The sequence below is a fragment of the Gracilinanus agilis genome, chromosome 3 (genome assembly GCF_016433145.1).
Source record: "Gracilinanus agilis isolate LMUSP501 chromosome 3, AgileGrace, whole genome shotgun sequence".
Classification (NCBI taxonomy): Eukaryota; Metazoa; Chordata; class Mammalia; order Didelphimorphia; family Didelphidae; genus Gracilinanus; species Gracilinanus agilis.
In genome coordinates, this window is record NC_058132.1 from 188704583 (window position 1) to 188776671 (window position 72089).

Below are 72089 nucleotides of genomic sequence, written 5' to 3' on the forward strand. Positions count from 1 at the left end.
TATGAAGTTATTAGCTTCCATTTGTCCAATTCTAATTTTTAGGGAGCCATTTTCTTCTTTGAGGTTCTTTATTTTCTTTTTTTAGGAAGCTATTTTCTTTAGTGACTTTTTGTTCTAAGATATTGACTTTTTCTATCATCTTATTTTTAAATTTTTCTTAGTCTCTTATTATTTGCTTTTTGATCCTCTTTTGGAGCTCTTCTAAGAATTCATTTTGAGCCTGACATCCTTTCACATTTCCCTTTGAGGCTTCACAAATTTTCATTTGTGTATTGTTGTCCTATTCTGAGCTTGTATTTTGGTCATCTGTGTTGCTGAAATAGTTTTCCAATATCAGGCTTTTTCTCTAGGTTTTGTTCATTTGGGGGCACTTTTTTCCTGACTTTGCCTATATTCTGAAGCTCTTTTCCTAGAGTGGAATACTGTACTGGACCCTGTACTGTGATTTTTTTCAGTACCTATGGTCAGATCTATTTCCCATCCCTCAAGTGAGGCAGTCTGGACTGGCCTACTGTGGAAAAGTTTGTAGCCATTCAATTCAGAGATCAATTGTGTTGGATCTCATTGGATTTGACCCTCCCTGCCTAGGGTTGAACTTTGTTGGGCTGAGCTCCTTTCATTGCTGCCTGTGCTGGGTTACACCTGCTCTGGTTGGAGTCTACTGGGCCAAGTTTTTCTCCCTCCCACCTGTGATGTATTCCATTGGTTTCTGCTTACCCGCTGCTGAGACTGGATGAAGCGCAGATGTACTCTTTCCCCTGCCACTTACACTATATCCTCCTGAGTTTCTCCCTGGCTTATTCCTTGTTCTCCCCTCATTTCCCAGCAGGTTGGGCCCTCCTTGTTGTCCCTCCATGGTATTCTAGGTCAGAGTACTGCTTTACCCTGTCTTTATGTTGTTTCCACTGCTCCAGGATTCATTTCAAGATATTTTTGTTTTTTGTTGTTGTATGGAAGAGGGTTGGTAGGCCTCCAGCATATCTTACTCCACCATCTTAGCAAGTAGAAATGGAATGACTAGGTTTTTTTTTTTTTTAATCTTTACCTTCTGCCTTAGAATCCATACTAATTGTTAGTTCGAAGGCTAAAGAACAATAAGGAGTAGGCAATGAATGTTAAGTGTCTTGCCCAGGGTCATCCAGTTAGAAAGTATGTGAGGTCAGATTTGCACCCAGGACCTCCCATCTTTAGACTGGCTCTCATTCCACTGGAACACCTACATGCCCCTAAAGAAATGAACTTCTAAGCTTAGCTCATAGGCAAAGAGACAAAATATGGCCAGAGTAATCATACAAAATGGGGCAGTAATAAGAATAGGATCAACATCAGAAAAAATAAATTATAAAATGATGCAGAATCAATTTAATTTTTCAACTTTAGTCACATTTTAATAAGGTACAGAAGATGCAGGGTCAAAGAAAACAGACAATACAGACAATCTGCTCATTTGTTTTTTTTTTTGGAAAATTTGCACCTTGCAACATTTTCTGGTTGCTAAGATCTAAGGGGTTACTATTTTCTTATTCTAAGCTAAATTATAACTATGCTCTTATCCCTATCTAAGTTTTATAAAATAATAAAAAGGATTGCTTACTCCTAAACTATGCTAAGACTAGTCTAAGTTAAAACTAAAATGGATTATGGGAAAGGCATAGGAAAGGAATGGGGTTTCACTTTTGCAAAAATTTTTGAACAGAAAGGAAAAGAAGATTAAATGCAAACATTCACAAACAGTCTTAAAGTTAACATTTGCTAACTAAAACAAAGTAATAAATTCTATCTATGTACTTATCTAATTTCATGAACTAGCAACAAAAGTATCAATTAAGAAAAATTTTGCAGTATAAATTTCCAAATTCTAATTCCTAAAGTTAGTATATGGATATGTTAGTACACTTATGCCTATGTTAGAAATGTTAGTAAGAATAAGACTAATATTCTTTGTAAATCTTTTGGTTAAACTATAGACTTAAGCTATATACAGTATTTACAAAGAAAGTTTAGAAAATTCTGTCCCTGTTTTAACTTATCAAGCTAACTAACTGTCCCTGTGTGTTAGTAAAACTTATTGCTAAGGATTAGTAAGCAAACATTTACATATATACATTATTTACAAGAAATGTCAGGTGATTTGAGTAGAAGGTGTATGAACCAAAATTAGAGGAAAACTCTGTGCTAAGGCAGCCAAGCTCTTCTCTCTTAAGTGTAAGTTTATATTTCACATGTAGCTGTGAAGTCAGAAAATGTTCTATATATTGTCTAGTTTGACCTTTCCATGTAATGAAGTGTTATGTACTTACTCCACTGGAATTATTCTGCAAAGTGTATGTACTGTGTGGAATCTAAAGTGTTGGATACAGTGAGAATTCTGTTGGGTGTAAGTTATGTTTTTCAAATGAATGGGTCCAACGCTGTTCCAATGCTCCTCTTCACAGTGTGGTTTATTGCCCCATACACCGATTGTGTATTTGATCATGGATGTTTTTTGTAGTCCTCAGGTTTGCTGTCCTTGTAATCATCTGCAAAGTCAGCAATGCCTCACTTGTGTCGTTTGATGTTACCCATGCGCTTGTCATCTTGCACTGGAACTGATGTTCTGGTGTGTTGACTTGTGTCAGGAACAAAGTTCAAATGTCTATGAAACATGATTAATCTTTTCTTTTTTTTTCGGTTTAATAAAGATGATTACAGGTAACAAGAATTTGTGATAAAGTCTTTTGTGTTTTCATTTATTTGTTGATGTCAGTGTCTAGGTCTTGGATTGTTTGCAAATCAAATGTTGTGTCTTCTTCTGCTGTTGATTCTTTTTCATGGTCATAATGGTTTATGGATGATTCTTTTAAGATGTACTTGGGATTGGGACAATCATTTGGGTGTAAAATTTGGTGTAATATCTGATTGTTCACTGGTTCTTGGTCTAATTGTGGTTCTGATTCATGCTCTGATTGTTGTTCTAATTGCTGCTCTGGTTCTATGGTATCATGTATAGGCTGTGGACTTTCTAAAGATTTATTTGATTGATTGGTTGGTGCTAATTTGTCTTTGTGCTGTATAATGACTGGGTCTTGTGGTTGTTGTTGGGACATGTCTTTTGCTGGCTTGACATGAGTGACATGGAACCAAGGATCAATTCTAAATAATCTATTTTTTTTTTTTTTTACAAATTGAACTTATTATCAATCCAGTATCTTGTATGGCCATTTGTATCTAAATTAGAACTTCCTTTAGCACCATCAGGCAAGTTCAGTTCAGAATCGGAAGAATAACAGAAAGTAGGCTTAAAGAGTAAGCTCTCTTTCTCATTAAGAGTTGGAGAGTCATTATCAGTTGTGCAAACTTCATGTTGGCTTTTGCTAAGGGCTGCGGAAATGGAGGTTTGATCTGATTCACCGTCCACTCTGACATCTAAAAAACTGTCAAGCCTCAAATCAGAAGTTTTCCTTTTGGTTGTATCTGGGAATGTTTGGTAGATAGTTTGTGTTCCCTTCAATACCTCTGGTACAACTACTGACTTAGAAGCTGCCTGGTGTTCCCTGAAGTTTGTGTGGTTGAAGTCAGATGTGTTTTATCTTCAAACACTGAACAAGTTTCATTGCTGATGTTATTAGCTGCACTGGTTACTGGGGATGACAACTGCTCCCTTTCCCTTCCCCATGCTTCTTGTTGGGATTCTTCCGCTAAGGGGTTGACAAAGGTGGATGCAGAATTTCCTAAACAGCTGCCAGCACCCTTCCACTCAGTGGGTTGCACTTTTAAAGTTAAGACTTTGCCAACATCCTGATTTATTTGCTCTCTAACCTCTTTCTGTGACATTGGGTCTGAAGCAAGCGAATGGGATAGAATTTTGGCATTTAACTCTCCCGAGGTTACTGAATGCATTCTTTTCTGGATACAGTGTAAATCCTTGCCATAATGTTCTTTATCCAAGTTGTCCCATTGTTTTATACTTGGAGAAAGAGAGGAGTTTGAGTTTTTGATGACTTTGAACAAGATTGCAAAGCTTTTTGACGCAATCTTTTGCAAGTGTTTATATGATCCTTATGCTTCTCATTCAATGTTTTTGTGATGGAATGAGAAAGCTGATTCCTTATATAGTTATCCTCACTATTGCCATATATTTCTCTGCACATTTGCATTATTTCTTCCCATTGTTGGTTATCTACCACAGACATATCTTGATATTCTGTGCATTTTGCTTGAGACACCTGTTTTGTTTTGCCCAGTTTTTCAATATTATTTTTCCCACTCATGCTACACACTCTCACACCCAAATTATAACGATTAGACCTTTTTAAATTAGGAACCTTGATTCATAATTACTTTGGCTTCGTTCCCATCTGTATGTATCTTTCCATTTCTTCTAGGGATGGGGATTGGCTAAATTTCTTGCATGCATGGCTACAGCATGAACCATCATGTTTGCTTTCCTCACTTCTCTTTGTATCATTTTTTTGGAGCATTTTTGTGTTGTAATAGGTCCTTCTAGTACCTCTTTCTCTTTGATTATAATTACCATTTTTGGAAAAATCAATTTGTTGTCTAAATCTACAAAATTCTAAAATATGACCTGGACGTCCACAAAGAAAACACCGTGGGGAAAATGATTTTGGTCTTTGGGTGTTCATTGTAGGTTGCCTGTATTGATTTTGGCTCCTATTAGTTTGGAGGGCAAAAATTTTTATTTCCTCCAATTCTTTTTCTTTCCTGGTCTGTTTCAACTGCTTTCTCAAATCAGCTATGATTTCATCCTTGTCTGATTCAGTCTGTCTATCTATCCTTGCTTCCTTTTGCTTTGAATCATGGATGTAGGAAGCATGTTGTCTTACATCCTCCAGTGGCAGTGATACCCACTGTGGACAATTTTGCCTAAAGTAATTTTGGATTGGGATTGATGTTCCCTTTATAAACTGCCTATGGATATGATCTATGGATATGTCTTGGGCATGTGTATCACGTAGTCCCAGAATTGTCTCTGCTGCCTCAATTACTCTATCGAAGAAACTGCTAGGATGTTTCTATTCTCCCTGTCTTAATTTCTTGAATTTTTGCCATGAATTTGGTCTTTTAGAATGCATTCTCATTGCTTCTAATAAGTCAGTTCTACATTGGATTAGGTACCTAAGGTTTACATGTTGGATAAAATCTAAATCCTGGTGGACCAATGGCCAGGCTGTTACTTTTGGATTTGTCCTCATTTTGTTTAGGAATTTTTCCTTTTCTGAGGAAGAGTAAAATTCTCCTAAAAGAGATTCCACATCATCAAAACTGGGATTAAATAGTGTGAACACCCTCTTTAATTCTTTTATGCTTTTGAATGGTTTTTCAAAAAAATTTTGGAAACGCTTCTTTAGCACTTCCATGTCACTTGGAGTGAATGTTTTATATATTTTTACGTGTACCACCCATTCCCTAGGCTGCAAGATGGTTCTGTCTACTATTGGTAAAAGTGACACTATGGAATTTGCGGATGTTTGGTTGTTATTGGGCTTTGATTTGTTAGAGGTATTATTTCCTAGGTATTTGGACTACACAATCTCTAGCTGGAGAATTGTGTGCTTGTCCAGTTCTTTCCTTCCCTTATCTGTTTCAATACTTGGAATAGTAGTCTGATGTTATCTACTAGTTCCCCAGAATCAGTATCTTTCTTTTGTGAAGTAATTGAATTAAACCATTGCCACAGGTGAGAGAAAACATTTTTCAAGACCATAAGGAATTGTCAGATTGTTAGGATTATGGCTATGGCTATTGGGATAAAGCAAATACATTCATCCAGGGTCAGAGCACACCATTTATAATAATTGTAGATGTTCAGTAGTTGTTGCATGAAATTAGGGAGCCTTATAAACCAAAAATCCACCATACCCTGCATTAGGGACCAAGAAATCATTGAGATGCTAGATAGGATAAATGTTACCCTAGATAACTTCATTTTGGTTGAATCAGATAGATTTTAGGTAGTTCACTAACTTTGTTCGCCAATTAATGTTATCAAGAAGCAAATAAGGTAATCTGAGTGTGTCAACGGGGCAATTTGGGTGTGAGGAAGGATAAAGGGGATATTAGGTGATTATAAGGTGAATGGAGGAGGAATGAAGGTAAGGGAAGGTATATAGGAGATAAAGGAAATGGGGTATGTAGGAGAGGGCAGCTCAAACAGATTTATTCCTAGAGGCCTGAGACAGAGAATACAGGGAGGAAACTAGGGCCAGTAAGAAATGTTTAGGTTTTGGCTGCAGGGTATCTCTTATTAGTTTCTAAAGTCTCTTGAGGGAGGAGTTGAGAGGGTCTCTCCCTGCCAGACAAACTGATGGCTGGAGGAAGTCTTGGGTAGGTACTTCCTGCCAAGATGGATGCCCCCAGTTCTCTCAAGAAATAAAAAGGAAATGATTCTTTCCCTCTTTAGCCCTTGCCTCAATTTTCGATACAATGATTCACCAGAGGCTTTGAGTAGGTAACAATGGGATTTATTAATCTCAGGTTAGTCAGAGGGAAGAGGTACAGGATTTTCTAATTGCTGCTAGGGAGAGGGGTGATGGGGGGAATGGGTCGAAGAGAGGTTTAGACTGAGAGAGCTTGCTCTCCCAGTTGGGAGATTTGATTGCCTTTTAAGTCCTTATTAAATTCACTAAAACTAGGGGTAACTTATTTGAGGATACTCTACTTGTCTATATGCGAAGATCCTGCTCTTCGCTTCGTTGGGTCTCTGGAGGTGGGATGGCGTGGCAAAGAATGGAGTGAAAACGAGCCAGAGTGCAAGTCAAATGGCAGAGGCTGTTCCTTCTAGTGCCATCTGCTGATTTTCATTTTTATACCCTTTTTTCTTTATGATCTCATGCAGGTTTTAATTTTCCCATACTTTCAAAATCACATATTAACTTTTGAAACATCACAAGATTGGCATTTACTAATTATCTTACTGTGGTTAAACAAAGAAGCAAGCTTGTCAAGAATTATTCATTATGGCCTGGCTTAGTTGGAACTTATTCTTTTCAGCCATCTGTAAGGTACTAGAACATCAGTTCCTAGCTAATGTTATAATAAAGGGGACCCTTCTCTGATACTCCTATCTACTAGATGTAGATGTAGATGGAGTATAGAGAGGGATAAGATGACACCTCTCCTCCTATAACAGTTGCCCAGGCAGGATCCTTTAGGTCAATGGATATTATCCCTTCAGGACCCACCTGGGGTTAATTGATATTATTTATTGAGCTCTTCAGCTGGGTAACACTGTCATCTGACTGCATGACTCCCTTCCCAAATAAACTTTGAATAATCAATTCAGGAAGGTACTTTAAAACTTTGAATATATTTGGTAAAGAAGGATAATGGTATGGGAGAGAGGTATTGGAGACCCTAAATTAAATGATAGTAATAGATCTCTAAACTGCAGGCAAAATGAAGGAATCAATATGATAGCTTCTCTCTGGTACAGCCTGGCCAGGGCCACACCAGAGCAGGCAAACTGCTGTGTAATCTTTCGGCTTCTTCTTGAGTAGATGTTAGCCTAATCAGTTTGAGATATCCACCCTTTTTTCCCACCCTCTTCTTCTCCTGCCCACTTCCCGGATCCCTCCCGGGCCCTGAGAAACCTAGACGACTAAGATGATTGACTTCTAATATCTAGGGGCAGTAGAATCAGAGATGGTCTGATACAGGTTGATGATGGTACAGGAAACACAGGAGGAGCTTGCAGGGTTGAGTTTGCAAGTCTCAATTTCCCCAAAGACCAGGATCCACTGATCTCCAGCCTCAGGGACAGGTAAAGACCCAGAACCTTTGCCAGGGCTACCAACTGCCCTCTCCTGTGTCCGCATGCCTCTCTGGGAACATTCCAACATCCAACTGATCCACCTGTCAATCACCGAGTGAACTCCAGTCTCCCAGAGATTCAATATAACACTAAGCATAATAGTTAATTATATTTTAACTAATTATATCATGTATATAGTTATGTTATACTATTCACTCCCATCATAAATCAAGGAGATAGTTATGGTAATTGATTACATCTAATAAGATACAATATCAGTCTGGTCCAAATTTTGTTCCCATGCTGTTCTTTCTGCTATAGAGTGAATAAGAATGCAGTTCTGGTAGGGTGATTCTGTGCTAATTTGTCATTCCCTTATTTTCCTTATGTTTTACTGTTTCTTTGGTCTGTAGGAGTTTGGGAACAAACTCAGGCCAGGTATTTTCTTGCTGGGAACTTTAGAAAGTTGCATTAACTCATTAACTGCTGGTTTTTTGCTGGGCTGATTCTAGGGGAAAGTCTATTCTCTAGGGGGTTGTACAAGGGTTTATTTTGGGATAATGGGTAGTCTGTGGCTGTGATTGTTCTTGCCATGAACCTGTATTGTTGTTCTGTGTCTCCTTTGAGCCAGATAAGGATATTGATTGCAATAATTTCAATGCAAGTGAATGTCACTGTAAAAAGAATCACATAGGGGAAACTGAGTGTGGAATTTCCATCCTCCTGACAACCTGCCATGCTGGATTGTGAGAACTTATGAGTAGCCTTGCTAAACATCATAGCCTCGATGGCTTCCAGCATCTATAGAAACTAAAACACACAATGTTCAATCACCAAGCCCTCCCTTCCACCCAGGGACCAAAGGAAATTCAGGGGAAGGGAAGGGAATGTAGATGGAGAGATCAGGGAGAGGTCCAGAGAAATAAGATAGGTTTAAATTTCCCCAAGACAAATAAGCACAGGCCAAGGCCAAAGCAATTAGGCCAAAGCCAAGCTAAAAGGCCGCAGCTAACAGGCTAAGCCAAAACAAAGCCTCCAGCCACAGGGAAAGCCAGAAGGCAAAAGCCTTATCACTTGGAACTTCACCTCTATTTATAGCTTTAATTTCTAACTGACTTTCTGAAGATTCTAAGATTTCTAACTGACTTTTTGTGACTGTTAGAAATTACAGAAGCAAAAAATTTCTGTTAGCCATTTTGCATTACAAGATGCAGGGTCAAAGGGCACAGACAATACAGACAAACAGTAGAGAACCCATAGAGGCAAAAGGTGAAAAAGGGAAAAATACAGAGACAAAGGGCATAGAGAGAGGAAGAGAGAGGTGGAGAAATGGAGGAAGTGTGAGAAAGAGAATGGGGAGGGGGAAAAGTTCAAAGAGTAACTTATCTAAGTATATATTGAATTGGGAGCACTTGGCAGCCTGGACTCAGATGGAAGAGTGCTACGAGGCAGGAGTTTGGGGTTTTATAGGATTCTGGTGGGGGACAGATTAATTCTTACCAGTGCCACATTAAGATTAGCTCACTACAAACCTGGCCTCAGACACTTCCCAGCTGTGTAACCCTGGGCAAGTCACTTGACCCCCATTGCCTACCCTTACCACTATTTTGCCTTGGAGCCAATACACAGTATTGACTCCAAGACAGAAGGTAAGGGTTTAAAAAAAAATTAGCTCACTAACATATTCATATCATCTCAAAGTTATTAGCAACATCTGGTACCATGAGCACTGAATACTTCTTGTTTTTGAAGCTACTCTTTTATTTACTCAAAGAAGTAAAGCATTTTGTAATTGAATCTATATTTTGTGAGCTCTCATAGATTGATGATAATGATATCAATAGTTAACATTTACAAAGGGATTACTATGTGCCAGACACTGATTGAAGCCCAAATGTTTTTATGCATTTTGTACTTATTTGGAAAGAATATCCATTTCTATCATTGCCTCTTAGGTTTTGATATTATTATGTAAAAAGGCAATTTGAAGATTCACTTTGAGGGTTCATTTTGGAGCCTGCAATTTTGCTGAAACTATTATATCAATTAATAATTTCATTAATTCCCTAGAATTTTCCAAGTAAATCATTAGCAAATCGGAATAGTATTTTCTTCTCTTTACCTATATTTCTACCCTTAATTTTATCCTTATCTTATTGTTAGCCCTAGGATTTCCAGAACTAATAATAATGAGGAGAATGTCTAACATTGTTTTACTCCCATATTATTGAAAGAGTTTCTAGTGCAATGATGGTGAACCTTTTAGAAATCCAGTGCTATGCCCCACCATCACACCCAACCCTCTGCCCCATCCACCCACCCCCACCAAGTGCTGACCCTCACCTTACCCCAGACAGAGGAGGGAGAAAGGGAGGGGAGTGGCCTAAGTGCTCAGCTCAGGAGAGAGAGAGGCACACATGGAGAGGGGAAGGGAAGTGGTTTGCAAGCTCTACTCAGGGGAGAGAGTAAGTGCTACCATTGGGCTACCAGAGTGGGGGAGGGGATACAGTGAAGCGGGGGAAAGGAGCAGCTCCCACTCAACCAAATCCCTCTGCATTTTTAGTAACTAACTGATGGGAGATGACAAGCATGCCCACAGAGAGGTCTCTGCATGCCATCTTTGGCATGTGTGCCTTACATTAACCATCACATTTCTATAGTATCCCCATTATATATGTTGTTTGTCAATGGAATCATTTAATTTAACCACAGTATGTCTTAGAGTTTTCAGGCTTAAGCTTTGTTTTGTGGTGTGTTTTTTCCCCTAGAGTTAATCTATGGCTTCTTTCCATTGGCACTTATTTTTTCAGTATTAAAAAGTTCTGGGAAGTATTCTTGTATTATATCTTTCATTATGGTGTTCAGGGTTTTTGTTTTTGTTTTGTTTTGTTTTTACTTTTTGTGTTCTTCTGAGAGACCTACAATCCCTAATGTTTTGTTTCTATGGAAATCATGCTTTCTTTTAAAGTTATCTTTTTTTTTTTGCTTCTCTTCTTTCAGATTATCCTTCACTTCCAAGTATTTGCAATCCTAGTCAGCTATTCTCACTTTGTTTCCTTCGTGTAACTTGTCACAGTATTTTTTTCACCATTTTGCCAATTATTTTAGTTGTACAAGTCATGAATTCTACTCTCAAAATTCTTGTTTCTCTTTTAAACTATTCTGTGGTTCCATGCTTTCTTGAAAGTTTATATATTCCTCTGTCTAATCAGGTATTCATTGTTTCCCACACAAAAAAGAGATGCTAGAAGACACCAAATCTCAAAGAAAGTATTGAATAACTTAAACAGAATTCAGAACTGTTTATTTTTACATTTTACATTTACATTTTAACTCACTTCTACTTCATCACTTTCAAAGTTCATGTCTTCTGACAAGCCAGGGTTGTCTTCTCTGATAAACTTCTTTTTATCAAAAATCATCTTTACTCTCTGTACCTAGAACCACTGGACTTCTCAGACTCATAAGGCTGCTACTGTTTGATCACATTCTCAGGAAAGGAAATACAAAGCAGAAAAAAGCAGGCACCCAAGCACAAGCTTACCCATATTTCATGTGGAAATGTCCATGGTTGGAAGTCTAAAGAGAGAACTTCTTGTTATTGTTGAAAGGCACTGTTGAGGGTCACTGGCTCAATGAGCTGGGCCTGAATAGTTGGCCCTAGATTCTCAGGTAGTAGGAGAATCTAATGCTGAGTGATGGATAGGGTTGCCTATGTGATCACCACAATGTGCAGGTAATCACCAGGGCTTATGAGTGTTCAGCTTAGCCAATACCTTGACTCTTAACAGTGCCCAAGCCAAGTATCCAGTGAGGGGCTGTATGTATGTTCAACAGCTCCTCTAGTTCCCTGGCTTGGGGTTGGGTTTGATGATAAGATTGGTTATGGGCTGAATGTTGTGCTAAATGGATAATGCTAATTCTGACCTCGGTTTAATAAATCCCTTTCCCTATAGCTGTAGATGTTTACTAGCCTGGGAAGGAATGCCAATCTTCACTTGGATTAAGATGTAACAGGGTTTATTGCTTAACTCAAAGGGGTAAGAATCAGGACAAGGAAAGAGGTGTTGGGAAATGCTATACTAGGTCTATGAACTAAGGTAGTTTGTATCTAAGAGAAGCAGGTTGATACTGGCTAGAGACCCTTCCCCTCTCACAGTCCCTGGTCCAGCCGGTTGTGGCCTGAACCAAAGAAAGGGAGGGATAGTGGTATTCTTCTTAGCAGCTGTGCTGTTCTTGTCTCCCAGCTCAATATAGTAGCAAGGTAAATGAAGCTTCTTGTAATATTGAGATATGGATGCTGGATTAGCAGGTCTATGGCCTACCTACCTTTTTGCCACCCACTCCCAAGGTCCCCTCCTTAAAATGGAGGTCCTGGGTGGCTCAGTCCATGGGCTTTTATAGGGTGGTCCCAAATGTCTTTTGCCCTTGGCTCATGCCACCCTGGGTGAATTCCAAATTCTGTAACTGACAATCCTGTCACTCAAGCTGTTCTCCATCTTGTCCAGAAGTTCCTTGCTACATTATATAGAGTCAAAACAAAGGGGTAAATGAAATGATTCCTAAGGTTCCTCCAGCTTTTCCTGGGCTGCCCTCTAGTAACATCAACCTTCATTCCATCTCTTGACTTCCTGTTGAGTGATTGTCAGGCAGAGATGGACTCATTAAATAAAAAGACCCTAGAAATCAGCAGAGCCCAATCAATCTTTAATGAAAAACCAATAAACATCCCAAGTCTTGGCCAGAGGGGCAGAGGTTGAAGGCAAGGGTAGCTCACTGGCCTGCCCAGCTTCCTCAATGGCTACCAAGCCACAGAGGGCTGCCTCCCACTCTTAACTCCAAGCACTATGGTTCTCTCTCTCTCTCTCTCCCCTTTGTTGGGGGCTTACTCAGTATTTTTTTTTTCTTTCTAAGGATCAGCCCAATGTTGTTGGGGTTTTTTTAAACCCTAAACTTGTTTTACAGTCAATAATTAGTCTTAGTTCCAAGTGGTAAAAACTAGGTAATTGGGATTAAGTGACTTGCCCAGGGTCACACAGCTAGGAAATGTCTGAGGCCATATTTGAACCCAGGGTCTCCCATCTCCAGGCCTGGCTCTCTATCCACTGAGTCATCTACCTGCCCCTAGAGAAATGAACTTCTAAACTTAGCTCATTGGCAAAGAGACAAAATATGGCCAGAGTTTGTGCTTGGGCCCCTGTCTGCTTTTTTCTGCTTTGAATTTTCTTTCCTGAGTAGGTGATCAAACTGTGGCAGCACCAAGTTTCCCCTTGTCCCTTGGGAACTTGCCTTAAGGGAAGTCCCAGAATGACCTTGTCTTAGACTAAACATTAAAGTACCCAAAGATCTTGGCTTAGAATTAGTATGACATGGGCACTGTGCAGAGATGGCAAGGACCCTGTACCCCTTAACTCAGGCAGACTGTGAATAAGGGAATTCCCTTCCCCCTTTCCTGCCCTTGTGATGCCTGAGCCAAAGACCATTATCCTTGGACTTCCTTTGAGTTAAGGTAGACAGAGAGATACACCTCAGAATACTTGGGCAGTCTAAGCCCTGAGGGTCTCAGACAGACCCCGCGCCTCATTGAATGCTTGAGTACAAGGAGTCACTTACACACTACTGAAGAGAATACAAAAAGACCAGAACTGGGGCACTTGGGAAGCAACCTCCCATGGTTGTTCCCCTCATGCTGTCTTGCTAGCCATGGATCCTATCTTACTAATAAACCTTTCTTTTATTTTAAGCTAAGCCTGGAGTCCTCTCATTCTTGAGAAAGGTTTTCTTCCCGAACCCAGGGGTTCACCATTGCACCCCTATAACAAGTAGATATAACCAAATCTTAAGTATTTTTGTCTTATAAATTCCTCCCATTGTATCAGAGTCCTTTCCCAGGTAGTCTGGACTCCTTCCCTTGTTTCTAATGTAAAGCTTAACCTTCCTGTCCTATATTCCCCCAAAAGTATATAAGACCCCAAGTTCTTTAGCTCATTGGAAAAATCTCCTTTTGAGGTGCTTTTTCCTGGAGACATTGTTCCCAGAATTAAGAGCTTTGTTTCTGTGTAGTATTTAGTGTAGTGGCAGATCACAGCACTGCATTCCTTGTCCTGATTAAAGACTTGCTCCTTTTAACTACTTTAGTGGTTTTGTGATTTTCAAAGTGAACACTAGTCTTTTTTTTTTTTATGAAGGTAAATCTTATAGTCACCTTTTTTTGTATTTAATTTTTACTTTATTGTTGTTGTTCAGTTATTTCCAACTATTCCTGATCCTGTGGACCATTGCTATCCATGAAGTTTTTCTTGATGAGGATGCAGGCTGGAGTAGTTTGCCATTTCTTTGTCCAGTGGAACCTTTTGATAGGTAATCAGAGGTTAAGTGAGTTGCCCATAGTCACATAGCTAGGAAGTGATTGAGACTGAATTTGAACTCAGGTCTTTCTGACTCCAGTCCTAGTTCTTTTAATCACTGAACCATAACCACCTTAATTCTTACTGTGTGAAGTGGAAATTGAGGAGACCTTGAAAATATCAAGGTATACCCTCTTTAACCACTATTCAAAAATATGAAGGGAGAAACTATCACTTAAAATATAATGCTTAATTGAGAGAAATTGGAGGGGGGAAGGCTCTGTCTGAAGTAATTGACCCAAGACAGAATGCCCCACCCCAAGGATTTACAAAGAAAATATGGGCATTGCCTCAAGCCAATCCACCTAAGACAATGTAATGAATATGGGTCTGTAGCTAGTAATAATAATGCCAGGAGGAGGAGCTAGCTATAGAGAGGTTGGTATAAGCCAGTACCAGGGGCAATCATGAAACTGAATATGAATGAATCAAAGATTCAGCCCCAGGCTAGCAGAAAGATAGGTGAAACTCTCCTTTGCTAGGAACCAAACTCCTTTAAGGTGAATGTTCTTCAGCCCCTGTCCTGAAGAGGAAGTGACTTCCTATTGGTGTTTTTAGAAGTGAGACAGTGTTAACTTAGAAAAAATGCAGAACTATTAAATAGTCATAAAACCACTCTTTAATCAAGGGAAAGGGGGATTAGGGCTACTTGGCCTCTTTGGCAGAGCTGCGCCTTGTGCAGAGTCCAAGAATTGAACACTGCTTCGCTCTGCTCCCTGACCCCCCTGGGAGTGACACTGTGCTAGATGAGGACTCCAAGGAACAAAGGAAATTGGGGAACTTATATACCATTTGGGAAGATCCAGGGGCTGGGAGAGATGATTGACATTATACTGACAGGATACAATCAAGCTTGGGAAAGGAATCATAGCTAGAGGCTAGGGTGTAGGGGAAGGGGCTGCTTACACAATGGATACTAAAGGATGGTCCCTGCCCAGGTGTATCCTCCTGGGTAAGGGTCCCTGATACTATGGGGAAGACTACCCAAGACAAAAGGGTATTTAGCATTTACCCTGGGGTCCATTATTCAGTCTGCAACAGCTAGCCTGAGATTCCCTTCAGGGTAGATTCTCAGGGGAACAGGAAACAAGCACAAGCTTTGGGGTCTCCAACCTTCAAGCTATTTCTAAAACTTGGGGTTCATCAGATCTCACTAAGCCACAAGTTTGGGGACTCTAGATTCCATGTTGACAACAGGAAGGGAGATGTGGCACTTCCTGTCCATAGTAATGGAGTTTATCTCTGTTGTAGCTTTTCAGAATCTTTAGGAGTTGTCCCTGCTTGGCCTTAGATGGGGTAGGCAAATGACCACAAAGTTCTTACATTAAAGCCAAGGGGTTTATTGATAAATGGGTATAGGTATAAAGGTATTGGAAAGAGGGTTAGGCAAAACTAAGAACTAACTAACAGCTTCCTTGTTAACTCTAAGTTTAAGGTGTTGAAAGACTTACTGGAATGCTCTTCAGCTGACCCAAGGGACCAGCCCTGGGTCAGAAAATAAAGTGATCTCTTTTGTTGGAAATAAACTAATCTTTGGTAAAGGAATAGTTGGTGAATCATATGATGTTTCTATTTGGCTTGCAGTGATACTTTGATCCTACATAGCCTAAGAAACTAATTCCCATATTCCCACTCCCACCTCCCAGGGCCCCAGAAATCCCAAGAGGTGGAAGAACAAATGAGAAGTGAGAAGACCAGTAGCCAGGGGTCTGCAAGCTCTTATATACCCTGGCTCCAACTGCCAGATGCCACCTGCCCCCTGGCTCATGCCAAGTTCTATATTCTAACTTGGGCAAACTGCCAACTTGACCCATGAAAATATAGCAGTATGATTTTCTATATTACAACAACTGCCCAAAAATTCACAGAAAAATTCCTCCTTCATAGGAGAATCCTGATGCAATCAAGCCTCCTTGAAGGGATTATAACATTTTTACAATGTTTGGGGACAGAAAGCTGAATAGCTTTACAATGGCCATTCAAGCTAATTAACATCTTCAAGAAATTGGAGGGTAGCTTTATAGTGGGTACATTCAAGCATTTTAACATTTTAAAGAAATGATCAGGAAATTGGAGACGGATACAGAGAGAAGAGTTATGGAATGGATTATTTGGGAGGGGCTGATCCAGCCATTGGGTTTGACTATCTAAAAGAAGTCTCTGATATAAAGGAAGAGGCTTCTAAAACAAAAGGGTACTCAGGATTGGCTATGAAGATTTGATCATGGATACTTCAGGGTCTAAGAACACACCAACTTTAGACTCCTGCCTCAGGCAAATTCCCAGGCAAACTATCTTAAGGCTGTAAGGCTTTTGTCCTGCTTGAAGGGGGGTGGGGTGGGGAGGGTAACCCTATCTTGAAGGAAGAAGAGAAATGGATGGGGGTGGGGAAGAGGACCAGTTTTTACTTTTAATAACTTGAGAATAACACATTAATTTCTCACTCTACACAGGCCTGAAGTTGACATATGTCTTCAAGGATAGGTAACTTTGGGGAAGGGGAGGCCCTGAGGTTGACCGTGACTGGCATGGGCAAGTGACTGGGAAAGGACAGGGAGATTGAAGAAGTTGTTAATCAGGAGATATGCAGATCTCAGAAAAGTGGAATATGCATGCCATCTTTAGCCCTTTATTGGTGGTCATCAGGATAGGCTATAACAGTTTAGTCCCCTAAACTTCTGGGTTTTCTGTATCCCACTCCATTTCCCCCTCTCTTTATTTCTAGTTTCCACTAAAAGACCAAGAGTCATTCCTCAATATAAGTGGTCAAATGTTAAGAATAAACAAACATTTTTTCAAAAGGATTATTTTTACAATGTTATTATTTTATAAATTATCCTTCAGACTCTACTAATTCTTCATTAGTTTATCAAAATCTTCAAGATTGTACATCCTTAAAATGTACAACCTCAAAGAGGTTGTATAGTTAGGTGAATTATATGACTATGTACTGTATATAGACATATAGACACATGTGTTTAGGTACATGTTGTCTCCCCCCCCCAACAGAATCTGGAGTTTCTTTAGGACAAAGAGCAGTACCTAGCATGGTGCCTGGCACATGGTAAGCATTTGATAAATGTTTTTCAATTGGTTGACTGATTGGCATATGGAAAGCATATTTAGAAATCAGTTCATGTGGTTAGCAAGTTCAATATGAATAAGTACAGCTATGTAGCAGACAAAAAAGCTACTGAGATCATAGCCTGCATTAGTAGAATTATCATGTGCAGAGTAAGGGAGGTAATTATTCCATTGTACTCTGTCCTTTTCTAGTGCACTCTATTCAATTCTGGGCACTGCATTTTACAAAGGATCTCAAATAGCTAAAGCACACCCATTGAAGGGTAACTTGGATGGTCAGAGGATTAGAAACCATTCCAAATTATATCACTTAAGAAGAGCTTGATAGCTGACCTCCAATATCTGTCTCTGGAAGAGAATGTAGATTTATTCTTCTTGGCCTCAAAGCAGAACTAGGGTAAATGGATAAAAAAATATATGAAGGAATATTCCAACTCAACACACAGTCAAATTTTCTAAAACTAAAATCTGTTCCCAAATGAAACGAGTTTGGTAGAGAGGTTCCCATCATTATTGATCTTCAGTAGAAGTTGGAATGTCCACTTTTGAAAGATTTGCAAAGGATAATTTTTACCCTAGGAATTGGCCAATGACGGTGATGATGAGAGACTTGAGTGCCCAAACTGCATCCTCACTCTGCATGTGAGCCCCCTGTTTAACCCCAGATAGGGGAGGGAGGAAGCACTCCCATTAACTACTGGGCAGAGGAGTGGGTAGTGTGAGAAATGTCCTCAGGGACATAGAGAGGGAGAGGGGAACAGCCCTCTCCCAACACCAGTGCCATAGGTTTGCCAACATAGGCCTAGGGTTTCAGAGGTTCAATTAATTTAGATTCTAGGTTCTGAATATTTCATGTTCTCCCTCCTCCCTTTCAGGGTTAGATTATGCTCCAGAGCAACTGAATTAAGAATTTGAAGCACTTTGAGAGAGAGAGAGAGAGAGAGAGAGAGAGAGAGAGTAAATGTCTTACCCCTTTAGAACTTTGTGCTGTGAACCTAGTCTAAACTTCCTTGTTCCTCCTGACATGGGCATTGTGCAGAGACGGCAGGGATCCTGCACCCCTTAATTCAGGAGGGCTGTGAACAGGGGAATTCCCTTTCCCCCTTTCCTGCCCTTGTGACGCCTGAGGCAAAGACCTTTATTCTTGGACTTCCTTTGAGTTGAGGTAGACAAAGAGATACAACTAGGGAACACACTTGGACAGACCCCGCACCCCTTTGAATGCCTGAGTGCTAGGAGTCACGTAGACACACTACTGAAGATAATACAAAAAGGCCAGAACTGGGGCACTGGGATGGGGGGGGGGGGGAAGCCTCCCATGGTTGTTCCCCTCATGCAGTCTTGCTGGCCATAGATCCTATTGTTAACTTAGAAAAAACGCAGGACTATTAAATAGTCATAAAACCACTCTTTAATCAAGGGAAAGGGGGATGAGGGCTACTTGGCCTCTTATGCAGAGATACGCTTTGTGCAGAGTCTAAATGAACACTGCTTTGCTCTGCTCCCTAATCCCCCTGGGAGTGCCACCCCACTAGATGACCACTCCTAAGAACAAAGGAAATTGGGGGACTTATAAACCATTTGGGAAGATCCAGGGGCTGGGAGAGATGATTGACATTATACTGACAGGATACAATCAAGCTAGAGAAAGGGATCATAGCCAGAGGCTAGGGTGTAGGGGAAGGGGCTGATTACACAATGAATATTAAAGGATGGTCCCTGCCCAGGCGAGTCTTCCTGGGCAGGGTCTCTGATACAATGGGGAAAACTACCTAAGACAAAAAGGGTATTTAGCATTTACCCTGGGGTCCATTATTCAGTCTGCAACAGCTAGCCTGAGATTCCCTTCAGGGTGGATTCTCAGGGGAATAGGGAACAAGCACAAGCTTTTGGGGTCACCAACCTACAAACTATTTCTAAACGTGGGGTTCATCATACCTCACTAAGCTACAAGTTTGGGAACTCTAGATTCCATGTCGACACTATCTTACTATTAAATCTTTCTTTTTATTTTAAGCTAAGCTTGGAGTTCTCTCATTCTTGAGAAAGGTTTTCTTCCCGAACCCAGGGGTTCACCATTGCACCCCTATAACACTCCTAGTTCTATTAAAATAGCCTACATTTTCACTAAGGTAAGAAAGCCAGTGGGCTTATGGCTTTGACATAGAAGAGTTTGGGAGTAGACTGAAAAAGGGATCATCTGAATGGGTAGTAAGCCACCCAAAAGATGCATTCATTAAGAATTTTGTTCAATTACAAATATAAGTAATCAAGCCAGCCCTCAAGTTGTTTACTTTCTAATGGAGGAATATTATACATACTGGAGAGAGGAAGAGATGTAAATGTAAATGGTAGGTAGAAACTTCCAGAGAGGCTTGAGGACAGGTGGAAACATGGTCATCTCTCCAAGATACTTTTAAGACAATGAATACTTTGTTTTTCATTGTCCTAAAGTACTTTTTCCAGGTTGGGGGGCAGGAGGAATAGGTGATTTCATTAATATGAAATTTCTTCTGAAGTTGACACACATTCTGTGGATTTACTTTGTCTTAGGAAGTTGCTTGAAAGTCCCTTACTTGTCAGAGGGAAGATCTTGAACCCAACCGAGGTCTTACAGAATACAGGGTTGATCCTCTAACCACAACACAGTACTTAAAAAAAAAAAAAAGTCAAAACCTCAGTGAATCCCTGGTGCCAAAGACCTTAGATGAGAAAGAAGGAAACTGGGGCAAGAAGATATGAAAAATGGGAAGGAAATAAAGCTAAGATTAGAGAAAGTTGATCTGTCTTTTTTTTGGAATATGCTTATGCAGTGATTTGTGCAGGATTTTTTTTTTTAACCCTTACTTTCAGCTTAGAATCAATACTGTAATGGGGAATGTGGGTCAAATGACTTGCCCAGGGTCACACATCTAGGAAGTATCTGAGGTCACTTTTGAATCTGCGGCCTCCAGTCTCTGGGCCTGGCTCTCAATCTACTGAGCCACCCAGCTTCCCCCTGTTTTTTGTTTTGTTGATGGACCTTGGGCCAAATTCCCTAAGATGACTGTAAGTTCTCTAAGAATAGAGATTGTGTCCTGAGGAAACTGAGGCTAAGAAGACAAATGAGTCTTTAAGGACTCAGGGTCGGTGAAGAATTTGAACTCAAGTCTTGAGGCCAGGAGTTGGTCCTACCTATTGTATTTTGTGTGTACTGAACTTTGTAGGCCTCCCCTCCCTTTCCCAGCAATAGACTCAGCACGTCACGGTTCAGAATAAATCTCTGTCCAATTGAACTGGGTTGAGCTGCTACTCTCAGCCCCCGACTCTTAGAAACCTTACTTTTCGTTGGCTAGGATTTGTCTCCAGCGACCGCTTTTGCTTTGTCCTCATTGGCTAACTTTGCCATCAATCTCTTCCCGACATCCAATTCCCCAGCCTCGGGCCCCGCCCACTTTCCTAATTCCTGAAAAGGAAAGCCCAGTCCCTCGCACTGCGCTAGGTGAGCAGTCTGTTGTCTGGGGCGTCTCTGGTTCCTGCTCCCGCTCACGCGCTGCGCCCCGCCTTGCCCCGCCCCGCTGGGGTGTCCTCAAGCCTCTCTCAAAGGTGGCTCGAGCTCTAGCCGCAAGCCCCGCCCTCGCCTCGCCCTGGGCCCCGCCCCTCGTCTCCTGGGTGGAGACCCTGGCTGGCGAGGCGGGAGGAAAGTGCTGGAAGGAGGCGACTGGGAAGGCGTGAGTCGGTGCTGAAGGGACAGTTCCCGCAGGGAATCTTCCGCCCCGAGCCCAGGTAGCCCGACCCAGAGGCACCTTCTCCAGCTCCCGAGCCCCGCGGCCGCGAACGGGATGTGAACCATGGAGGCCATCTGGATCTACCAATTCCGGCTGATTGTGATCGGCGACTCCACAGTAGGCAAGTCCTGCCTCCTGCACCGTTTCACTCAGGGCCGCTTTCCCGGGATCCTGTCCCCCGCCTGCGACCCCACGGTCGGCGTGGATTTCTTCTCCCGACTCCTGGAGATCGAGCCCGGCAAGAGAATCAAGTTGCAGTTGTGGGACACGGCCGGGCAGGAGAGGTTCAGGTACCGTCACCCATGCCAGCTTCCTAGGCTGACCCAGCCCCCGCCCACCCCGCTTCTGCCTCACCAATTTGCCCCGCCTATGCCCGAACGTCCTAAAGCTTCCTCCCTTTTCCCTGTTCTCACTTCCTTCGCCTGTACCCTTGCCTACGCAAATACGACCCCTACTCCCTCTCCCCTTCTAGGTTAACTTCTAAATTCGAGACGCCCCTCCCCCCAATTCTTTCCCCCGACCTCTACTATCTTGGCTCACCTCTTCTCCCTCTTGGCGCTCCCACCCTTCTCTGGACCATTCTGGTCCACGAACCCCAGCTCCCATCCTGAGCTTTGAAACCCTTTATCTCATGCCCCCTATTTCTCCCATATTGCCGTACCTCATGAGTCATATGTACGTCGCCTTCATAGACATCATACTTGGATTTTGTGGAGCCCAATCCCTTGAATATAGCATGGTCTTAATAATCATTTAGAGGATTTACGGCAAAAACTGCTCCATACTAGTCTGACTGCATGAGATCACTGAAAACCGTCTGGAGGGAGATGAATGGGATAATGGTTTCTAGAGCCAGCTACTCAGTAGTATTTCAAAAGGTGGTGTCAGGACGAAAGTTCTTTCAAATCCTGCCTTAGAATATATGTCACATTCATGTCACATGTGTGACCATGGGCATTTGACTTAACTTTCCTTGGTTTTAGATTTGTCATCCATGGGATAAGGGCGTTGGGACCGAATGACCTCTTGAGATCCAGTCTAGTTCTGGTTCTATAATCCTGTGGTAAGCATAGGGATAGATTTCCACAAAATTGGACAAAACAGAGGACAGAACAACTTGGCTGAGAATTTTTAAAGGTGTGAATCGCCTTCAGAAGTTTCAAGCACTAAGATGAGGTACTATTTAGGAAAGAAGACATCCTGTGATTTTTTTAAACCAATTACATGTAATAAATTTCTGCATAAGTTTTCAGAAATTATATGGTCGAACTCCTCTTCCCTTATGCTCTCCTAGAGATAGCAAGCCATTCAGTCTGGGTTATACATGTATTATCATGCAAAACATTTCCACATTGTTCATTTTAATAAGGGAATAATTATATAAAACCAAAATCCCAAACATAAACCCAAATAAACAAGTGAAAAATGGTATATTTCTATCTGTGATCTGCATTCCAACTCCAAAAGTTCTTTCTCTGGAGGTGGATAGCATTTTTTTTGTCTTTAAGTTCCTCAGAATTGTCCCATCCAGTGATTTCTGAGAATTTGTTTTTGTTTCTATATTAAATGCTTATTTAACTTTCTTAAGGTAGAATATGGTAGTGTTAAAATTGTATCATTGCCTAATAGTATATGAAAAAGTTAAAATGTTCAATTTCGAAAATGATAGCTATTATAATAGCTGACTTTTATAAAGTTTCCTATGTGCTAGGCACTGGGCTAAACCTTTTACAGTTATCTCATTTGATCCTCACAACAACCCTAGGAGATAGGTGCTATTATTATTGCCATTTTACAGATAAAGAAACTGAGACCAATAATTGGTTGAATGATTTGCCCAGGGGCCATACAAATAAAATTCTCAAGAATTTTTTAAAAAGAGCAAAATATTTTTCCTTTTCTAAGCCTTACAAAATAATAGGATTTTACCAATTACGTGTAATAACAAATTTTCACATAAGTTTTCTGAAGTTATATGATTCAAATTATCTCCTTTACTGCCTTACTTCCTGGAGCTGACCTGCAGCAATTAGATCTGGATTATGGATGTATTATGTAAAATATCAAACTACTAGAATTTTATAATCAAAAGATAAGTTAAGAATTGATCCAATCTTCTTGATCAATGACATGTAAAACCCAGTGGAATTACTGAATGGGGATTGGAGGAGGGGAGGGAAAGAACATGAATCATGTAACTATGAAAATATTCTAAATCAATTAATTAAATAAAAATTTCCAATTAAAAAAAGAATTGATCCAATCTAACTTCCAGGGTTATAGCTAGTTAGACAAGATTATAAATCAAGGCTCCAGATCAGTCACCAATCAACAAACATTTTTCAGATGCCCAAAATGAGCCACTACCTTAAGGATTCACAATTAGGCAAAGAGGGAAGGCAAACAGGTCAGACTGTAGGTAAGGAGCAATACCCAAATGTTATTTTTTATATAAGCTTATTACATTTTTAATGCCAGAAATTCCATTTACCATGGCAAAAGTGCATCAGAGTGTAGTGGCAAGGGTGGTATTAATGGAGTAAGATATTTGGCCTTTGAAATCCTAGTTCTATGTTACTTAATGCCTGTGTGACCTTAGGCAAGTCATTTAGCCTATTTGGATTTTAGTAACTTACAAAGTTGTTTCCCTCTTGACTATTCTTCACTACTTTGAAGATTCAAAGCCTTTGGTAGTGTCAACCTTAAACACAGAACCACCAAAGTAGTTAAAAGAACAAGTCTTTAATCAGGACAAGGAAGACAATGCACAGAGTCTCTGGGATAAAGCACCTCCAAAGGAGATTATCCCAATGAGCTGCAGAACTTGGGATCTTATATACCTTCTGGGGAATAAAGAATAAGAAAGACAATTGATTGGCTTACAAAGGAGTCTAGGGCAGGAGGAGACGAGTCTGTGACTGGGCTACCTCTGAGAGGCCTATGATACAATGGGAGAAGAGTGCTTGAGATTTGATTATATCTAAACTGAGATTTAGTCTGGTACTTCCCTGAAGGCATTTTCCCCGAGGGTAAAGGTGGTTCCAAAAAACAAAGTTATTAGTAGAGAGCAACAAATTAAGGGTGAAATTTTCAAACCCTGAACTGGGCTTTATCATACCTCTGCTATTGACTCCTAATCCATTGCTCTTTACATTATACTGTTCTATTTAAACATATGGACCAACATTTTTACTGTTATTAGGGTAAGGTATATATTCAGAGAGGGGAAATAACTGAAAAGTTTGGGAAAGATAGGCATTACTGATTAAGATTTCATATAAAGAGGTGCTTAGTCATGTATATCACATGTTCAATAACATGATAGGGTTGTAGGAGTGGAATTTTCCAATGAAGTCTTTTTTTTTTCCTTAACCTCCCACTAGACCATCCTCAGTGGAGTTCCAAATGATGTTGTGTTTTTTGTTGTTGTTTTTTTTTTCACTTCTCTCTACACCATTATCTTCCATGATGAGATCAGCTTCCACATGAGCACACTAAACAACAATTCAAGACCTTATTTTATATTCTCAAATCTGATGTTGAAATGTAGAACATACATCACTCCCTCTTCATATACTCTGCACAGTAGACAAATTGGCCTACTTGCTATTCCCCAAACTTTGTAATCTACCTTTCTCCTCCATGCCCTGGCACATAAGCTGACTCCTAAACCTAAAATGCGCTCTGTCCTAATTCTTACCTCTTAAAAGAGCATGGGTTTCCAAGGGTTAGCTCATATGCTTCATCCTACAGTAAGCATTTCCTGATTCTTTACCCTCAAACTTCCTATTCCCTATATTCCCCCCATCTCTTCACATCCCTCATATTATCTTGTATTTGTGTCATCTATCTCCTAATAGAATGTAAGTTCTTTAAAAGTAGTAGTCCCTACTTTTATTTTTGTATTCACATTGCCCTGCACTTGGGAGGTACTATTGAACTGAATGGATGTATGTGAGCTACTTAGCCCTCCCCTGATATAAATACCAGACCTTTGACAAAGAGTAAGCGAAGATCACTTGACTTAGGTGGCAGGGGATCTGTAGTCTAGTTGGAATTCCAAAGCTGTATGATCAGAGCAAGTAGCTTCATAACTCTGAGCCTTAGAATAAGATCTTTAATGTGTCTTACACTTTTAACATACTATGAATTATTAGGGGTTATTTGTGCTGTCAACTTGAAATCTGGGGGACCCCAATGTTTGCTCTCTTGTCCCAAGAGTTTGCCTCTAAGGGAAGTGACCAAATCTTCCAGTCTCAGACTGAACAATAGACCTTAAAATAAAGGATAATACTAGCTTAGGTGGCAGATCTAATTAAATGCTAAGTTCCTTTTTTGCCCTAGTAGGTTCTCCCATTGTGTCAAAGTCCTTTCTCAGGTAGCCCAGCCCTTGGCTGGATTTTTCCCTTTTGTTTCCATTGTAAAACATCAGCCTCTTCTTGATAATTTTGTCTTTTAATTTCTCATTTCTTAGACATTGTAAAGCCAATCAATCATATTTCCCAGGCCTTAGTTCCCCAAAAGTTCTATTGTTCTCTGGAGAATTATCTAGCATGGTGATTCTCTGAGACACTGTCTCCAGAGTCCCCAGGATTCCACTCTGCACTTGTGGCACCTGATATTAAGGACCTGTCCTGTCTCTTTCCTGATTAAAGATTTGGTTTTACTGAATACTTTAGTAATTCTGCGTTTTTCTAGGGGGATTTTTTGCTCCTGGATTCCTTTTTGTTTTGGTTTGTTTGTTTGCTGGATTCTTTCATTTGTGAGCTAAAGCAGATGTGAATCAAGATATTTGAAGATAATTTTCTCAAATTCTCAGCTGGGAGGCTCAGTGGATTGAGAGCCAGACCTAGAGACCAGAGGTCCTGGGTTCAAATGTGGCCTCAGACACTTCCTAGCTGTGTGACCCTGGGCAAGTCACTTAACCTCCATTGTCTAGTCCTTACCACTTTTCTGCCTTAGAGCCAATACATAGTATTGACCCCAAAACAGAAGATAAGGGTTTAAAAAAAATTCTCAGTATTTAGTATGGTATTTTTTTCATTTCTATTACATTTATAGCATCCTGTAAGGTAGTTACATGAAACAGAATAAACATTTTAAAATTTAAAATTTAATTAAATAAAATTAAAATTTTAAATTTAAAAAAATCCACTGACAAAGATTTATTAAATACTTTGATTTGATTTCTTAGATTTTTTTTCCTTGTAACCAGACCTATTTTTTACTAATCAAATAATTGAGAATAAAGTTTTATTAATACATTTTATTACTTTGATATTTATTATAGATATTCTGTCTTAAAAGTATAATGCATGTGTATTTGAACTAGTTTCAAATATTTCATTCATCAGAGTACTTTACTTCTCAAAGTAAGAAGGAATAAAATAAAAAGAAAAACAATCACTATTAAAGCATTTTCTATTATCTAAGAAATGAAAGGGTGTTTTTCTTATAGATAGGAGTATAAGTTTTATTCCAAGGGAAGGTATGGTGATTATACAAAAACAAACTATTAAGAGTTTATGAAATATGTTTTGCATGATAACAAATGTATAACCTGGATCAAATTTCTTGCCAGTTCTGGAAAGGGGGTAAGAAGACAAATTGGGTCAAATAACTTCAGAAAATTTATGTAGAGGTTTGTTATTTGCTAAAATAAAATATTTTTATAAGAATTCATAAAACCTGACTATCATATTTGAAGATTTATTATCAGTTTATATAAGGAGCTTAGGTGGTTCAGTGGATAAAGCTTTGTTTGGAATCAGAAAGACGTGAATTCAAATCCAGCCTCAGTCTCTAGCTAGACCCCATGTAAGTTACTTGCCTTTTGTTTGTTTTGTCCAGGAGCGAAAGAAATGGCAAACTACCTCAGTAACTTTGCTAAGAAAATCTCATGGATAGCATGGCATGCTGTGGTCTATGGGGTCATGAAGAGTTAGACATAAATGAAAAATAGTGACAATCAATTTTAAAGTCACTCTAACATGAAAAAGTGTGGAAGGCCAATAAGAGAAATAGTCTCAAATAGATAAAAATCTGACACTCCTCTTTTGACCTCTTTTATGATCCATACCTTTTCTTATTGGAAAAACATTATAGACTTATTGAAAAGCTTTAAATTCCTAGCAAACCAGATGGTACAGAGTTAACAATTTCTCTCCTTGATAATTAAGAAGCCTGAACTCCAAAAAAAAATATATATTACTTAGACAATCAAGACTAGAAATAGACAAAGCTAGACAAGACTTTATCTGACCAGATACAATCCTGTAAATCAAGAATACAGGACTCAATTTGTCTAGGATATCTATGAAATATATTTCTGCTCCCAGAATTAACCTCCTACTAATTGGTGGTTGGAATTTGGCCTTTGACCCTGGACCTATCTCTCTACTTTTTAGACTTTAATGGGTTTTTGTATAATTTGTAACCCCTTCACAGCTGTGATTCTTTCTCTGTGCTCTTTGTGTGAAACCAGTATATATTAAACTCAAGACTCCATGGCAAGTTGGAGCAGTTATGAGCTAAGCATTTAGTCTTAACTGTTCTCATTCCATCTAAATGCCACTCAGAACCCCCAGAAATATAGAGCTGGCTCTCTATAAAAAAGTAAAAAAAAAAAAAACTTATGGGGAAAGTTCATGATGTGAAAATAACTCGCTTTTATGTAGTGTTTAAGAGTACTTTCTAGACATTTCCCAGCTGTGTGACTCTGGGCAAGTCACTTGACCCCCATTGCCTAGCTCTTACCACTCTTCTTCTGCCTTGGAGCCAATACACAGTATTGATTCCAAGATGGAAGGTAAGGGTTTAAAAAAAAACAAAAAAAAAACCCATTGTCTACCCTTACCACTCTTCCACCTATAAGTCAATACACAGAAGTTATGGGTTTAAAAAAAAAAAAGAGTACTTTCTTAATAACAAATCCTATAAGGTAGGTGATAAAAGTGTTTTCTGATTCACATTATACCTAAGGCCCAGAAAGGAATGTTTCAGGTGGCAAGAGACTATTTCATTTCACTAGGCCAAGGAGACACTAAGCTTAATGTTCACCCAAGAGAGCAGGGTAAGCAGGCCCTCTCACTTTCAGAATTTGGACACAGTGGAAAAAGCTATATACCTTTTAATATAGAAAGTAAAACAATGAATTTATGTGACCTTGATTTATTTTAAACAATACATAAAGGATACGTGCTTTATAGTTGGTCAATCCCTAATTAGAATGAGATATTGCTGTTATGATTTCCCAATCCTTCCTGCAGGCCACTGGTTTTATGCCAATACATGACCTAGGTCTTCCATGAGGAAAGGCTGTACATGCACAGTGGCTTACTCTCTCAGCCTTTCTACATTGGAGGTCCTGCTTCCAGGGTATTATAACTGGTTCCCTGCTTTTTTTAATCTCCACTTAGAACTTGCCAGCATTGTAATTGAGGAGACAATACATCTACTTTTGCCTCCTAAAGGTTTGAATTGAGGTTCTTAAATATCTTAACTGATGGGAAATGAAGGAGCAGGTAAAAATATGCTTACCCTAGAATATAATTAAGCTCCAGAGGGGGCAGCTGGGTAACTCAGTGTATTGAGAGACAGACCTAAAGACAGGTGGTCCTAGGTTCAAATTTGGCCTCAGACACTTCCCAGTTGTGTGACCCTGGGCAAGTCACTTAACTCCCCATTGCCTAGCCCTTACCACTCTTCTGCCTTGGAGCCAATGCACAGTATTGACTCCAAGACAGAAGGTAAGAGTTTAAAACAAATAAATAAAAAAATAATTGAGCTCCAGAGTTATACACAGTGCATGTGTTGGAAAACTACTTGTGTGGCCTTGCAGGTGGCATTAGTGTGTGTGTGTGTGTGTGTGTGTGTGTGTGTGTGTGTGTGTGTTTGTGTAGCCTAGGAATGGGGGGAAGAAGGGACAAAGATAGATATATTAGTGAGGCCACCTTTCAAATTTCATGAATAAAAGAAGCAAGCATAAGTGTCACTATACATAAATATATGTATATGTATTTATTGAAAACATTACTTTTTTAGTCGAAACTTCTTATAGGAATATGTTCTTATGGCTTTGTCATACACACTCACATACATACACAATCAGAACCTTCAGTTGACAATAGTCAACTGGGGTTGGGGGATTGGGGAACAGAAATGTATTGCGTGCCTACTCTGTGCCAGGTACTATGTTGTATACTTTACAAATATTATCTCATTTGATTCTCACAACTCTGGAAGGTAGGTGCAATTATTATCTATTTTACAAATGAAGGAACTGAGGCAGCAGAGGTTAATTGACTTACTTCTACAGTTAGGAAGTGCCCAAGGTAAAATTTAAAATCAGGTCTTCCTGACTTCAAACCCAGCACTTTGCCCACAACACTACCTAGCTGCCTCTGGACTAAATAGTCTTGCCTCCAACACAAGAAATTACAATATTTGCAGTGTCACCCAGCTAAGGAGAGTCAGAATTAGGATACAACCCCAAGTTAACCAGACTTTAGACTCAGTTCTCTTTCCACTATACTATATTGCCTCCAAAACATTGTAAACAGAAATATACTGTAAAGTAGCAGAACAATGATTTTTCAAAAATTAAATAGAATCATGTGGTTTCCTAATTTAAGTTTAAATGAGTATTATTGGAAACAAAAGCTTGCAAAGAAGAAAAAACAAATATGAGGAAAAGCTACTAAAGAAGAAAAATAGGAAAGAGAACAAAAAGATTGCTTACTATAGTATAAGCAGAAAGGGCCAGAGATATGGAGAATTATCAAATGTAAGAACATATTACTCGAATTTTATATAAAAAGACTAGAAAAAAATTTGGATATCAAGGAAATGTTAAAAATAAACAGTCATGTGACACAGTGGATAGAGCACTAGGCAGGGAGTCAGGCAGACTTGAGTTCAAATATGGTTTCAGAGTCTTAGCAACTTTGTCACTTAACCCTATTTGCTTTTTCCTCATCCATAAAAAAAAGAGCTAGAGATGGCAAATTGCTTCAGAATCTTTGCCAAGAAAACCTCAAATGGGGTTACAAAGAATTAGATATGTCTGAAACTACTGAACAACAAAGTGGGACAAAAAAATTATTGCCAAGGACTAGAGCTAGGTTGAAGAACTTACTAGGGAGTCATTTGCAATCCTGGGATGATAATACTCTAGCCTAGTCTACTGCTGTAGCCCAGAGAAAAATACCAATGCTTGTAGGATCTGAAGTTTCATTGATCTTAATATATAGAAAGTTGTCCTAGGCTTAAAGAAATTAAGTAGTTTGACTATAGTCTCACAGTGTCAAAGGAAGAATTTGCAGGACTTGAACAGACAGTGCCACAAAGAATAAATTCACCTTAATAAGCTACTCTTGTTGACCCTTCTGAGAAGAGCTTCCAAACTACTGACGTTTATTTATTTAGAAAATATTTTCCATGGTTACATAATTGTGTTCTCTCCCTCCCTTTTTACCTCACCAAAGCTGACAAGCAATTCCACCGGTTTATACACGTATTATCATTCAAAACTTATTTCCTTATTATTCATTTTTGTAGTAATCTTTTAAAATCAAAACCCCAAATCATACCCTTATGAACAAGTGATAAATCATATGTTTTTCTCCTGCATGTCTCTTCCCACAGTTCTTTCTCTGAATGTGGATAGCTTTGTTTTTCATAAGTTTCTTGGGATTGTCCTGGATCATTGCACTGCTTTTAGCAAAGTCTATTACATTTGATCATCCCATAACATTTCGATTACTATGTACGATGTTCTCCTGGTTCTGCTCATTTCCCTCCACATTATAGTTCATGGAGGTCTTTCCAGTTTATATAGAAATCTTAGCAGTTCATCATTCCTTATAGCATAATGGTATTCCATTGCCATCATATAGCAATTTGTTCAGCCATTCCCCATTTGAGGGACACCCCCTCATTTTCTCATTTTTTTGCCACCACAAATAGCATGGCTATACATATTTTTGTACAAACATTTTTGTTTTTATCTCTTTGGGATACAAACCTAGTAGTGGTATTGCTGGATCAAAAGGCATGCAATCTTCTAAAGTCCTTTGGACATAATTCCAAATTACCAGAATGGTTGGATCAATTCACAACTCCACTACAGCACGTTAGTGTCCCAATTTTGACACATCCCCCTCAACATTTATTATTTTCCTTTACTGTCATATTGGCCAATCTGCCAGATGTGCAGTGGTATCTCAGAGTTATTTTCATTTGCATTTCTCTAATCAGGAGGGATTTAGAACATTTTTTTCATGTGATAGTTTTGATTTCTTCATCTGAAAAATGCCTATTCAAATCCCTTGACCATTCGTCAGCTCTTCCTCCAATTAAGGATGTACAGCCTATTTTATATTATTATTATTATTTAAACCCATATCTTCCATTTTAGAGTCAATACTGTGTTTTGGCTCCAAGGCAGAAGAGTGGCAAGAGTAGGCAATGGGGGTCAAGTGACATACCCAGGGTCACACAGCTAGGAAGTGTCTGAGGTCAGATTTGAACCTAGGACCTCCTATCTCTAGGCCTGGCTCTCAATCCACTGAGCCACCCAGTTGCCCCCTCATACAGCCTGTTTTAATAAAAGACCTTCCATTCCAAGTAGGATCTTCTAGAACTTGCTCTGCTTAACCAAGAGAATACTGTATACAGTAAAAGTACAATATGGTGAACATCTGGTAATGGTTTAGCTATTCTCAGCAATACAATAAGCTATAATAACTAAAATTATGAGGCTAGCAGTAGCTTAATAATTTTATTAAATGAAAGTAGTAGTAGTAGTAGTAGTAGTAGTAGTAGTAGTAGTAGTAGTAGTAGTAGTAGTAGTAGTAGTAGTAGTAGTAGTAGTAGTAGTAAAGATAGGGAAAAATAGGGAAGAGATAGATACTTAGCTTTGTAATCTGCAGATGCCATTTGAGCCTCTAGCCAAAACTACAATAAGGGTTCCTTCTACCCTCCATGCTTATGCCAGAAAGATGTTTACTTCCTCCTGAGTCTCCCCTTATAAACAGTTTTCTCCATCCACTAGCTCCTACACATCTCAGGAACCAACTATATTTTCTTATTTTTCCTGGGCTGCTGAGGGTTGACAGTACCTGTGTAATCAGTTTCCTGTTCGTTCTGGGTTCTTTAACTTCCTTTTTCTGAGGGCTTATCTATACCTGAATTTACTCAGTGGTATTTGACCTCCAGGTCACTGAGATGGTGTTAAAGAGGCGACATTGGAGAGATAGAGATTTGCTTGTGACAGAGCCAAGACAATCCCAAAGGGTTCATAATGAAAAATACTATTCACCTCCAAAGAAAGAACTGATGGAGTGTAAAAGCAGATTGAAGCATGCCATTTTTCACTTTATTTTCTTTGTGATTTTTGTTACTGTTGTTTCAATGTGTGGTCTTCTACGACATAATGAATATGTTGATACATTTTGTATGATGGCACATATATAACCAATATCAGATTGTTTGTGTCAGGGGGAGGAGAGGGCAGGAATGGAGGGAGAGAATTTAGAGCTCAAAATGTTAGAAAATGAATGCCAAAAAATTGTTTTTACATGTAAATTTGAAAAAATAAAGCATTACTGAAGAAAGAAAATAAAGAACTTTGCTTGTGAAACTTTTGAGAAAACTTGGTGAAGCATTGGTGTAAGATTTTAGTAGGATATAGAGGTATATATGCTGAAAAATCATTCCTACAATATCCTAGTTTAGATACATGATGTCTTAGAAATTCAATATGTTTTTTGTCACTTAGGAGAAAACTAATACCAATAAGTTATGCTTATTTTCTCTCCTAAAGCTTCCTCTTCCTCTTAGATGGATAGCCCATCACTCATCTGCTAAATTTGCAAACCCCACTCTTCTGTGTATTCTTCTCTCCCCTGCCTAGTCATCTACCATATCTGTAAACTGCAGGTAGAAATCAGGATCACTCAAGTCAGGGATTAAAAATGCAATTTTTAATTGTAGCTCTTGTAGAAGAGCCCCAGGGATCTCCTTCCATCCACTCCAGCCCACGGAGGGCTCATGAGATCCTTGTTTCTGATGTAGTGAGGGCACAGATTCTAGCCATACCCCCAAAGCATTTAAAGTCAGAAGGGATATATCTCCTTTACCTTTCAGCATGAGCAGTCAGAGCATTTAACTTGGGCTTCTCTAACCAATGTATGCTGCTAAGGAACTTGTTGCTATGGTTTCCATTGCTGCTGGGAAACCAACAGGGATTAAGTTGTATCTTCAGTACTAAAAGCTTGATTGCTATACTCAAGTTTTCTAAGTATCAGTTTAAATATAAAAGTATGGTCTGGTTTCTGGCTTGTTTTAAATCCAATGCAATCAGAAACAATGTTATAGCCTTAAGAAACTTATAGTCTACAATGATACATGTATAACGCAATGGAATTGCTTGTCAGCTCCAGGAAAGGAGAAGGAAGAAGGGTGAGAAAGATCATGAATCATGTAACCATGGAAAAATATTCTAAATAAATAAATTCTAGTGGTTAAAAAAAGAGAAATTTATAGTCTACTAGAGTTGAAAAACATCTCTTACTGTCTCTTGTTTAAATTTCTCTCACCGATTTTATTATAATTAGTGCTAACAATAATAATTCAATCCAATAAACATTTAAGTACCTAATATGTGCAACCTTTACTAATAGTTGTCACAGATGTGGACAGGCTTTTGAGTTTGACCGTTGAGAAAATGGCTGCTCAAGCAGTTGAAGAAAAACTCCTGCTCAGGCCAGTTATAAAAATCCTATTTATTATAACTATTAAAAATTAGTGTATAAGGGCAAGTAAAAGGAAAGATAGATATTTATAAGACAATATTCCCTATACTAATAAATTCTAAATAAATCCCGAACCCAACTTTCCTTCGCGGGGATTCATGATCACCAAGGGTAGTGATCCTATTTCAATCTACTCTCTAAATTCCCCAAATAACTATCTTTTCTATCTTAAATCAAAAATTATAAACTTATAAACAGAGAGGAATGTTAGATTTCTTTCCTGCTGCACAGATAAAAAGAAGCTAGTTAGAATCTTCATATTTCTCCACTCAAGCAATACACTCTTTCCTGCCACCCACTGGGCTCAGTACAGGTACTGCACCCAATACTCTCTGGTCAGCTATATGGTTTCAAGAGATAAATTCACCAGAAATTCTCCCAACTCAAAAAGCAGCCTCCTCAAACAACCTTCCTTATTCAGGATCATTCAAAGAGTTCTTCCTTGGTCCAATTGTCCTTCTCAACCTCTGGGAAATTCCTTTTATTTCCCATCATCCTCTGTCAAAATTTCACTCTCACTTAAAGAAATCCAACTCGCTCAACTCTCTTATTCATCTATCAATAAATTTTGTTAGTTAACCCTATTTTTTACTTAAATCAATTAAGTAATGAGTATTCTATAAATTTTAACTTTAAACTATGATTTTGTGAGTTTGAGCCCTTGACATCTATCTTTTTTTAAACCCAAATGTAAGATTCTATATTTATTAAATGTTCTCTTATTCGATTCAGGCCAGTGTTCTAACCTATCAAGTTCTTTTTTGGATCCTGACTTTCTCATCTCCTATGTTATCCCTCCTGCCACTGTGCCATTTGCAAATTTGAGAATCTTGACATCTATACTTTATCCAAGTCTGTAGAAGTTCAAAGCAAAGCCTAACATTGGATTCTTTCCATCTTAGACTATATAGCACAATCTGTCCTGAGAAGGAATCACTGTGGAAGTGTCATTTCCCTTCTTCATTGCAATAGTTTTTTAAAACTTGTTAAAAGATGGAGGGACCTTAAAGGCTGAATCTAATCCCTTCATTTTACAGATGAGGAAATTGTGACACAGAGAGGTTAAGTGACTTGCCCCAGGGTCAGATAACTAAAGTTTCTGAATCGGAATTTAACTCAGATCTAATGATTCCAAGTCACTTGATTTTTAGTGGAAAAAATTCCAGTTTATATCCTTCTCCTAATTCCTTCCCCTCACTCTCCAAAAATATTTAGTTCCCAGTTCTTGACCAGAGAAATGGGAAGGAGAAAGTTAATCATTTTTTCCCTCCCAATTAATTACATATAAAACAATTTTTACTTTTTTTTTTTTTAATTTTGAGAGGCAGCTAGATGGCTCAGTGAATTGAGAGCCAGGCCTAGAGACTGGGAGGTCCTAGGTTCAAATTTGACCTCAGATACTTCCTAGCTATGTGACCCTAGGCTAGTCACTTAATCCCCATTGCCTAGCCCACTCTTTTCTGCCTTAGAACTCTGATACATATTATTGATTCTAAGATGGAAGATAAGGATTTAAAAAAAAATTTTAATTAAAATTTTGAGTTCCAAATCTCTTCCTTTCTCTCCACCCTACCTCCCCCTCATGATATTCACAAGTTTTTCATTATACACTATTGCTGTCACTGTGTACAATGTTTTCTTGGTTCTATTCATTTCACTTTGCATCAGTTCATATAAGTACATGTTTTTTTGTGTGTGATCATCTCATTTGTCACTTTTTATGGCACAATAATATTCCTTTTTAATCATACCACAATTTGTTCAGCCATTCTGCAATTGATGGGATCCCCTCATCTTTCTAATTCTTTATCATTACAGAAAGAGCTGCTATAAATATTTTTGTACAAATAGATCCTTTCCCCTCTTTTTAAATACCTTTGGGATACAGATCAAGTAATAGTATTGGTGGGTCAAAGTTTTATGTTTTATGGCCCTTTGAATATTGTTCCAAACTGCTGTCCAGAATAGGTAGATCGTTTCACAACTTCACCAATAGTACATTAGTGTGCGAATTTTACCATATCCTTTCCAACATTCAGCATTTTCCTTGTCTGTCATAATAGCCAGTCTTCCAGGTGTGAGATGGTACTTCAGAGTTGTTTTTTATTTGCATTTTGAGTCCATTTTTTAAAAAATTGAGATAGAGAGAATGAAGATGGGATAAAAGAGTTTTCTTTTTATATCCAGTTTGAGCCCTTTCCCAATAATAGTCCTATAGAAAGAATATCAGGACAAAGGAGCCAATAGAATATTGAGCTAGTTGCAGTTCCCTGAAAGGTTGTAGGAATGTCATATTGTAACAAATAAAATTGATATAAAAGGATATATTTAAAAATATTAGGGTTTTATTATAATTCATATTGGTAATTAAAAAGAACCACGTCCTGCTAAGATCTAATTCAAATGCCCTGCCATGCTTTCCCCCTGGCTGCTTCATAGGAAAGAGCATCCCAATCAAGTTCTGAGTCTTTATACTTCTGTCTACATAATCACACTTCCTGCCACCTGTATTAGGTAAGAGGAATCATGGGAAATGCAGTCCCTAAACTTCCACAGGAAGTTTATATCATGGATCTCAATATTAAGACCCCCAAATTTCCAACATCACAATATTATGGTGGGAAAAGACATTTGGAAGACTGATACTGAGAGGTGGCTCAATGGGTAAAGTACTGGGCCTGGAGTCTATGTTATGTTAACAAAGATCTATGTTCAAAGCCCTCCTCAGACTCTTACTAGCTCTGTGACCTTGGACAAGTCACTTAACCTCTATCTGTCTCATTTTCCTCATAAGTAAAATGGGGATAATAATAGAATCTACCTCCCAGGGTTGTTGTGAGGATCAAATGAAATGGTTATTGTTAAGTGCTTAGTACAGCACCTGCCACATAGTAGGCAGAATGTAAAAGTTATGTTATCATCATCACCACCCCTATTAGCCACTGGCATCCTAGGACTTCAATTCTCTGAATACCTCTTTTTAAACTGGCAAAGTCATAAGACTCACTTCCATTTCTGATACATTTTATTGAACATTTTATGTTGAGGGATGAGTTTTTGCTGTTGTCTACTTTCTGAAAATTTCATAATAAAAACAAAAGCTATAAAATTTTGCCAGTTAAGTGTAAATCTAAATTTTAAAGGAACCATTCAATATAAATATTGAATAATTGAGTATATATAAAATTAGCAAAATTTCTTTCTTACAACAATAGTTTCTTAGCACTACAATACATCCAATAGATTTTGTCACCATGGCACTGTAACGATTAGAAATGATAAAGGCTGATATTATGAGGAAAAGTAATATTTTAATTACCATGGCCAAGTTGGTAAAATATATAAGACCATGCGCCTGATAAAAGCTATTTCAAACCTCCAGACATTTTCTTCCCTCCACCTGGCTTCCTCATACCAAAAGAGACCAGTCAAAGCCTCATCTCCCCATTTAAGTCACACTCTCTGTTGGTTAACGTCATCAAGTCCAAAACCAGAAACCCATTGGATCACGGAAAATGTAGTCTCAAAGTCCCCCACATGTCCACAGGAAGTATGTCATATGTCTACATATCTTGAGGCTTAATACTTCTAAATAGAACCCCAGAAATTCTAAATAACACAGCACATAGGTTATTATAGTTTTCAGGATGTTGATAACTTAAGTCATTTTACAAAGGAGCTTTGAAGTTCCCTATACAATTTGTACTTTTAGTTCATGTTCAATCATAAACCTCATGCATTTAAGTCATTCTTGTAGGTATTAAAATACAGTACATTTATTATTCCTCTTAAATATTATTTCAGTGGATCTTACATCTAAATATTATCTAGCTAAAAATTGTATCAGGCCATTTTGGCATCTTAAAACAATTATACAAAAAGAGGCCACTGATTTTTGCCTCTTGAGTAAGGTGAATAATTAAATGCACATAAATACAAAATACTTTATAATTTCTATAAACTAAAGATCTAAATAACTGAAGAAATATTAATTACCTTTAGGTAGAACATATCCATTATAATTTAAAATGGCAAGATTACTTAATTTGTTAATTTGTTAATTTGTTTAGTGCAGTACCAAACTGCCAAAGTATTACATTACCTGACTAAAAAAATTCACCCAGAGAAATATAAATCAAGAATTTCAAGAAAAATAAATGAAAATAGTAAAGGACACCTATAAAGTATCATCTCAAACTATACCACAAAGCTGAAATCATTAATTTTATTTTGGTACTGATTTAAAAACAGTTCAGGTACACAAAATACAAGAGAAAATGAGCATAGTAACAGAATTTTTGATAAACCTATAGGCATCAACTCCTGACATGTGGACTCACTTATGAAAGCTTCTGGGAAAATTAGAGGGCAGTCTGACAAGTTTAGTAAAAATTAATAGCTTGTATCATATACCAAGAAAATCTGCAAATGCAAAAAAGATTTAGAACTAAAAGATTTTATTATAAACAAATTAGCAGAGCAAAGAAGAAAGCACCTTTTATGATTGGCTAATAAAGTCTGACCGAACAAGAAATAGATCATACAAAAGAGATGACAACTTTCATTGCATAAAATTAAACTGATTTGGGGGGCAGCTGGGTAGCTCAGTGGATTGAGATCCAGGCCTAGAGACGGGAGGTCCTAGGTTCAAATCCGGCCTCAGACACTTCCCAGCTGTGTGACCCTGGGCAAGTCACTTGACCCCCATTGCCTACCCTTACCACTCTTCCACCTATAAGTCAATACACAGAAGTTAGGGTTTAAAATGAAAAAAAAAATTAAACTGATTTTGTACAAATAAAACCCATGTAGTTAGAATAAGAAGGCAAAGAATTAACTAGAAAAAATCTTTGCAGAAAATTTCTCTGATTAAAAAAGCTGAAATCCAATATATGAGGAATTCATTAAAATTTTATTTATAAGCACTTATTTTTCCCCCACACCCAGTGAAAAATAAAAACAAAGCCATTATAAGAACATGCATAGTCAAGAAAAACATTCCCATATTGGCCCTATAAAACTGTTGTCTCATTTTCTATCTTGAATCATTAATTTTTCCACGAGATAAGTAGGATTCATCATCATTAGTCTTCTGAAATAATTTTTGGGCCTTACATTGATCAAATTTCTTAAGTCCTTCAGAGTTCCTTGTTTTTTACACTGTTGTTAATGTGTAAATTGTTCTCTCAAATTTATAACAAGATTCCCCAAAAGATCAATGGTCAAATAAATAGGCAGTTTTTTAAAAGAAGGTATCTAACCTTTAAAATGCTCTAAATCATTAATAATTAGAGAAATGCAGATGAAAACAACTTAGAGGTTCCACCTTATACCCATCATATTGGAAAAGATGACAAAAATGGGAAATGACATATTGGAGTTGTAGGAAAACAGAAGGAAGGCCAGAAGGAATCACACGCAGACAAGCAGGACAACTTTGGAAGTTATCTGTTCAATATGTAAAAGAAAGTTGTACTACCATAAGAAATTTGTAGTTTCATTTATAATCTTCTCTGTTCTATTGTGAGTATGGAAATGTTCATTTTAGATATTTGTTAAGTTCAGAATGAACAAAGTGGGGAGAAATAAAGTGAATTTCAATTTTATAAATCTAGGAATATATTGAAAGTAATAGAAAAGATTTTTTTTCCTCCTGACCTGTAGATGAACCATGAACCTTAAGATCTTCTGTTTATTGCTAGGGAATCTATGTGATTCTATAGGTTGGAAAGTTCAAGAACATCAGATTTAGAATGGAGATCACTGGAAAGGAGTACTGTCCTTAGTTAAATACAACTAAATCCAGACGTGTCTACTGAGCATGTTCAGCTTGGTTTTATTCCCTATTAAGCTAATAGAAGAAAGCATTCAGGGATATAGGAGCTAGCTATTTTTAGTGAATATTAAACCTAAAAAGTAGAATCAGAGGAAAAAGATTTGACTGACTCCCTTTGCTGAACCATTTCTCTGAAGCTCCAATTTACCTAGCTGTTTTGTCCTCATTCTACTTCATCTTCCATCCCAAAGGTCTTTCTGCATATTTACAAACTTTAAAGCTCAAATCTTTAAAGCTTCTGACTAAAAACTTCCCTCCTACTTAGTGATTCCTTTGAGAAGTAAGACAAGCCCACACAAACCATGTGTTTGCTCTCTCACTCCATTTCATTACAGACCACACAGAGAAAACTGCTTGAAGAAAAGATATATTTAAACATTAAATTGTACAATTTTGTTCTCTACAAATTTTTTGTACAATTTTTTGCCTTACTCAGTTTTTTTTTTTAGATAGAATAAGGAACCATAGACTAATTGGCAAAGAAGACAGCAGGACTTTTCACCATTTTTCCTAGGTACTTTTAAAGATTTTATCAAAGATTTTCTGACAATGGAAAAATGATGATTGATAAAAACTGAGTGGTAGTAGTATGATCATTATGGCTCTTATCTAATATCTACTACTGATAAAATGCCCTAGCAGTCTATTTAAATGTGACAAAGCTAAACCAGACTTCCATCTTTAAAATTCAGAGAAGTTAAGAGCTGTTTTCCCTCTGGAATTACAGGATGCCAGGTTATTTTTGCCTTCTTTTAGTCTACCTACCAATCTTTGTGGTTTTTTTTTTTTTTTTAATCTGAATTAAAAAAAATTTTTAACTGAACCTTAATAACCAATTTCTTTAGATTATACTATTTTAAGGTATTTTGTTGCATTTTGTTTTTATATATCAAAATCATTAAGGAATATAAGGATGAGGCTTATTGCTTTTCCTTATATTCTCCTTCATTCTACAACTGACATAACTAGATTCTGTTGAATCATTAAATTAAAATTAAAATTTTAGTTTAATAAATTTATTAAGCCACTTGCTATGTGCAGTTGATGTGGAATCTAGAGATCCCAAACTTATGGCCTAGTGAGATCTGATGAACCCCAAGTTTTAGGAATAGCTCTTGTTATATTCAAACTGAGTTTCACCTTGATTGACAAGGGAGACAGTTGGAAGACTTCTGAATGTTCCTGGATTCCTTGAGGACAGGAGGAAAGGCAGTTGGCCTGAGGATGCCCTGTCATCTGGGAGGGGTCTTTGGTCCTGGAGGCTCAGGTCTTAGGTCTTTGAGCTTGACCATTGCTCCCCTCTGAATCTCCCTAGATATTTAGGCATTTGATCATCATTAGATATTTAGGTATCTGGGCCCAGGTGGTAACCCAGAGGAGGGAAGGAGAAGAAGCAGAGGGAGGTGAAGGGTAGAAACTTCCTAAAGGTTGACATCACAAACTGAGAACAGGGAAGCTGAGAGAAATCACAATATCTATACCAACTGAGCGATTGCCCTCTGCTTTGGCAGTGGCCAAGCTGAACCAGAGAAGCTTGAAACCACAAGCTCCAGCTTACTGAAACAACAGCCTACAGTCCTGAGGGATTATTGATCATAGCTATTAGTGACAGGATCTCCTATTCCCAATCCGTTCCTGATTATTCCTTTCCCTATTTAACATCAATAGTACCTTCCTGAGTGGTCATTGAATCACCACCCTTGGGGAGGGAGCAACTCAGTCAGATGAAAAAAAAACAGTTTTCCAAGGCTAATAGAACCCAATATTAATCAATCCAACTCCAGGTGGGACCTGAAAGGGTTACCCATCTGCCTGACCATTAAGGGTCCTACCTGGGCACTGTTATAGAAATAGGGCATTATAACATCCAGCAGGGTGACAGGGTTCGGTGGTCCCCCTGCACCAACTACCTAGGGGAATACAAGGCACAGCTTCCCAAACCAATATCCCCTAGGAGCATAGCAGTATCAAGAAGAGTTGTCTATTATTTTTTTATAACACTTGCAGGTTGGAGACCCCCAAAGCTTGTGCTTATTCCCTGTTCCCATGAGAATCCACCCTGAAGGGAATCTCAGCCTAGCAGTTGCAGACTAAATAATGGACCCTAGGGTAAAAGCTAAGTGATTCTTTTGCCTTAAAAGCTTCTCTCATTGTACCACATCCCCCTTTTGGGAATCGAGCTCAGGACCTTCAGTTTACAAGACTGACACGCTGCTTACTGCGCTAAAGAGTCACTTTCTAACAGTTGCCCAGGTTGGGACCCCTTGAGAGGTTAGGTAGATGGTTAACCTCTCTAGGCCCAACCTGAGGTTGGATTGATTGATAATAGGCTATTAATTGGCTTTGGAAATGATGAAATCTGACTGCTTAATCAATTCTTCCTTCCTAAGGGCTGTGAAAGAATAACCACTCAGGAAGGTACTTTCTGTTCATTTTCTGTTAACTTTCTGTTAAATCACTATATTATCTATTGATGGGAAAGGATAACAAGGTACTACTAGGTTTGGGGATTGGAAACCCTATTGCTATATTTGGCTACTAAGCTAATCAATGTTTAGGACTAGAGACTGCTAGGCTGGTAGAGGTCTTCACCCTCTCACTATTTCTGACCTGACCTGTCCACAGCCAGAGAATAGGGAAGGCTATTGATGTAGATATGGATTGATGATCTCAGCTTTACTACCAATGATATTGATGGCTCACTAGCTCTCTCAGTCAAGCACAGGATATATATAGCTTTAGGTTCAGGCCTACTCTTTCTTCCACCCTTCAACCACCTTTTACCTCCCTCTGCCCAGTTTGATCCAAAGATGTTTGCTCAAGTCCCAGCTCTGAATTCTGAAACCTCAACTGTAGTTCTTAGGGGGGTATTTATAGGGTGGGCGCCAACTGATATTTGCCCCAGCTCACAGCACCTGGGAACATTCTGAATCTCTCAGCTGCCATCCCTGTCAGACAAAGTGGCATCCAACTTATCCCAGATTAATGATTTTAACAGTTTCCTCATTCATAAAATGAGCTGGAGAAAGAAATAAACCATTCCATTATCTTTGCTAAGAAAATGTCAAAAGGGATTACAACAACAACCACTTTACAAAGATAAAAGCTTGACCTTTAGGCAAGTTTCTTCAGAGTGTAGGTTGTTATTTTTTTAATTGATGAAGGCTGATATTATGAGGAAAACTAATAATTTATTTAGGCCCATGTTGATCCTGGAAGGATTCTAAATGCTCTCAGTAGGCTATCTGAAAAATCGAGTTACTTTCCCAATGTGGTTTGCCAAACTGTTATTTTAAAAAAATGATGAAGGCTGATATTATGAGGAAAACTAATATTTTATTTAGGCCCATGTTGATAAAATAAAATCGACCACGTGCCTGTAAAAAATTCAAATTTGCCACCTCCGCCATTTTATTCCATACCTTCCCTACTCCTCTCCGTCCCCTGGGAGCGCGCTCAGGTAACAAAGAGAGGAAGTCATACTCCACTTCCCAATATTTAAAGCCGGTGGGCTTTACCTTAAAGACAGCATCTGAAACAGGAAATCCGTTGGACCATGGAAAATGTAGTTCCAAGGTCCCCCACATGTCCACAGGAAGTTTGTCAAATACTACATATCTTGAGGCTTAATACTTCTAAATAGAACCCCAGTAATTTTAAATAACACAAGGTGAAGGGTAACAAGAGTCTTAAAAAACAGAATTAAAATCAGTGTTATGTTTTAGAGATGGAAAAGAGGAGAGACTAGAAACAATTAAGAGGCTATTACAGTAGTCCATGTGTGAAATGCTAAGGGCCTCAAATAGTTGTGATGGGGGAAAAGGTAAGTATACAAGCATATATGCACATTAGGACTGTATATATAGATGTTGTGGAGATAGCTTGAGGTGAGCCCCTGGGGTTTGGGGAAGGTACCTTTTGCAAGAATGCAAGACTCCACAATTTAGCTTAAAAATAAAGAGATTTATTAATTTAATGTTGAATCTGGCCAGGAGGGCAGCACAGGTGGAAGCCTGCCTCCTAGGTGAAATAGCATGGGTTGGGTAGAAAGCTGCTCCTTGGGAGGTCAGCATGGAGGGAAAAGCTGTCCCCCAGAGGACACCAATTCTGTCATTTTTATACTCTTTACAACAGTGAAGACATGATTCTAGAGTGGTAAGCACTGAAGCAAGGAGTGGGAGGAGGTTTGCCTGAATTCTGCCAAATTCTCATGATTTGGAGGACATCTCAAATCAATGGGACTATCAAAGGAGGACTATAGAGAGCCAGCTCCCTATATGTCCTGAGTGGCATTTAGTGGCATCGGATTGTTAAGACAGGAAAAAGAAAATGAGAACAACCAGAATAGTGGTTAGCCCATGTTGATCTAACACTATGGGATTTGGACTTTATTTTATACTGGTTTCAAACAAAGAACACAAAGAGTCACAGCTGTGAAGGGATTACAAATCATACACAATCCATTAAAGTCTAAAAGTAGAGAGATGGGTACAAGGGCAAGGGCCAAATTCCAACCACCAATTAGTAGGGGTTAATTCTGGGAGCAGAAATATATTTCATAGAGATGTTTACTAATTGCATTCTGCCTTGATTTACAGATCTGGACCTGGTCAGATAAAGTCTGGCTTCAGTCTTATCTCTATCTTTGTCTGTGTCCAGCCTTGACTATATTTTTTAGAGTTCAGGCTTCTTAATTATCAAGGAAAGAAATTTTTAACTCAGTAGTTGCTGGTCTGATTAAGGTCTCAAAGCTTTCCAATAAGTCTATAATGTTTTTCCAATAAGAAAAGGTATGGTTCATAAGAGGTGTCAAAAGAGGGGTCTCAGATTTTTATCTATTCTCTTATTGGCTTCCCACAGAGGATAATCCTCAAGGTCAGATGTTTTGGGTTGGGAGTCCTGAGGAATTTCCCTGCTTAGGGTTTGCCTGAGTTTCAGGGTTACAATGCCCATACCATAATACATCTGTGTAGAGATGATTATTGAACCCAGAATGAATGAGATTACCAAGTGGGCTAAAAGCCAAGGCTTTGGGTACACCTATGATTAGGGTCCAGAAAATGGGTATCATCAAAGGAGACTGAGGGAAGAGTAAGAGAGAAGGAGGATTTGGAAAGGCCAGTGTCATAAAAACATGGGGAGAAGACACTATCCTGGAAGAGGGAAAAGTTGATAGCTCTAAAAACTCCTAAGTGGTGGAGTAGGAGAGCTAAGAAAAAGACATTTTATTTAGCAGTTAAGAGACTGCCAGTATAGTACTCACTCTGGGCTTACGTCCCTAATTTATCATTCACTTGTTTGCAGTTCAAAGTGTGTCAAGTAGAAATTGAGGGAACTGTGAAAATTCCAAAGTACACCCTCTTTAATCACCATTAAACAATATAATCTGAAGAACCATCACTTGAAATGCTTTATTGAGAGAAATGTAGGGGCACTGCCTCAAGCTTGAGGAAAGGTTTGTAACAGCCCCTGTGATAATGCTGCTTATTTTTTATGCACACTGGAGTTGCAAATCACATCTTCATAAACAAAGCAAAAGTTGCTTAATTGTCTGATAAATTTGGATTAGTTAAGTAATTCAGATGAAAGTGCAGTGTTCAGCCAGTGCTGTGGTTTGAATATTTGTATTCCTCAAATACACAATGTTAAAATGAAAAAAGGAAAAGCAGAACTATTAAATAGTCAGAAAAACCACTCTTTAATTATGGAGAGGAGTTCAGCACTAAATTAGGTCTCCTGGCAGAGCTGTATGCCACTTCCCTAGATGACAACCCCGAGGAACTAAAGAATCTGGGGCACTTACACCATTTGGGGAATCCAGGGACAGGGAAAGATTGATATTACCACGGCTACAAGGAAATGGGAGTTCAAACTATACTGGCGGGCTTGGGAAAGAAACCATACCCAGAAGCTGGGGTATGAGGTAAAACCAAGTGACTCTCTTAGCCTTAGAAGCTTCTTTCATTGTACCACACTCCCTTACCTTAGGGTCCATTATTCAGTCTGAAATGGCTAACCTGAGATTTCCTTCCTCACAGGAACAGGGAACAAGGACAAGCTTTTGGAGTCTCCAACTTACAAGCTAGTCCTAAAACTTGGGGTTCATCAGATCTTACTAAGCTACAAGTTTGGGGTCTCTAGATTCCATGTTGACACAACATTTAAGCATAGCAGAAGTTTCTAATAATGTGAAGACATAAATGTCCCAAGGACTCCTCACTTTGTCCCAACTTTGCTGCTATTGCCTCTCCTCCTACAGGTTCCTTCTCTAATAGCTGCCAAATTCTTACCTTTCCTTGTTTTCATTCTACTCAAACTGTAAATATCATTTCAATATAGAGCAGAGCTATATCCTGCCTAGCATGTGAAAGGAAAATTGCTGATACTAGGTCAGTTATGTCTAGGGTATCAGTAACAAATTTCTGTTTATAGTGTATACTACCTATGCCTTGCTATAATTAGATCCTGATACAGTGAAATGCTTTTCCAAAATTAAAAATCTTAACAAAATAATGGTTTTGCTGCTATATGTAAGCTATATTTGTATCTAAATGCAAACATCTAATGCTGTTTTCAGTTGTAAAAAGTGGCAAGTTTGGTTTTGTGGTTTTTTTTTTACAGATTGGTGAATAGATTAAAACTTTCTTTCATGAAAGTCTTAACTATGTTTGTTTTGTTTACTTTTATTTATTTGTTTATTTGTTTTTTATTTAGTTTTTTAGAAAATTTTTCCATGGTTACATGATTCATGTTCTCTGATTTTAACATGTGTAGTCAGTCAAGACTTATTTACATATTATTGATAGTTACATTGGTGTGGTCTTTGCAGGTCTACATCCCCAGTCATGTCTGCCTCAACCCATGTGTTCAAGCAGTTGTTTTTCTTCTGTGTTTCCACTCCTGTAGTTCTTCCTCTGAATGTGGGTAGCATTCTTTTCCATAAATCCCTCAGAATTGTCCTGGGTCATTGCATTGCTGCAAGTACAGCCCATAAATCCCTCAGAATTGTCCTGGGTCATTGCATTGCTGCAAGTACAAGTCCATTGCATTCAATTTTATCACAGTGTTATCAGTCTCTGTGTACAATGTTCTTCTGGCTCTGCTCCTTTCACTCTGCATCAATTCCTGGAGGTCATTCCAGTTTACATGGAATTCCTCCCGTTTATTATTCCTTTGAGCACAATAGTATTCTATCACCAATAAATACCACAATTTGTTCAGCCATTCCCCAACTGAAGGGCATACCCTCGTTTTCCAGTTTTTTGCCACCACAAAGAGTGCAGCTATAAATATTTTTGAACATGTCTTTTTCCCTATGATCTCTTTGGGGTACAACCCCAACAATGGTATGGCTGGATCAAAGGGAAAACAATCTTTAGTACTCTTTGGGCATAGTTCTAAATTGCCATCCAGAATGGTTAGATCAGTTTACGACTCCACCAGCAATGCATTAATGTCCCAATTTTGCCACATCCCCTCTAACATTTATTACTCTCCCTTGCTGTCATTTTAGCCAGTCTGCTGGGCGTAAGGTGATACCTCAGAGTTGTTTTAATTTGTATTTCTCTAATTATTAGAAATTTAGGACACTTTCTCATGTGCTTATTGATAGTTTTTATTTCTTTATCTGAAAATTGCCTATTCATGTCCCTTGCCCATTTATCAACTGGGGAATGGCTTGATTTTTTTATACAATTGAAAACTCCTTGTATATTTGAGTAATTAGATCCCTGTCGGAGTTTTTCCCAGTTGTTTCCCTTCTTATTTTGGTTGCATTGTTTTTGTTTATACAAAACCTTTTTAATTTAATATAATCAACTATTTATTTTACATTTTGTAATTTTCTCTAACTCTTGCTTGGTTTTAAAATCTTTCCTTTCCCAGAGATCTGACAAGTATACTATTCTGTGTTCACCTAATTTACTTAATAGTTTCCTTCTTTATATTCAAGTCATTCACCCATTCTGAATTTATCTTGGTGTAGGGTGTGAGGTGTTGATCTAAACCTAATCTCTCCCATATTGTTTTCCAAATTTCCCAGCACTTTTTGTCAAATAGTGAATTTTTGTCCCAAAAGTTGGGCTCTTTAGGTTTATCATAGACTGTCTTGCTGATGTCACTTACCCCAAGTTTATTCCACTGATCCTCCCTTCTGTCTCTTAGCAATATATTCCATTTTTAAAGATGTTTTTTCTTGGTCTCTGAATAGTGGCTAAAGAGGGTAAATCTTGATATTCAAGGTCCACTTAAACTTCCACTTCACACAATATGCATTTAAAAGGGAGAGAAATAGGCAAAATGGTTGCTAGGTCTTACAGGTGTGTGTCCTGAATTAGAGAGTATGATTTGATCAATTAAGATAGTTGTCTATTAACCTAGGAGAATTTCTAATCTCTTTAGCATTATTAGACTATTTTTGGAAGACAGACCATCGTTAATGTTATGGGGTTACCATATATTGTGGGGTGCAGTAGTAAACCCCTGGGTTTGGGAAGGATACCTTTTGCAAGAATGCAAGACTCTGAAACTTAGCTTAAAAGTAAAAATAGAGATTTATTAGTAAGATAGGATTATTGGCCAGCAAGACATTGTTTTGATGACTATTGCTTTATAGTACAACTTGATATCTGGTACTGCTAGGCCACCTTCCTTCACATTTTTTTTCATTATTTCCCTTGATATTCTTGATCTTTTGTTCTTCCAAATAAACTTTGTAATAGTTTTTTCTAATTCTGTAAAAAAAAAAATTTTGGTAGTTTGATGGGTATGGTGTTTTGTTTTTTAAAACCCTTGCCTTTTGTCTTGGAACCAATACGTACTATTGGTTTCAAGACAGAAGAGGGGTGGTAAGGTCTAGGCAAGGGGGGGTTAAGTGACTTGCCCAGGGTCACACAGCTAGCAAGTGTCTGAGGTCATATTTGAACCCAGGACCTCCTGTCTCTAGGTCAGGCTTTCAATCCACTGAGCCACCTAACTGCCCCCTTTTTTCTAAAAAACTATAGGTCTACCCATATTTACATAGTGGGTTTGTAATCAAAAGGCTTTGACAGTGAAAACTCAGGGAATACACGAAAATTTGATATTTCCAAAGAGTTCTACTTTTTTCAAATCAAAATTTTGGCAGCTTGGGTATGCAGCTGACTCCAACCCTTGGAATTATTGATTTTTTTTTAAACTTTTTTCTCAGTGATCCAATGGTAATTAAAAACCTGAGGCAACTATCTTAATGTCCCTTTATTTATTTTGTACTGGCATGGGCATTGTATCCCCAAAACTCGGGCAACCCATAAGCAGGGAATTCCCAACCCAAAACATCTGACCTTGAGGATTACCCTCCTGTGATTGTCCCATTGATTTGAGATGGACAAAGAGACACACTTCATTCATCTGTCCTCCAAATCATGAGAACTACTCCCATGCCTTCAGACAAACCTCCCCCCAACCTCTTGCTCCAGAGTCAGGTCTCCACTGTTGCAAAGAGTATAAAATCCCCAGAATTGATGTCGTGTTGGGACAGTTTTTCTATCCATGCTGTCCTCCCAAGGAACAGCTTTCCAACTATGTTGTTCCACCTAGGAGGTAGGCTTCTACCTGTGCCATCCTCCTGGCCAGATTCAACATTACCTTCTAAACTAATAAATCTCTTATTTTTAAGCTAAGTTTCGGAGTCTTACATTCATGCAAAAGGTAACCTTCCTGAACCCCAGGGACTTACCTGAAGCCCCTTACAACAGTACAACCCCTTTCTAAGAAGATAGAACCCTCCTTTGTCATCCCTGTTACTACTTTTCTTGGCATACTACTCAGGACAAGTTTTGACTTAAGGAATAAAGGATTAGAGTGGAGTTATGTTCCATTTTTCTCTATGTCAACTCCTATACCTTTGTCTACTTTTACATCAATGGCGAGAGTTTCAAGGGGTTAAGAAAAAGAGTTTGGTTTTGAAGTTAGTCATTTAGTCAGTTAACATTGATTAAATGCCTCTCTTATGCCAGACACCATGCTAAATGCAGTAGATACAAAGAAAGATAAAAAAAAGTCTGTTTTCAAAGGGTTCACAATCTAATGAGGGAGCTGACATGAAAACAGCTATGAACAAACACATTGTATACTGGATAAATTGGAGATAATCAAAACAAAGAGGACATTAAAATCAAGGGGCAATCAGTATAGACTTCCTGTAGAAAGTAGAATTTTACCTGGATCTTGAAGGAAGCCAAGAGATAGTGATAGGAGAGAGAACGTTCCAGTCATAAGGGTCAGCAAAAGAAAATGACTGAAGCCGAGAGATGGAGAATCTTGTTTGAATAGCTGCAAAGAGACCAGTGTCACTCGATTTCAGGGCATATGGGAAGGTAAGGTACAGAGGACGGAGGTAGCATAATAGATCCTGGAGGTAATACAGAGCCACTGGATTTTATTGAGTATAGAGGAAGATCACTTTGACAGCTGAATGAAGGATAGATTGAAGTGAGGAGAGGCAGACCCATTCACAGGCTATCACAGTAGTCCAGGAGTGAGATGTATAGGTCTGCAGCCAGGGTCTTTTGGCATCCTGTCAAAGAAGTGAATTTGGATTATTCATCTTGGTCTTTCTAGTTCAAATATTCAAATAGGAAAAATAATTAGGCAATCTGAAGTGAAAATTGCCATGTAAATACTTATTAATTTGAATTGTCTTGCTAATTACTACCCCTTCAAAATTGTCACTTTTTGCAACTAACTTACCCACTTATTTGCTTCATAGAATGTTTTCCTTTAGTTGAACTGACCCATCAATATAACTAAATTCCCACTCACCTGCTTATGCTATTCCCTAGCTTTGTTTCACACAAATAAATTGCCCCATTTGGAAATGTAAAGAAAAAAGAACATTTTGTTTATAAGTTTCTATTCATTTTTCAGATCAATAACTCGAGCTTATTACCGCAACTCTGTTGGTGGATTTCTGGTATTTGATATCACAAACCGAAGATCTTTTGAACATGTGCAAGATTGGTTAGAAGAAGCCAAAATGTATGTGCAGCCATTTCGGATTGTATTTCTGTTAGTGGGACATAAATGTGATCTAGTGTCGCAACGTCAAGTTTCAAGGGAAGAAGCTGAAAAAATGTCAGCAGCCTGTGGAATGAAGTATATAGAGACCTCGGCAAAAGATGCTACAAATGTTGAAGAATCTTTCACAATTCTGACAAGAGATATATATGAACTTATTAAAAAAGGAGAAATTTGTATTCAAGATGGCTGGGAAGGTGTTAAAAGTGGCTTCGTTCCAAATATTGTGCATTCTTCAGAAGAAGCAGTAAAGCCTATGAAACAATGTATTTGCTGAATTCATAAGTAGCTCCAAAAATGGGTATGAATGGGTATGAGTAGATCAGGTATTTGTTTTAGGACAAATACCAACATGAAGAACAAAATTACTATTATGAAAGCATAAAAATCATTGATTTGCCTGAGTCACGAATCATTGTTTTTGCGTCCTTTTATAAGATATTTAATTTAAACTATTAAGGTGATAACATAGTAATAGTTAAAGCAGAAAAATATAATTTTGAAGACATTAATATTTGTAAAGAAAAGTGCAATATTTACTTAGCAAATTAACATATCAAAGATTTTAACTAGGACTAAAACCAAAGTCCATTTTCAAGGGACCAGATTTTCATGCATTCTCATGTTTTAACAAGCATTAAATGTGAAGAAATTATATATTAATATTATTTTTGATTAATTTGATTTACTGCTTCTGAAATATAGTTTTTATGTTTTGTAGACAGCTGAGATTATAATCAGAATATTATTCCCAATAATTTTAAAGAAAGGAAACTAAAAAACATTTTGATAAGATAATAATGATAATATATTTTAAAATTTCCCACATTCATGAAATCATGGGTCTATCTGAAAATTTTGAAGAGGGAAAATTCAGCTCCTCCATATCCAGATTTTTGTCTAACTTGTCATCCCTGTAAGCAAATGTGATAAGCAGTATATCATAATGAATAGTTAGCCCAAAAGTCAGGAAAACTTAGATTCAAGTCTTGCCAATGATATATACTTGCTGTATGATCCTGAGTAACTCATTTAATTTCTTAGTGTAGTAGGTAACTGTTCTAAGGCTAAAAACCAAAGAGAAAATGCCAATCTGCATTAAGAGAGGAAGGATTGTACCAGGAGCTACCTATACAAGTGAAGTCACAAATTCAATTTAGAACAGAAAAGAATAAAATATAAAATATTTTTGGTCATAATTGTAGTTGATTGAATTTTTAAACTTAAAGGTTATTATTAAGTTCATGAAGACTTTTCTTCAATGAGGATATAGAAGGGGGGGATGAGAATATATTAACACTGCAAACTAATTTGCAAAAAAGTAAGCTAGCTCTTTAAAATATTTGACATACAAACCTTCTAATATCTTAGTAAAAGTGGGAGGATTTTGATGAAAAAATGTATAGAAAGGGATTCATTAGTCTTCCTGCATTTAACTTATTTCCAAGAAGTGCATCTTAATCTTAATTACAAATTTTGTTACTTTACTGCATTTGTAAAATCTGTTTAACCATTTCTACAATTAACTGGGAAGTGGTGACAAGTAAGAATTATTTCTTCTAGCAATATTAATTACATTATTGTTAAATCACAAGTTGTTTTGTATAGTAAGTGCTTATGTGCATATCATAAAAAAAGTTGAGAATCATTGTTTTCTCCAGTCCCTTCTTCCTCAGTTTTCTTTTTTCCTATAGAAAGTCCTTTTTGGTTTTTATAAAATTAGATAATTCCTTTGCTCTGAAATTTGTTCTCTAACTCGGCCTTTTCATACTGAAAAACTGCTTCTTAGTAGTAGAAATGATGGGCAGAAAATCCCAAGAGAACTTCAGTTTAATTAGAAACCCTGGCTGGGACAGGGTATTTAAATCATTGAACCACTTGGCTAAATTATGATGAGTTAATCTTTTAAAAATTTTCCTCAAGACCACCGTAAGATTTTTCCTGACAAGAACCCTTTCTAAGCAGCTCCTTTAGAGATTTTATCACAAAATTCCCAACTACTTTCCATTTTGTCAGTGTATTAAGGAGGGCCTGAGACACCCATCGACAGACTCTCTTTATTATGATAAATTATCAAACAAAAGATAGCTTTTATTTTAGGCCAAATTTATGAATAATTGCCTCTATTGTTCCTGTTTGCTAGTATAGAGACAGTATATAAAGGTATTAATACTAACTCATTTTTCTTTAGAGGTTGAAAGTTATTTCTTTTCTTCGAAATATGTATTTATGTATTTGTACATTATACATTTTCTAGGCCTATTTAAGTATTCTTTTTATAAGCGCTTATAGAGAGAAATGAACATGAATTAAAATATAACATTTTTTGAAAATCTCTGTCTACTTTCCATTGACATCCATAAATTCGTTATGATTGAAGATATGCTTTAACTAGAATTGACCACTTAGGAAAAATACCAGACCAGAAAAGTGGAAAATATAATTCAATCTATTTTGAATATTGTATGAATTTTAATTGTATATTCCAAGTAATTTACTTGGTACAAGTTCATATATTGAATCTATCAACATTTTAAATTAATGATATCATCTCAGTGTATATTGCATAAGTCTAAGTTTCCTTAGACAAGCAGCCAAAATACCAAAGTGCTTTTGATATATAGTAGAACACATGTATAAATGCTGACTTAGAACAGGATTAATGGCTATGATATAGGATTACATTTAGAATAGATTCACAAGCTCCTTTTGAGGTCATCTAATTCAACAGATAAGGAAACTGAGACCTCAACAGGTCAAATGCCTTGTCCAAGCTCACACATAGTTGTTAGCGACAAATACAAGATAAAATCCAAGTATGGAAAGTACTCTTTCAGCTCTTCCCATGTTACTTCTAGTGGGGCTGTGACTTGGTCCATGATATATCTGCAACTGCAATAATAAGCAGGTTAGAATAGTTTGATATAATAGGGGAATATTTCTAGTCAAACGGTAACATGCAATGTCATCAAAAAGAACCCAGAATTCCAGTTCTAATTCACTTCTATATGACCTAAGCCTAATAGTTGTGTTGAAAATGTTCTTAAACATTAGTATGAATGTGAACAGTAAGGTCAAGCCAGTGAATCTTTCTTTTTCAGGCAGATTACTTTGCCCATTGGTTTCTTGGAAGTCAATCATTTCATTAAAAAAATTTAAATGATAAATGATGTCCTAATTACTAAATGTCATATGTCTGTGATGAAGGAAAGAAGGAAAAGGTGGATAAATATTATTGTATTACCTATATAATAATAATATACTCCCCAAGAGATAGCTGTTTACATGAGGGTGCATTAATTCAGACCACTATGGTAGCATTTAATGATGTAACAGTTCCTTAAATGTTATACTTGAGCCAAAATGATTATACATTGCTATAATTTGTAAATATAGCCCTAAAAAAAAACCTATTTGCATACGTAGTAGCAAGAAAGATTTCTGAAACCTCTCAAAAAATCTTAACATTTCAAAAGGTCTTGAAAATATATTAATTAGATCGTTTCAAAAATCCCTTTTACCTCAAAACGTGTACTGAGTGGACTTCATTTTGGGAGAAAGGAGATGAGTGCTGATGAAAATAGTCTTTCCAACTTGGGTGAAAGTATCAATTCCTCAAAATGAAGACTGTATCTAATAATTTGAATAAGATTAGCATTTTGACAAGAGGTTTTTTCCAGCTTTCATTGTGCTTTTGAAATACATTCAACTACAGACTTCCTATTGACTTCATAGTATTTGTTGTATTGAACTGATCTTCTAAATGTATGAACTAAGATGTAATAAGACTATTGCAGTCATACACCAGTACATATTTCTGGCTTTTTATTAACAAAGAACTGTGCCTTTAGTTTAGTCATGCAGAGGGTATATGCAAGCTTGAGGGGGAAAAAACTACCTTAACCACTATAGATTTAGGTCCTGCTATTTTCAAATAATATAATGCAATACCAACTATTAGTCTCTGGTGTGAAACTTCACTTATGCAAGCTGTCTCCTCCTTCATAAACCTTCTCAGAATTTAGTTTGTTCCAGAAACCTTAACTTTTTAAGTGAAAGTGAGCTACAACTCTCCATTGGGCCCTAAAATAACTAGCAAACCACACCTCTGACACCAAAAGAAAATGCCAAAAGAATAAACTGCATCATGACTGATATTTGCGTTTCAACAGTCTTAATAACTGCTACAGATCAACATGATTAATTCAGCTGTGACAATCAATACTGATTAAGAACTGGACAGAAAAAAATAAATTACCCACACAAAAGGAAAAGAACTAGAATAAAGAATAATTGAAAATATTAGCTTTCTTGTTTGTTTGATCTCTGTTAGTGTGTATGGAGAATTCATGTCTCCTCTTGAATAGTGCCTAGGATGGTGTCTTACACATATAGACACTGAGTTAATGTTTGATCCGAATGACTTTGAACTAACACTATCAAATTCAGTTTCCACAGATTTAGTTTTCATTGAAGATATACTATAATAAAAAATGTTTTGCTATAACTAAATTTTAGCATTTTTGGAAAATGATAGCTGTCTAAAGAAAATTGCTAAGAGAACATGGTATTAAACCTCTTTGAAAATGTGTTGTAAATGTTGTTTGTAAAAAAATGTCAATAAAAGAATGTGAAGAAATCTTGTTGTCATAGGACTGTTATCTATGATAGAATTATGTAGTAGATTTTATTTATTTTTTTAACATTTATTAATATTTATTTTTTAGAAAAATTAACATGGTTACATGATTTATGCTCTTAATTTCCCCTTCACCCCCCGACCTTCCCCCCTCCCATGGCCGATATGCATTTCTAGTAGATTTTATTTAATGGAAGCATTCGTGTTAATTTGTAGCTCTAACACTTTTTACAGAAATTTCTCAAAATAATTGAAGACAATATAATCTAATTCAGGAAATATTTATTCAATGTCATTTCCATGCAAACTATTGTGCCAGATACTGGAGTACAAAGATAAAATACTACAGTATTCCAAACTAATAGGGTTGATAAAATATATGAACAAATGAGGATGAATGGGGGGGGCTACAACATGGTAAGACTTGATCTTTAGAAAGATCGCTGGTAGCAGAGTGGAGAATGGACTGGAATGGGGAGAGCCTTGAGTCTAGATCAGCCAGAAGGACACAGGGGTGAAAGTCCAGCTGGGAGGTGATAAGGGCTTGGGGGCAGCCTTGTGAGTGGAGCAAAAGAGATGTGCTGAAGGAAGAAATGATAAAGTGAGGAGTTGATAATGACACCAAGATTACAAGCCTGGGGCCCTGGTAGTACTCTCAATAGTAATAGGGAGATTCTGAAGAAGAGAGGGGTTTGGTGGCAATATAATATTCTGGGGCATCTAGGTCACAGAGTACATAAAGTGGCAGGCCTAGAATAAATTAAAATCTGGCCTCAGACACTTCCCAGCTGTGTGATCCTGGGCAAGTCCTTTAATCCCAGTTGTTAAGCCTTGCCATTTTTCTGCCTTGGAACTAAAACATATATAGTATTGATTTTTAGACAGAAGGTAAGGGCTTAAAATCTTTTTAGAACAGGGCCAATAGGAGTGATTCTCACAAAAAGGCAAAGGAGAACAAGAATTGAGAAAAGACCTTTAACTTGGTATGCAAAGGGAACATTAATGACCTTGATATGGGTAATTGGGCAGAGATGGGAGAAATGCTAAACATGTTTGTAGTCAAGGATGAGAATTGATAGGAAGAGATGGAGCAAGATCATAGAGAAGATAGAAGTTAGCTTTGGCAAGAGAAAAGGCTACCTCATCCTTTGAGGCTTAAGAGGGGATAAGTATGGATGAAAAACAGGTTTTGAAGTATGGTGAAGGGACATGAAGAAACAACCAGAAGAAATTCATGATTTCTTACAGTATCATGATTTCAGTGTTACCTCATAACTTGATAGTGGCTTTCTGTTTTAAGCAGTTTATTTTTGTCCCAATTCAGCTCAACGTATAACTACTTAGATGTCATATTGTCATATATTTCCTTAGTAGGTCCAATTCAGCCAGTGTTGCTCAGGAGCCTAGTTTTACTAGTAGAATAACTAAAGCCTGACTGTCAGCAATACTGTCTTGATATTTACTAGTAAATGTGATTAGAAAGAAAAAATATTTTAGAGTTTCCTGAATCCCACATATAGTTGCCATCACTTTGAACTATCAGTACACAAAAGAAGTATCTTCAACATACCAATAAAGGTGGGCCAATGATGAGTGTAAATGGAAGAGATGAAAATAGTGGTGTTCCTGCAACTCAAAGGAAAATAAATGTGTGTGATCTGATATTAACTTCTTCAGGATTCGTCTTTTTAATCATAGCTACATAACCATGTTTTTCAAGAACTCTCCCAGGCAGAAATAATCTCTTCCCTCCTCTGGACTCATTTTGTTTCTCTTATGGCACTTATATTTGTATTATGATTCTCTGTTCATTATCTTTCTCTAAGATTTTAAGTTCCTCAGAGGCACAATTTTTTCTTATTTATCTTTCTTTCTTCCACAAAGTCCAAGTACATGGTAAGGACTTATTCACTGGATTGGGTTAATTGTGTCTCCTTTAGCGGTAGTACCATCTTTTAATACAAAAACTAGCAAATGGTTTTCTTTGTAGATTTCTTTCATTTCAGACTTGAGTGTTTTGTTTTTGTCCTACAAGGTTTTTATTCCTTTGTTTCATACATTTTGCTTACAAATTTTGTATATGTATATGACTGTGTATATGTGAATGCTGGAATAGCTAAGAGTGGTAATGACAAGTTAAAATCTTGCAAAATATGGTCATTTGTTATACTTGTGCTGACACAACTTCCACTGAGGATGCTTGAATACACAAAGGATCTATGATTTTGTCATTTCTGCCACCTGCCTCAAAAGAATAAAAATTATCCACAAAGGTATAATTTTTAGTATGTTAGCTATATTTAGCTATATTATAAATGTATACATTTCCAAAGTCATTTTCTCAAACAGCCATTACTAAAGAATTAAACTAGTCTCAAAAAATTAGCAGGAAAGTTGTTTTCTAGTGAAATTTACTTATTTATTTAAACCCTTACCTTCCATCTTAGAATTAATACTGTATATTAGTTCCAAAGCAGAAGAGCAGCAATGGGGATTAAGTGACTTGTCCAGGGTCACGCTGCTAGAAAGTGTCTGAGGTCAGATTTGAACTCTCAGAGCCTGACTCTCAATCCACTGAGCCAACCAGCTGCCCCCCTCTAGTGAAATTTAGAAAAAGTGGTTGCTACTTCACCAAGACTACTTTTATCTCCATTAATATAAAAGTCTAGCACTGGGATACTGGTTGTAACTATAATTATGATATTGAGAAAAATCAAAATAAGAAACCTCATTTATAGAGCACTTCATGGTTTGCAAAGTGCATCTCTGTATTTTATTTTTTCTTTTTGTCATATTTATAGAGCACTTCATGGTTTGAAAAGTTCTTCCCTGTATTTTCTTTTTTTCTTTTTGTCTTTTGTGTGTGTGTGTGTGTGTGAGTGAGAGAAAGAGAGAGAGAGAGAGAGAGAGAGAGAGATGGGGCTCTCCCTATCTTTCCCAGGCTATAAGTACAGCAATCACTCAGCTCAGTCTAAAAGTCTTATCAATTTGAAAGCTTTTAACTTGTTCCATTTTTCTGAACTGGGCTGATTTGCCCCTCATTTTACTGAACTGATCCAGTCAATCTAGAAAGCAATTTGGAACTATACCCCAAGTTACCAAACTGTGACCTAGTGATGCCACCGATATTATCTCATTTGATCTTCACAATGGCCCTCATGGGAGGTAGGTGCTATTATTATCTTCATTTTATAGATGAGGAAACTGAGGAGGATTAGTGTTTAAGTGACTTAGCCAGGATCACACAACTGGTGCTGAGGTGTGCTTTAGAGAAATCTTGGAGAAAGCAGGAAGTTCCAAGGCAGAGGCAGAGAATTCCAGAACCCTAGAGAGACAGTGACTCTGCCAGGACTATTGTTTAGACTTTGCTCTCTGGAGGAAGACACAGTGTGTGTGTGGACTTTTCCTACAAGCCTTTTACCTTCTGGGAAGTGGCTGAGATTGGTTTTAAACTCCACAAGTGGACTGTGTGAGTTAATAAACCATGACTCCCCTTCTTATTGGATCTATATCTGTACCTGGGTGTTCCTGTTCCTGCTGTGATCTCTACAGGATTCCCGCCAAACTTCAGAGGACAATTGTTTGTGTGATATCTCCCTTTTGACCCAGTTGGCCTGTGTATCTTCCAGCCTTCCCTTACTCTGATTGCTAACAAAGGAGGGGAGCAAATCTGGTTAGGAGATAGTACAGGTAGCGGGGATCTGTAGGTAGAGATTCAGTGTAGTTAACATCTATTCAAACCTATTGGATTTTGGTGGGAGGAATTTGTTTTCATACCCAGTTAGAACATCCCACTCCCCTTCCCCTACCTATCCTAGTTTAAATGAACCCTGTGTTACACCAGTGTGGTAACTTGACATTTTCTCTCTGGAATCCTTCCCAAACCTAAGGACTTCTGATAACTGGTCCTAAGGACTATGCCATCTAAGTATCTAGCAATCCACCTAACCTTACCTACAAATTTATTTTTTATTTTAGGGGGATTTTCACCCAGAACTTATTAACTATAAGTCACATATTCTCAGGACTATGAACTATTTGTGAGTAAAGGTGAACACCAAAAATAATGAAATGCTGAATAAAAATGTTATTAATTATAGAATTTGGTCCATTGATAAATCTTTCTGAGATTTCATATTTTTAAAAATACAAAGTGAAATTTGACATAACCAGTAACCAGAATACCTTATATTTGTTTAAAATGGAAACATTTTCAAGGTCCATTTATGTCTATTATCTAATTGAGTTATCTATATTAATAATTAATTTACCTGGAAACAAAAAAAAAATGAGAAGAGACTGGAAATTTAAAAGTCCAGTATTGTTTTGTAAGGTTTTAAGGAGAGAAATTCCTTAGGTACAATTTAGTTAATAATGTCAATGATCATGAAGAATTCATAACTTCATAAGAACAAAAAGTTACATATCAACATATATATATATATATACATGTTGTTCATGCATCTTTCTGATGTCAAGATATCTAGAGCAGGAGTTATTTTTAGGCAGATGTAGATAAAGATAGAAGTGTAGATACATATATATGCATAAACACAGAGACACTATATATGCATCAGGACATGTATTTATGCATATGTTCACACATATATAGATGTTGTTACATACATCTTTATGCCTGTCTAAACTCATCTATACATAGATGAGTATCATAATCAGTGACAAAGATAAATCAAATGAGAGTGTAAGAATTAAAATTTAGTTATTATAGTTCTATCTTTAAAATATGTGGCTGCCAGGAATCAACAATTCAGGTTGATTCCGTAATTAAATCAGACCCAAGTCAGCATCGGGTTGAGGAGTTTATTTACAATCAGGAAAGTGAGTAGGGATAAAGAGAAGAGGGAGGTAGAAGACTAAATAAATGAAGCTGTAAGCCGCAAGGCCCAACAGCCGGATAGGCAGAGTTTAGAATTGGCCCAGCTAGGCCAAGGAAGCCAGCCTAACTTACCCACGTGACAATACAGAGTGTAATCTGTCTGTGGTCTCAGGAGATGCTTCTTCTTCCAGTTCCAGACGCCAACTCCCACTACAGGAAGTTCACTAACTTACTTAAAGAGAATGTGCCTTTCATCACTTCCTGTGGTCCACCTCTAATTCAAATGGACAAATGGCAGTTCCTACATTGATTTGGACTGCCCAAAGGGCAGTCCCTTATTCTTGATTTGTTACTTATTGTCACGTGTGGGTAACTCGTCTCCCCTCCCCACTAAGGGAGGTGGGAGTGACATCATTAGCACGCCTGGGTTGGGTAGATTTTTGACTATTAATAGGATCTGGCTATTCTATTTACACAAGAGCATAGATTTGATTCTGAGAATCAGTAAAAAGTTAAAAGGAAAAACAAATCTCATTGTCTCCTGAAAGCAACTGAAAAAGTAATAATGTGAGATTTCAACACAAACTTGTTACTTGAAGTCAAGAAGGATTTAACAGAATTCAGTCATTAAAAAGACCTACCAATAGTTTCCATGAAGTAAAGCATTTATGAACTAAAAAAGTCTTAATTAAAATAGAGTGTTGCAGTGAGCTAGATGAATTTTTTGTCAGTCCTGTAACCAAGATGTGTTTTGTGGATAACCTACATAAATTCAGGATGTGATCAGCCTGAAATTTTTAGGGAAAAAAAAGGAAAGAAATAGGCACATATTAAGCATAGACTATGTGTTAGACACTGCACTAAGCATTTTACAAATTTCTCATTTGATCCTCACAATAACCAAGGGATGAGGTGCTATTATTATCCCCATTTTATAGTTGAGGAAATCCATGGATCACACAATTAAAGTCTGAGAGGCTGGATTCGAACTCAGGTCTTCTTGGCCCAGCATTAGTACTACCCAGCCGCCTCACATGAGCTAATGGGTTTGTAGGTCTGATCCATCTGCCCCACCAGCTGCCACATTTGAAGTTTAGATCCATTTGAAATGGTATTAAAAAAAAAAGTACAGTCCTCAAATGGGGATTACTGATCATGTGACCAGCTACTGAAAAGTCTTGTTTTATCTCAAGCCTAACCCTTTTTGACTCTCATTAACTTTTGTAACTTCCTTAATTACATCTGATTAACTTCCTCCTCTTGTTTTTTTCTCATTCCACTTTCCTCTTTTTTCTTTCTCTCTCCCTTTCCTGTTTCCTCTCACATTTTCTCCAGATCGAAATCCAGTTTTTAACAAGACTAGAAAAGTAATTATGTCACAAAGAAGTGTTTTATAACTTTCTCTTAAAGTTACAATTATTGATGTTTGCAGTCATCTGGATTCTCCTCTTTTGTATAGGGTCTGGATCCTCTTTTGCATTTTCCTAATATTTTTCCATTTGTGTAATTCTGTACCAAGAATAAAGAAAAAACATACTTAACCCCCCCACACACCCCAAAAAACAAATAATTATGTTGGTGAAAAAAGAAAATAACTTTCTCTTAAAGCTGTCATCTTGGGGCAGCTGGGTAGCTCAGTGGATTGAGAGTCAGGCCTAGAGACGGGAGGTCCTAGGTTCAAATCCAGCCTCATACACTTCCCAGCTGTGTGACCCTGGGCAAGTCACTTGACCCCCATTGCCCATCCTTACCACTCTTCCACCTAGGAGCCAATACACAGAAGTTAAGGGTTTTAAAAAAAAAAGCTGTCATCTTTTGGGGGCAGCTAAGTAGCTCAGTGAATTGAGAACCAGGACGAGATAGGAGGTCCTAGGTTCAAATGTGACCTCAGACACTGTGTGACCCTGGGCAAGTTACTTAACCTCCATTGTCTAGCCCTGACCACTTTTCTGCCTTAGAACCAACACACAGAATTGATTCTAAGATGGAAGGTAAAGGTTTAAAAAAAATACTATGTATTGGTTCCAAGGCAGAAGAGTGATTAAGGGCTAGGCAATAGGGTTTAAGTGGCTTGCCCAGCATCACATAGCTAGGAAGTGTCTAAGGCCAGATTTGAACCCAGGACTTCCCATCTCTAGGCCTGGCTCTCAATCCACTGAGCTACCCAGTTGCCCCCCTACAATTCACAGTATTAAGTCTTTAAAAGAAAAAAAGGCTATCACCTTTTGTCATTCTGTCCTAATACCCTGACCTCTTCCTTTTAGTCCCTAGTAAGCATAGGAGAAACCCTTTAGCCTCTGCTTTCTCATTCCAGTTTCTTGGTCTCTAAGGGCAGAGTCAGAGGTGGAAAGGTGAATCACTAAAGACTTCTCAGCTTCGCTGCTCTGATGAGGAATTGCTCTGTAGTTGCTCTCCATCCTATGTGCCCAGGGAAAATCCTATATAACTTTTCCATCTATAATTCACCTAAGGAGAGAGGTGAAAAAACTGACACTAATGCTTAATTTGTTTATTGGCAAAATACATATAAAATGCCACTTAATACATTTTGCTTTTGTGTTACTTTTTATTTACCTCTTAGATTCTCTTTACAGTGGATCGCTATAATTCTTAAGCTTAAATCTAGGCACTTAATGATTTTTCAGAAATTATTTTTTATTTCAAACTATTAAACCAAGTATCTATTATGAGTATTATTAAAAAAGATTTGATTCTAAGTTCCTTACCAGTAAAGGGACCTAAAAATTCCAGGTCCCATTATAGCCAATTTCAATAAATGAAATTAATTTATATGACAGCAAATTAGTCATTGAAATGAGTTGAAATCTAATTTATATGAGTATATTAACAAGGATCTGTGTTCTAAATAGTGTGGGAACTTTTTCTAACCATGCAAGAACACACAGAGCACTATGCTTTCTCATCGACTTCTATACCATGCCCTTTGAAGGGCCCACCCAACACGCCAGGATCCTGTCTTTTCAGAATAATGTTTTAAAATTCCACCCCAAAAATCCATAGATTTACAAAGGAAACCAATTATATTGAAATACAGTTACCAAAAAAACTATACCTATATATATTTAAAGTTCATAGGTTTGACTGAGCTGGGATGCATGAATATGGCACAGTAGGGTGTGAAGCTTTCTTGTCCTCCTAATACTCCCCACGAACAACCAAAAATAACTCTACAGAATCAATGCTAAATGCAGCAAAAACAGAAAGGATTCAAGAGTGAAGATAAATAGCCTGGAACAACTAGGGAGGAAAGCTTCTGACTTTCCTGGCCTCTGTTCCACTGCTATGGGCCCTAGTGTAAGGATCAGAGCAAACAGTGGAATCAACAAGGTAACTCCTAGGGTTGGATTGATATCCTCATCTTGTTTGCTAAGCTTGGGAGCTTGTATCCCCAAAATACCACTGGAATCCTCAGGTGGAGAGCCCTGGGAGTTGCTGTGTGTTGTGCAGCCCCAGTTCTAGAGACATCTATTGGCCCACAGGCAGAGATTAAAGGAGTGGACACTGCAAAATCTGCAGGTGCCAGACCTTGAGGGCAGGAGCTCAAACCTCACTGCTAGCAAATAAGGGACATGAGAGGCTAGAAGAATGAGGACTGCACACCTCTTCTCTCTGGGGCTATAGTGGTAGGAGAGAAGAAGTGAGGAAGAAGCATGCAGCAGAGAGTGTGGTTGTTGAGGGACCGAGGCCTTGTCAGCTGAGGTCATTCCCAGGAGAGTGGAATCCCTGGTTGATGAACTGGCTGCTTATATTTGCAGTGGTAGAATTGTCCATGGACTCTAGTTGGAGAATCTGAGGTTGATCAAGGATGGAGACTTGAGCAAAGAACTAAGAGTACATTCAGTTCTAGATCATAAAAAGTAGAATAACCAAATAGGATCCAGGAAAAAACAAATACAGAAAAATCCTAAAACCTGAGGTAACATTCAGCAACACACTAGGAACCATGGAACTCCAGTAAAAAAGCCAATATTTAAATCTATTGGCCTAGCTACCAAAACTTTAAAAATAAACAAATAAAAATGAGTAACCAAAGGAGAAAAGACCCAACTATTGATAGATATTATGGGAACAGAGAGGACCTTGGCTCAAACTCAGAGTACAGTGAAATAAAAATATCTACTTCATAAAAGCAAAGGAATACAATAAATGACCACTACCTCAAAAAGAACTTTTGGAAGAGTTTTTAAAATATCTCAAAAAATGATCAAGGAAGGAGTTCTGGATTAAGAAGGTGGCAGAATAAAAAGCAGCTGCTTAACCTCTCCTAACCCACACATGTAATACTCCTCAAAAGGACATAAAAAAAATCCAGACGAACAAAGGGACCCCACAACAGGGCACAGCATTGAAGGTATGTGGGATTGGGGCATTTCTATGCTATAAGGGGATGAAATAGCTCTCACTAAAACACGAGCTGAGCAACTCCCTCCCTCCCCACACCACCTACAGTGCCAAAGCCAGCACACAAGAGTTAGAGCAAGTTTGGGGCACCCATTAAATCCTTGGCAGCTACTTGGGATTATCAGGGCCTGCTCTGGAGAAAAGCAAGACTTAAAACCCCAAGAGGCTAAAGAACACGCGGACTTTGAACACAGACCTTGAGCATAGATGCAGATGCAGTCTCAGACGCGGATCCTGAGTGCAGGCGCAAACCTTGGGTGGGGACCCAGTGCAGAGGGGTGCATGACTGTGGAAGCAGTGTCCTGAGACTGTTAAAGGAGTTTCAAGCAGAGGAACAAGCAAGGGGGCAACCAGGAGGCTTGACCCTGAGAACAACTAGACTTGAGACCTCAGGAGCCTAAAGAGCATAGACAGACCATGGGCGTGAGGATAAAGCTGAGAGGGCACCTGGCTAACAATGGCAAGCCAACCACAAGAACCCCAAAAGAGAAAGATCAAGAAGAAATCTTTAACATTCAGCAACTTTTACACTGAAAAATCCAGACAACAGGGCAAACACCACAGGAGAACAAACAAGTAATCATATCCAAACATTCCCCAAAAACTGAAAATTGGCCACAAGCTCTTGAAGAGTTCAAATCTGAGATCATGAGAAATATGGAAGAGATTTGGTGAGAGAAGTGGGAAATAGCTCAAAAGGAAATTAAAAGGTTAAAAGACAGAAACTCCCAATTGGAGAAAGATGTCCCCAAATCAAAAGAATTGATAAGCAAATTGGAGAACAAAATCAAACAGCTGGAAAACAGGATAGACCAACTTGAAAAGGAAAATCAAAAAGTTATAGCAGAAAACCAGTCTCTACAGTCAAGAATTGGGCAATTAGAAGCCAATGATCTCTCAAGACAGCAAGAACAAATAAAGCAAAGTCAAAAGACTGAAAAAATAGAAGGAAACATGAAATACTTCACTGATAAATTGACAGATCAAGAAAACAGGTCTAGAAGAGACAATTTGAGAATCATTGGTCTTCCTGAAAAAGCAGAAATTAATAGAAATTTGGACTCCTACTAAAAGAAATTATTCAGCAAAACTGCCCTGAAATTCTACAACAAGAGGGCAATATAAACATTGAAAGGATCCATAGATCACCCTCTACACTAGACCCAGAAAAGACAACACCCAGGAATATAATAGCCAAATTCAAGAGCTTCCAAGTAAAAGAAAAATTTTACAAGAAGCCAGAAAGAGACAATTCAGATATCAAGGAGCACCAATCAGGATCACACAGGATCTGGCAGCCTCCATGCTAAAAGACCACAAAGCTTGGAATATGATATTCAGAAAGGCAAGAGAACTGGGTCTACAACCAAGGATCACCTACCCATCAAAACTGACTATATACTTCCAAGGGAAAGTTTGAGCATTTAACAAGATAGAAGATTTCCAAGTATTTGCACAGAAAAGACCAGGGCTAAATGGAAAGTTCAATATCCAACCACAAAAATCAAGAGAAACAAGAAAAGATAAATAAGAAACAGAGGGAAAAGAAAGAAAACTCTTTTATATTTTAAATATGCCTCTTTAAGGACTTCAATAAGATCTAATTATTTGTATTCCTATATTGAGAAATGTTATGTGTAATTCTCTATAGTGAACTCTATTCACTATTAGTATTATTATAGTAATTAGAAGAATTATTCACAGGGAGAGGTTGGAGTACTAAATGGTCTAAGATGATATGGGGATGGGTGGGAAAGAGGGGGGTGTATAGTAGAGAACACCAAGAGAAACTTGAATGAATAAGAAAAATAGGATATTCTATTACACACAAAGAGGGCATGGGAAGGGGAGGGGACAAATACTATTATAAGAAGGAGAGGAAGAAAGCATTAAGAGGTAATATTTAAACCTTACTCTCAGTGGAATTAACCCTGAGAGGGAAGAGTAGCTATATCCATTGGGATATAGAACTCTATCTAACCCTACTGAGAAAGTCAGAAGGGATAAATCAAGGGGAGCAGGGGAGTGGGGAGGTCAAAAAAGGGAGGGGAGGAGAAGGGAGAGGGAATTCATTAGCACTTAAAAATAAAAAGAGGGGAATAACAAGGGAGGGGGTAGAAAAGGTAGTAAATCAAAGGAGGGGAAAGGGGTTACTGGTTTAAAACAAATCACTGGTTTAAAAGGAAATAGCCTAAGAAGAATGGGTAGAACTAAGAGAGGATTCCAAAATGCTGGGAAATACACAACTGATAATTATAACTCTAAATGTGAATGGGATGAACTCGCCCATAAAAGGGAAGCAAATAGCAGAGTGGATTAGAAACCAAAATCCTGCCATATGTTGTCTACAAGAAACACATTTGAGGCCGGTGGATATAGACGGATTTAAGGTAAAGGGCTGGAGCAAAATATTTTGGGCTTTGAATGAGAAAAAGAAGGGAGGAGTGGCGATCATGATTTCTGACAAAGCTAAAATAAAAATAGATATGATTTAAAAAGACAGGGAAGGTTATTACATCCTTATAAAAGGCAGTATAAACAATGAGGAAATAACAGTGCTCAATATGCATGCACCAAATGGCATAGCATCCAAATTCCAAAAGGAGAAACTGGCAGAGCTTAAGAAGGAAATAAATAGTAAAACCATACTAGGGGGGGCAGCTGGGTAGCTCAGTGGAATGAGAGTCAGGCCTAGAGACAGGAGGTCCTAGGTTCAAATCTGGCCTCGGCCACTTCTCAGCTGTGTGACCCTGGGCAAGTCACTTGACTCCCATTGCCTACCCTTACCACGCTTCTGCCTTGGAGTCAATACTATGTATTGATCAAGAGGATCATCCACCATGATCACGTGGGATTTATACCAGTAATGCAAGGATGGTTCGACATACTATGTATTGACTCCAAGACGTAAGGTAAGGGTTAAAAAAAAAACATACTAGTGGGAGATCTAAATATTCCTCTTTCAGATCTAGATAAATCAAACCAAAATAATGAATAAGAAAGAGATAAGAGAGGTGAATGAAGTCCAAGAAAAATTAGATTTAATAGGTATGTGGAGAAAAATAAATAGGGACAAAAAGGAATACACCTTTTCAGCTGCACATGGTACATTCACAAAGATTAACCATGTAATAGAGCATAGAAACATCACAAACAAATGCAAAAGAGCAGAAATAATAAATGTAACCTTCTCAGATCATAATGCCATGAAAAATAATAATTAGTAAGGGCACCTGGACAGGCAAATCAAAAACTAATTGGAAATTAAATAATATGATTCTCCAGAACCAGTCAGTTAAAGAAGAAATCATAGAAACAATCAACAATTTCATTGAAGAGAATGACAATGATGAGACATACTACCAAACTCTGTGGGATGCAGCTAAGGCAGTACTCAGGGGGAAATTTATATCCTTGAGTGCATATATTAACAAATTAGGGAGGGAAGAGATTAATGGATTGGGCATGCAACTTAAAAAACTACAAAGCAAGCAAATTAAAAATCCCCAGGTGAAAACTAAATTAGAAATACTAAAAATCAAGGGAGAAATTATTAAAATTGAAATTAAAAGAACTATTGAATTAATAAATAACAAAAACAATGTAGTCAAAATCAGAAGGGAAACAACAAATTGGGAAAAAAATCTTTATAACAAAAAACTCTGACAGGGGTCTAATTACTCAAATATACAAGGAGTTAAATCAATTGTATAAAAAATCAAGCCATTCCCCAATTGAAAAATGGGCAAGAGACATGAATAGGCAATTTTCAGGTAAAGAAATCAAAAGTATCAATAAGCACATGAGAAAGTGTTCTAAATCTCTAATAATTAGAGAAATGCAAATCAAAACAACTCTGAGGTATCACCTCACACCTAGCAGATTGGCTAAAATGAAAGAAGGGGAGAGTAATGAATGCTGGAGGGGATGTGGCAAAATTGGGACATTAATGCATTGCTGTTGGAATTGTGAACTGATCCAACCATTCTGGCTGGCAATTTGGAACTATGCTCAGTGGGCTATAAGAGATTGCCTGCCCTTTGATCCAGCCATACCATTGTTGGGTTAGTACCCCAAAGAGATCATAGATAAACAGATTTGTACGAAAGTATTTATAGCCGTGCTTTTTGTGGTGGCAAAAAACTGGAAAATGAGGGTATGCCCTTCTATTGGGGAATGGCTGAACAAATTGTGGTATATCCTGGTGATGGAATGCTATTGTGCTCAAAGGAATAATAAATTGGAGGAGTTCCATGTGTACTGGAAAGACCTCCAGGAATTGATGCAGAGTGAAAGGAGCAGAGCTAGAAGAACACTGTACACAGAGACTGATACACTGTGGTAAAATAGAATGTAATGGACTTCTGTATTAGCAGCAATGCAATGATCCAGGACAATTCTGAGGGATTTATGGAAAAGAACGCTACCCACATTCAGAGGAAGAACTACAGGAGTGGAAAGACAGAAGAAAAACAACTGCTTGAACACTTGAGTTGATGAGGACATGATTGGGGATGTAGACTTGAAACTACCACACCAATGCAACTATCAACAATTTGGAAATAAGTCTTGATCAAGACACATGTTAAAACCAGTGGAAATGTGCACAGGCTGGGGGGGTGGGAGGAGTTTGGGGAGGTCAAGGGGAAAGTAAGAACATGAATCATGTAACCATGATAACTTTTCTAAAAAATAAAAATTATTTTAAAAAATAAAATAAATCAATGATCAAGTTTAAAAAAATCTCAAAAACTAAATGAATAAGGTTCAGGAAAAATTAGAGAAAACATATGAGCAATAAAAGAAAATGAAGAAAATTACTAAAGAAAGGTCACCCCAAAGGGTTTAGACACCATACTAAAAGAAATCTTCTAGGAAAACGGTCCAGAATTCTAGAATCAGAAGATAAAAATAGAAATTTAAAACATCCAGCAATCACCAGCTCAAAAAGACTCAAATATGAAAATGCAGAGGAACAACTGTGCTAAGTTTTATAGATTCTAGGTTAAAGATAAAATACTTCAAGTAACAAGAAAAAAAAATTTAAATACTGTGGAGCTACAGTCAGAATAACACAAGACTTAGCAGCAATAGCATTAAGAGAACACAGGACATGGAACAAAGCATTTCATAGAGTAAAAGAACTGGGTTTATAGCTATGAAAAACATTCAGCAAAAATGAGCATAATTATAAAAGGTAAAAAATTGATATTTAATGAACTAAAGGAGTTTTAACTATTCCTGGGGGGAAACCTAAAGCTCAGTAGAAAATCTGATCTATAAGAAATATGCAAAGATAATGAAAGACTAATCATAAGCAACCCAAAAAATCAAATTGATTCCACTGTGGGAAAATGTCATCTATGGCTCCTGGGAAAGGCATCATTGCCTGGGTATTTTAAAGGGATATATATGGTTGGAAGATTCAAGGTCAAGGTGAATGTAATGGAATGAGATGAAATGGTTGTGGAATAAACCAGGAAGAGGCAAGGTGAAATAACTATCTTATATGTAGAAGGAATGGGTGGAGGAATGTTATGGAGAATAGGAGAAGGGGGGTAGAGGACTGGTAGTACTAGAACTCTACTCTCATCTGAGCTCATAGAACAACATACACAATTAGTAAGGTCAACATTTTTTTTAATATACAGAGAAACAGGAGGGAAGAGGGATGGGATAAGGGAGGGACTAGAAGTCTCCTTGGGATACTAAGGGAATAAAAAGAAGGAAGAGTAGGTTAAGATAAAGGAGGACAAGGGGATAAGAGAAAAGAGGAAAGGGAAGGATACCTAGAGGGGAGTACATATCAAGAAGTAGGAAGATGAGGTGAGAGAATAAGGAAATCAAGAAGTAGGAAGGCACATTTTGGGGGATAAAGAAGGGATTTTCGAAAGCTAGAATAAGAATTAAAAGGTAAGGGGGAAGAGACAAGGAAAGGAACTTTGGAAAGGTAGACCACTTTGGAAATAGGAGGGCAAGGGGAGAGAACAAGAGAGGATTTGGGGAAAGGGCTATGAATTGGAGAGGTATTGGTCAAAGGAAATTGGACATCTGAGGAGAGATATGGCAGGAAAAAAAAGGAAAAGGGGGACGAACAGATGGAAATGCACAATTATTAAGTAGGACATTAAGTGTAAATGGAATGGATTCACTCAAAGGAAGAAAAAGAATAACAGAAAGGATCAAAAACCAGTACCTGACAATGAGTTGTTTACAAGAAATACACTGAAAATGAGACACATAGAGTGAAGGTGAAGGGCCAGAGCAGAATATCCTATGCCTCAGCTGATCCAGAGAAGGGAGGTATAGTAATTATGATCTCTGACAGAATTGGGACTAAAATGGATATAATTAGAAGAGATTAACAGGATAATTATATAGTGTTGTGGAGTCGAGATTCTATGGAGAATCAAGTATTATCAATATTGGACCTATCTGCACCAAGTGTTATAGCATCCAGATTTTTAAAGGAAAAATTAAATGAAAAACAGTTTAAAATAGATAACAAAATAATAAGAATTTTAATTTTCCCCTCTCAGAACTAGAAAAATTTAACTAAAAAAATAAATAAAAGAGAAGTTAAGGAGATGAATAGTATGTTATATAAGTTAAATATCACAAATACCTGGAAAGACCTCATATACTTGTATGAGGTTAGTAATTTGTAAAGTATAAATACTCTGTAAAAGTCTTTAACTACAACAATCATCATATTATGGAAATAATCCTGCACCCCTGAGGGGTTGTGGCACTGGAATAAAATTGCCACCAGATATGATCAAGCTGGAAAAATTTCATTTTAGAAAAAGTATGGTCCTGGCAACAGAACGTGTTAGTTGCCTAAAGACCAATCTAGTTAAATATGGTCCTGTTAAGGCCTATTAATAGGGAATCACACAGGCTAAGTTGATCAAATTAAATGCTGATTGAAACATAAGAAAACAGGCCTAATATTACATTGCTAGAACAGCTGTGGATTGTTTTTTTATTTTTTATTTTTATTTATTTATTTTCTTAGAATATTTTTCCATGGTTACATGATTCATGTTCTCTTGCTCCCAGATTGCTTTTTATAAAACAAAGAAAATTTACATTAAGAGTTGTTAAGCAGTTCATGTTCATTGACCTACAGATCCTATTACTAGGTTTAGGCCCTAGGGACATTATTGAGAGGATAAAAAGCTATGTATATATGAAAATATTCACAGAAGCTTTGTAGGTAATGACAAAAAAAGCTGGAAATAACATAAATGCAATATTTGGGAGAAGTAGCTGAATAGATTGCAATATTTATAATGAATTATTTTATACTATTATAAATGACAGATATTGGCAATATAAAAAAAATAAGGGACATATATAAAGAAATGAAAAGAGAATAAAAATAATACTATGATTTCATTTTTAAAATAGCCCCAAAATCAAAAGAAAAAAGTATCAAAGTAAAACATCCAAAGGAGCTCAAAAGCAGAGA

General features: G+C 37.7%; 1 protein-coding gene across 1 annotated transcript; it reads left to right on the plus strand.

The window, feature by feature from the left end:
- The first annotated feature begins 21074 nt into the window (after positions 1-21074).
- Positions 21075-50994, plus strand: RAB39A (RAB39A, member RAS oncogene family). The gene is made up of 2 exons (XM_044666294.1): positions 21075-21301; positions 50568-50994. The coding sequence occupies exons 1-2, from the start codon at positions 21075-21077 to the stop codon at positions 50992-50994; spliced, it is 654 nt and encodes a 217-aa protein (XP_044522229.1).
- The last annotated feature ends 21095 nt before the right edge of the window (positions 50995-72089 follow it).

Excerpts from the sequence above, each read along its gene's own strand:
- RAB39A (XM_044666294.1), top strand. The coding sequence starts at position 21,075 with ATGGAGGCCATCTGGATCTACCAATTCCGGCTGATTGTGATCGGCGAC. Across the intron at positions 21,302-50,567 it reads GCCGGGCAGGAGAGGTTCAG|ATCAATAACTCGAGCTTATT; the intron begins GTACCGTCACCC and ends TTCATTTTTCAG.